The sequence below is a fragment of the Elaeis guineensis genome, chromosome 8 (genome assembly GCF_000442705.2).
Source record: "Elaeis guineensis isolate ETL-2024a chromosome 8, EG11, whole genome shotgun sequence".
Taxonomy (NCBI): domain Eukaryota; kingdom Viridiplantae; phylum Streptophyta; class Magnoliopsida; order Arecales; family Arecaceae; genus Elaeis; species Elaeis guineensis.
This window is the reverse complement of record NC_026000.2, coordinates 9,229,089-9,301,177: the sequence shown is the minus strand read 5'-3', so window position 1 is coordinate 9,301,177 and position 72,089 is coordinate 9,229,089. Positions and strand designations below refer to the sequence as shown.

The window sequence follows — 72,089 nt, the reverse complement described above, 5'->3', positions numbered from 1 at the left end:
CTTTAAGAAAAATACAAAACTATTCATTGTATTTTAGGAGTAAACTGTCATTAACTATCTGCATTTAGGCAGGACAAATTCTACTCCAAAGAAAGTACCTTCTATAGCTAGCGTATCTTGAACGGGTAACATCAAAATTTAATATATTTATTCAATACATGCGAAATGCTATTAATCAAATATTAAGATAAAAAACTAAAATTATTTAAAAAAGATTTATAATATTTTAGGAAAAATATACAACAAAAAAGCTTTCCCTTGTCAATAAAAGATGAACCACTATCTACCACATTTACTCATCCATCATAATCTTTCCTGCTTGATTAGGTGATTTTTAGGGCAATGTGCACCTTTCTACCAAACGAAATTGCATTCCCACCATAAGAACTGCCTGATAATTGAAGCTTTTTTTAAAACCTTGATAGCTGATTCCTTCCCTAGTTTGCTGGATAGGTTTCCATGGGAATCTTCAATGGTCATTTCCTCGTCGAGGTCCTTGACCTCTCGGTGTCCATCTGCTTTTGTGGGTTCCTCACCATTGGAGTGGGCTCTTTAGTAATCCACCTATGCTTTGCCCTCTTATTCATTGACTCAGTCATGAAAGAACACTTCATCAGCACCTCTATAATGGTATTCTTTCCGTGGGAACAAGTGTGGAAGATACCCTTCCAAATTCATGAAAGAGGCATGATTTCACAGCGCATGGCAATTGGCATCATCCCAGTTTACTACCAAGCTTGCTCGATGTTAGGATTTAATGTCTCAAAATTTGATCTACATTGAGCCCACAACGAAGTCCGTGATGAAAAGCGGAGTCCAACAAGATCAAGATCACCCCAAATGGAGTTCGGACGATCAAGATACACGTGATTGAAGACGGCACAAAATCTGGAGCGATGGAGGACCACCGGCAGCCGGCGGCGGTGCGGCAGGGCACATCCCAACGCGCAGCATCCAGCTCAGGCCCGAGCGCACGGTGCAGGCGCGGCCCAGGCTCACTCGTTGGCCAGCCCAGGCCCAGGCGCCCGCTAGGAGCCCGTTTGCCCGGTCCATCGTGGATCGGGCGGTGCATAGGGAGGTCCGTGGACCGCGTGGATATTTTCCAAGCATTTCTTGCGGTCTATGGCACTGTTTCGTGGATCGGTGCATGATCGGAGAGCGTGGGTTGATTTCGATGTTGATACGATGGTTCGGAAGTTTTTATTACTTGATTTGGGCCTGATTAGGACTCATAAACCTAATCTAACACATTTTTAAGGCCTTTAAAAGGCCTGATGCATGGAACAGAGGATGGTGGTGGCCTGGTGGTCTCGTGGCGTGGACGGCTTCATGCGAAAAATTGAGAAGAGAACCGATGGAGAGAGAGAGAGGCTGAGGTGCTGAGAGGAGGAGCAGAAAGGCTCTTGGACAGCAGACAGCGGTCACTTTATGGGTTCAAGGGGGTCTTCCTAGAAAGAGAGCTTTTGTGAGGAAAAACTTTCTGTGAGGGAGAAATTGAGTATACGAGGATTGAGGATGAGATCTGCTCTTGTAAAATTTATTTTTCTCATAGTGAAGTTTGCATGCTCCGTGGAGGCAAGTCTTTTTTTGGCTGATCCACGTAATTGATTATTTTCTGTTTTATTTCTTCTTTCTTCCTACTGCATCGCATGGTATCGAAAAAATCCTGAGAAGTGGTGTCCTGACCAGACATCCACCCAATAAGTGATATCAGAGTGAGGTGGTACAAGGACGTAGATTGCAGTGGTAGTGAGCAAGACTGAAGATGGAGAAGACAGGATCTATCAAAATAGAGATGAACAAGTTTGATGAAAAGAGCAATTTTTTTTGTGGCAGACAAAAGTGAAGGACGTGCTCATCCAGCAAGGGTTGATTGATGCTCTCTTGTGCGAGGAGAAGCTGATCACCATGGAGGTACGAGATTGAAAATATCTACAGATGCAGACGGTGAGTACCATCCGCATGTACCTAGCGGATGAGGTGGTGATCCATGTACTTAGTAAGACTTCTCTGATAGTACTGTGGTCGAAGCTCGAGGAATTGTATATGACAAAATCTCTCACCAACACTCTTTCCCTCCGGAGACAGTTTTACCAGCTGCGGATGGCTGAGGGACAGAGCATGCAGGAGCATCTAAGTCACTTCCAAAAGATCCTCACCGACTTCCTCAATGTTGGTGAGAATGTTAAGAATATCAGGGTACTGATTTTACTGGCGTCACTTCTCCCTTCGTACAAGTTCTTGGTGACTGCTCTTCTAGTAGAGAAGAGCACCATCAAGATGGACGAGGTCACCTCGACGATACTCTAGAACAAGGTTCTCAGGAGGGAGAACTCTGTTTCGAGCTCAAGTGGCGGTAGCTCAACTTTGGTGGCTTTTGGAGGAGCAGAAGGCGATAGATGGAGCGACAGGAGATCGCGAGGTCCAAGTCCAGAAGGGACTTGAGCAAAATCAGGTATTACCGATGTGATGAGTTGGGGCATCTAGCCAGAGGTTGCTCTCAACTCAAAGATCGGATGATGGCTGCTGTAGTGACGACCAGTAGCGATTCAGAGGGACATGTTTTAGAGATATCTAACGAAGTTTCTACTTCTTTCCAGTAGTGGATATTAGATTCTGTATGTATCCATCATGTATATTGCAGAGAGAAGCAGTTTGACCTCCTAGAGAACAGTAAGGGCACTATTTATCTACCGGATGGATCGAGCTGTGCGATCAGAGGCATCCGAACGGTCAGCTAGAGGACACATGATGATGCAGTGAGAAGATTAAGGGAGGTCTGATACATATCCAATTTCAGACAGAATCTTATCTCACTGAGTAGACTGGATTCGAGAGGCTACAGAACGGTAGCTGATGGAGGAATCCTGAAGGTGCTACGTGACGATAGGATTATACTGGAGAGGAAGAAGGAGAGAAGAGGACATTATTATCTGACGGAGAGCTCAGTGCAAGGTAGAGCTTCAAGAGCCAGGTGGAGTCCAGCGCGAGGTGGAGCTCCAGATGGAGATGAATCGGGCACAAGACAGGAGACTCGGGAGGGTGAGAGGCGACGTCACAAAGTGAGATTTCTATTGCCGCAGGATGATGCCCCGAATAGGTCTCAGATTAGGAGGAGCATAGCATACGATGGAGATGGAATCAAGCGGCCTGGCTCGACTCCCATGTTTGTCCCTCCATGATCAGCAGGAGAATGCCCCAAGGCATGGGGGTGAGGAGATCCAGAAGCCCTTGGAGCTAGGAGGAGATCGAATATTGAATCGAGATAGAGATTGTTAGGATTTGATGCCTCGAAATTCGATCCATATTGAGCCCACGCAAGATCCATGATGAAAAATGGAGTCCAACAAGATCAAGATTATCCCAAACGGAGTCCGGACGGTCAAGATACGTGCGATTGAAGACGATACGGAATCTGAAGCGATGGAGAACTGCCGGCAGCCGGTGGTGGGCTGGCAGAGCAGCGACGGCACCAGGCCCGGGCTCGGACGCACGAGTGCGTGGGCCGACCTAGGCCCGAGTGTGTGGGGTGTGGCCCAGGCCCAGGCGCGCGGCGCGGGCACGGTCTAGGCCCACACGTGGGCCGACCCAGGCTCAGGCACCCGCTGGGAGCCCGTTTGCTCAGTCCACCATGGACCGAGAGGTGCACAGGGAGGTCCGTGGATCGTGTGGGCATTTCTCATGTGTTTCTCATGGTCCATGACACTGTTCCATGGACCGACGCACAATCGAAGGGCGTGGGTTGATTCCAGTGTTGATCCGATGGCTCAAGAGTTTTTATTACTTGATTTGAGCCTGATTATGACTCCTAAATCTAATCTAATATGTTTTTAAGGCCTTTAAAAGGCCTGATGCATGGAACAGAGGATGGTGGTGGCCTGGTGGTCTCATGGCGCGGACAGCTTTGTGTGGAAATCCGAGAAGAGAACCCATGGAGAGAGAGAGAGGTTGAGGTGCTGAGAGGAGAAGGAGCAGAGAGGTTCTTGGATAGCGGACATCGGTCACTTTGGGGGTTCAGGAGGATCTTCCTAGAAAGAGAGCTTTTGTGAGGAAGAACTTCCTGTGAGGGAGAACTTTCTGTGTGGGAGAAATTGGATGTACGAAGGTTGAGGATAAGATCTCCTCTTGTAAAATTTCTTTTTCTCATAGTGAAGTTTGCATGCCCTTTTTTGGCTGATCCACGTAATTGATTATTTTCTATTTTATTTCTTCTTTTTTCCTACTATATCGTGCGGTATCGAAAAGGTCCTAAGAGGTGGTGTCCTAACCAGACATCCACCCAACACTCAAATACGAGGAAAGCACAATCAAACTGAAAAATAGAATTAGGAGATTAGTAGGAAGGGGATAATGATTTGTTAGAATTTATCCAATTAACCTCATTCAGATGTGGCACATACTAACATGCATCGAGATTTATTTTAAATATTTTAATTTCTTCTAAATTGTATTAAAAAATAAATCTCTGATAAAGTGATAAGGATATATTTGATGGTGGTTATGATAAAGTTAAACTTTACAAAACTATTGTAGATAACATTCATCTCAATCTTTGAAACTGATTCAAATATGCCTCTAATAGATAAGGCACATTATAAAGGGATACCCCCATGGACATGGTCTTCAATTCATCTGAGAGAGCTTATGAGGTATTTCTCATCAGAAATATTCAGAGGTGGGCTTGAAAAATCAATATGTTATTTGTGGACAAGAGGAACACATCCAAATCTTCTTCTTGTGATTGTCGATAGACTGATTCCAGAAATCATGGATGGCATCGATGGCTTCTTCTCCATGTAAGTTTTATTATCTAAGAAAGTATAATATGATTATCCAGAAGAAGCTAACCCCAAAGCGAGATGAGAGGAGATGGAAAAGTCTTCATTGACTCAATCATGAAAGAACTTCATCTGCATCTTCATATGTAGAATGATATTCTTTTCAGAACAAAAATCATACAGGCTAGCACTATAGAATATCATATGAGATAAACTTCTTATTTTGCCACATTTCTTCTAATACCAATCACGAAGAAATGTAAAAGTCAAAGATCTCTTCTACTAATGCAGTTGTTAGTCTTATAATTAAAAATAAAAAATATGATATTATCTTTCTTCCTCATTTTTACACTATAAGAAACTTGACTATTAGTAACGGCTAATTACCGTCGCTAACAGTCAGTTTGCCATCGCTAATGCTATTAGCGATGGCTTAATGTCGTTAAAAATCTGACGAAAATATCTTAGTCGCTAATTATCATTATTAGTGACAGCGATTTTGTCATCGCTAATAATGATAATTAGCAATGACATCGCCGTCGCTAATAATTTTTTATTTTTTTAATTATAATTTTAAAAAAATTATTAGCAATGATCTGCCATCGCTAATAGTTTTTTATTTTTTTAATCATAATTTTTAAAAAATTATTAGCGATGGCAAGACGTCGCTAATAGTTTTTTATGTTTTTAAAAAACTATTAGCGATGGCATCACCATCGCTAATACCATCGTAGTACTTTTTATTTTTTTTAAAAAAATTATAATTAAATATTTTAAAATCTATTTTATAATTATTTTTTAAAATCTATTATAAATAAAATAATAATTATTTAACATAATTATAAATAAAAAATTATATTATATTATATTAAAAATTTAAATTATTTAATATAATTTTTTATAGAAAACTAAATGAGTATAGCTGTTAATAGTCGATGTCTATTAAGTCATTGAAATATGTAACAGATCAAAACAAACTATTTTCTATATTTATATTGAAGTGAAATGGCTGAAAGATCACAAGAATAGCCAAGAGGAAGGGACGCAAATGAGCAAGAGTTAAAGAAAGAAGTGAAGCATCTAGAATTTTTAAATATTTTAAGGTGATCGATGGTACTTTTATACTTTGATTTTACAGTACATTCTATTACTTTGTTCACTGAATTGTAGTGAGTGCTGATTTGCTTCATAAATTATGCTGGACAAAAACTTGGACCATTGTCAAGGTATGAAAATTATCCAAATATTAGATTGAACAACCAGAAGCCAGCTATTAAATGAGGGCACTACTTGCTTAAAGTTAATAAGAAAGCATGCATGTGGCAGCAATGGCTGGGAACACTCTTTGATGTCCCTTCTTATTTCAAATGATAAAAACTATCATTCTTTATCAAAAAAAGCTCTAAAATAGATCTAATTTTGCAAGGATAGATACAGCATATTCTTGATTAGCTATAATTTTTTATTTTTTTTATTTAAGTTATCTAAAGTCAAGGCAAGGAAATGTCAAATAAAATTATGGGCTCATAGTTAAAAAGTAAATCCTATAAAAGTGAATTTTCTTTGGAGATACAGAAATTCTCTTTCAAAAATTTGACTATACAAGAATTTTCATCCTTGCATTCACAAATTGTTTCAAGCAATCCAAGATTGTTTCTTACTCTGGTCATCATACATGATAAGCAGTCCAAGGTGCAACTGACATTAATTGATATTAGCAAATCAATCAAACTGGATATACAAAAACTAATATCAAGACATTTAGATTTGGGAAGTAGAAGACATCAATACATAACAAGTGAAAATTTGCTGTTTAACAATATCAATTTATGATTAGGGATGGCAATCGGGTCGGATCAGATCATAAACAGGTCGGATCATAAATGGATTGGATCAGAAAATTATCAATCCAAACCCGACCTATTTATTAAATAGATCAAAAATTTAAATCTGAATCCGACCTGTTTATTAAACAGAAAATCTGACCTAATATGTTTATTAAATAGATCAAATTAGGTTAAACAGATTAAACAGGTTAAACAAGTCAGATTAAATGGATTAGAAATAAGTAAAACAGATTTTAAACAGGTTAAACAGATCTTAAATGGGTTAAAATAAGTCGGATTAAATGGATCAAAAATAGGTTAAACAGATTAAACAGGTTAAATGAGTTATCTGGCTTAACCCGACCTGAATATTAAACGGATTAAACAGATTAAACAGATCAGATATCTAAAATTCAAATCCAACCCACTTATTAAACGGGTTGACCTATTTATGATCCAAACCCGTTTAGCCTAAATCCAAATCTATTTATGGCGGTTTGAATACGAATCGGGTTGGTGGATCGAGTCATATTTTGCCAGTCCTATCTATGATCAAGTAGAATGAATCAAAATCTTGACACTAACTTATTCATAAAAGGATACAAGTTCTGCTGCAGCATCAGACCAACAAATGTAATTTATATTCTTAAACACTAAGAAAGTAGAGCCAGTGTAATATAACAATATACCTGATTTGCTTTACGATCAGATCTTTGTATGCATGCACTCAACTTGGTTAATCTACAAACATGAGAACTATTTTCAGAATCATGGACAAGCAAATATTAATCTAAGCCCTTGGATACAAAATAAGGTCTAATAATATAAAAAAAATAGTGTGCATGTGAAACGAGCTAATGGATAAAAAATAAAATATTAAAGCATACACATGTGAATAATGAAAGTTTAAAATATAATACTACATCAGATTTTTATAATCATGATACATGAATGGGCAGTATGGAATTACCCAATAACTCTTTTGACTACAATCCAACCATGTTATCACCATAATTCTCCACTCTGTTTGTTAACAAGCAGATTATAATAAACCACCAAACAAAATATTAAGAAACTATCAGAAATAAAAATTCAAAAGATTAAACCATCACATACTAATAATCGATGATCCGATCGAAGGGAGGCAGGTTGTGGCCTCGGGGAGGCGAGAGACGGTCGAGGGGCTCGAGATCCAACTGACGGAGGCTTGGGGAGGTAGCCGGGGGCAGGGGGCTCAGGGAGGTAGTCGGGGGCTTGGGGCTCAGAGAGGCAGTCGGAGGAGGCAGGCCAGGGCCTCGATACTTGGGGAGGCAGTCGGTGGCTCGAGGAAGCTGGATCCAATGGTATGAGAAAAAAGGGACCAGAGGTAGTCGGAGGGAGGTGGGCCAAGAGCTCGGGGAGGTGGTCGGAGCTCGGGGTGGTGAGAGGCGATTGAGGGGATCGAGATCTGATGGATAGGGGCTTGGGTCAACCACGGGATCGTGCCAGGGATGTTAGGGTTGAGGCAGAGGCTCGGGGGCCCGTGGAGTGGGGCTGCGGGCTGGGGGCAGCGAGGCAGGGGCTGCAGGGCCGGGATAAGGGCTGCAAGACTGATGGGGTCGACTCAAGGTATGTTTGGGGTAGGGGCCGTAGGACCGACTCGAGGTCAGGCCGATGTAGGGATGGGGTGGACATCGGAGAGACGGGAGGAAAGGGGGGTTGGGGGGGTGATAGCGTCAGCGAGAGGAGGATGAGGGGTGGGAATGGGAGAGAATGAGCAGACCAACAAAAATTTTTTTTCACACGATGATTTATATAGCGGACTATTAGCGATGGCAAATATGCTGTCGCTAATGCTATCGGTAAAGGTATTAGTGACGACATATTTGTTGTCGCTAAAGTCCATCGCTAATAACCATGACTCCATCCCTAAAAAAATTATCTGAATATGGTATAATTTTAAAATTTAAAATCTATCTTCATCATTCATTATTTAAATAATTATCATTAAAGTATCATCATAAAAAATTACCTCGATCCGATAGCCCTAGCTATGTCGATCAATAAAATTTGATTTCGACGACTACGAACGATCACATGATGATTTAATAGATAGAGACCACCAATGGGTTCAAAAATTTATAATGATAATTTTGATAATATTTATAGCACACTATCAAAATTTTACTTGAATCAGACATTATTATTATGGTCAATTCCCACGGGATAATTTTGATTGTTAAATAAAAAATAAATGATCAAAAGATCAAACGGTGTCCGATTAAGGTAATTTTTTTAATAAATAATTATTATTATTATTTTAATCATATGTACAGTGGTGATCGTAAAATCTAAATCACACATATATGAACCATCCATGTTAAGCAGATCTTACAAAAGCATAAGTATAATTACTTAAAGACTTTAAGAATGAATATCAAGAGACATATAATTTTAGATCATTTATATATATACAGTTTGAATTTTACGATCACCATCATACAAATGATCAAAGTAGTAGTAAAGATTATTTATTTAAAAAATTATGTTTTAATCAGATGTCATTTGGCCTTTTGATCACTCAATTTTTATTTAACGGTCCAAATCATTCTGTGGTAAATGGATCATGATAATGATATCCGATTAAAATAAAATTTTGATAGTATTTTATAAATATCATCAAGATCATCGTTGTAAGTTTTTGGATCCATCGATGGTCTCTATCTATCATATCATCATACGGTCATTTGTAGCTATCAAAATCAAATTTTAATGATCGACATACCTAGGGCCATCGGATCGAGGAGATCTTTTGTGATAATACTCTAATAATAATTATTTAGATAATAAATAGTGAAGATGAACTTTAAATTTTAAAATTATATCATATTCAAAGAAAAATAAAAAAAAAATTTACGATAGATGTTCTGTCGCTAATAATTATTAGCGACAGTATTTATCATCTCTAATACTTTTTGCACCATCGCTAATAGTTATAATAAATAAAAAAAATTATTTTTTATGATGGACATGCCATCGTTAATAGTGCCATTGCTAATGATTATTCACGATGACACATGCCGTCACTAATACTTTTTCCACCATCACTAATAATTTTAATAAATAAAAAAAAATTTGATAGCTAATAATGTTAAAAAAATATTTTTTATTAGTGAAGAGAAAATATCGTCACTAATAATTAAGAATCGATTGCTAATAATGGTAAAATCACCGTCGCTAATTGCCATCGATAAAAATATTTATTAGCGACGGCTGATCTGCTATCGCTAATACTCATTTTTTTTGTAGTGTGATAATATACTTTTTATTCACACATACTATATGGTCAATGATATATACTAAATAAATTAATCATCAAGTCAATATATCCCTCCAAATAAATCAATACATAATTTTTGAAACATGGAGTTCACAAATATACAATACATGGCCAGATAATACATACTATCAAATTAGTTATCCGTGATAAGTGCAAAAATTTATTCATAAAAATATTAATTTATGAATTAAATTATTTTTATTTTTTTAAATTTAATATTTTTTGATATATTTTATAGAAAAGATATGCATCAATATGAAGAGTCCAATCTGCAGGCTTAGAAGTATCAAACGGGATCAAAAATAAAATTAAAATGGATTTAAATTCAAAGTCGGAAGATGATTCGATCTAATTAGCAAGCTAGTGGTCCATCATAGACCACTTGGTCCATAAGGAAGAAGATGGCATTTAAAATGGTGGGCTTATGAGCATTTAATGCACAAGGAAGAGAGTGGAAGGGAGTTGGTGCACGTTGGCTTTGGCCTGAGCATTTGAATAAGATTTAGAGCGTGGATATGAACTTGAAGCTGAACGATCTCACACGTCTGGGCCGCCGGTGCGATACAGAAGAAGCAATGAGCGGACGTGCAATATAGAAAAGAAGAAATTATTTACGCCATCTTCTCCCTTCATCCCATCCATCCAAACCTCCTTATCACTCCAATCTCAACCGTCCATTCTCTTAAAATATATTTTTTCTTTTAGTCCCATATTTAAAAAAATAAAAATTTCTCCTCTATCTACACCTATAAAAAAAATCTCTACACCTTCTTATGGAGATATCTCTCTCTACTCTATAATTCTTGTAGGAGATCTATATGACAGGCAGGCATACCCAGTTTTTAAACTTTTTTGCCATCTTATTCCCATTTTCTTCTACTCTTCCAACATACGAGAAGGAGAGTCAGCCAGGAGAAGGTTGGCCCTAAGCTAAGAGAAAGAGAGAAGCTAGATTCTATAAGAAATTTTATTTTATTTTCTGTTTCAACTTTAAGCCTCGTTAATGGCTTAGGAGTTAAAATTTTTGTAATCAAAATTTTATTCAACAATAAATTAGTTATTCTCTTTCTATTTAATTTTTGTAATAGGATAGTTTAAATTTCTGCATCTTTTAATTTTATAATTTTTAATTTTTATAAATTAAATTTCAGTAAATAGAATTAGATTTTATTTTAATTTTTTTCAGACTTCAAATCAACTATATCTGGCTAAGCAATCCCTCTGGGATTTGCGATGAAGCTAGATCATGAATAGAAGTCTTCTCCATTAAATCTCTCTTTTCGAACTTTTAATTTTTAGAGTCCTTCTCCCTTCATCTCTCAAGTCAAGAGACTTGATGGGCTATCGTTAGGTCAGAATCTTTTCATAGTCCATACTTGATTCGGTGCAAGATTGGATGATTGGTAGAAGGCTCACAATTTTCGAAACTATTTCTTCTCTTTTCTTATGAAAATCTTGATGGGTTATAGTTGGGTCAGAATCCCTTCATAGCCTATACTTGGACAACACAAGAGAAGTGAAGAAAGAAAGAGTCTCTTAATTAGGATAAAATACTTGATGGATCATAGTTGAGTTAAATCTTTTCATGGTCCATGCTTGTTCATGTTTTACACCTTAATCAAAGGACATTATAAGAGAAATCATACGAAGGCTCTTCAATTCATTGGTCAAGTGGATTCAAAAGTCCTAGATCTTTGAGATAATTTATATTTATAATTGATTAGTTTACCATTTTGTCGTTCGTAATTCAACGATCAATCTCTCTTCTTTTCTTTTAAAGCTTGCCTGAGCAAGTATTTAAATACAGTTTAAAATTTAATTTTTCATAGGATCGATCCGTACTCGTCAGACGTACTACATTGCACATCATGCACATGTGGTAAATTTAAGAAACATCAATCTACAATTCAATATATATCTTTAAGCAAATTGATATATAGTTTTTTGAATATTACGTTCATCAGTATACACTGCATGTTTTGGTAAATGGTAATACACACTTATCGACTTCTTAATACATATTATAGATTTTTTTAATGCATACCTAGTAGTGACTCAATATACACATCTAGATAAATTAATACATAGTTGTTAGAATATGAAGTTTATCAATATATAGTATAGGACTAGGTGATACATAGTAAATTAGTTATCTAGTAACCCAGTACATATCCCCAAACGAATTGATGTGCAAACGAATTGATGTGCAATTTCTGGAGCATTATGTTTACCGGTACACATTATTTGATATGATGATACATACTTATTAACTTTTTGATACATACCATAAATTTTTTTGATATACATTTAACAACATTCTGATACACATCTCTGAATAAATCAATACACAATTTTCAGGATATACTTTTTATCTGGAGATATAGATTGGATTATTATTAGCTATGTATCAAAGAATGCAGTATGTATCAAGAAGTTGATGAGTATGTATCATCAGACTATGTAGTTGTATACTGATGAATATAATATTTTAAAAATTATGTATCAATTTGCTTGTAGTTGTGTATTGGATTGATAGATAACTATTTGCTAAGTATGTATTATTTGGTTGTATATTATGTATTAGTGAAGAAAGGAAGAGTCTCTTAATTAGGATGAAAATAAAATACTTGATAGATCATAGTTGAGTTAAATTTCTTCATGGTCCATACTTGTTCACGTTTTACACCTTAATCAAGAGATATTATAAGAGAAACCATACGAAAGCTCTCCAATTCATTGGTCTAGTGGATTCAAAAGTCCTAGATCTTTGAGATAATTTACATTTATAATTGATTAGTTTACTGTTTTGGTCGTTCGTAATTCAACAATCAATCTCTCTTCTTTTTTTTTTAAAGCTCATCTGAGCAAGTATTTAAATACAGTTTAAAATTTAATTCTTCGTGAGATCGATCCGTATTCGTCGGACATGCTACATTATACACCGTGTGCTTGCAATAAATTTAAGAAACATCAAGTTTTTGACGTCGTTGTCGGAGATTTGACGTATTTAAATTATATTTCAGATTCTTGTTCTTCGTACTTTTAGTTTTAGTTTTAATAATTTTTTTCTATCTTTTTAGTTATTTTAGTCAAATCAAAATCTGTCCTGATATAAGGTTGTCCTGGCATAACAGAAAGTTACATTGTATGGTTGTCCTAAGATAGATTTTGATTTGCATAAAAAAAAATTATCACATTTAATTCTTAGATTTCTCTTTTAATTACTGCTTTATTTGTTCAGTTAATTTTTTACCTTTAATATAGATTAGATTGCTCTCATTATATTTAGATTGCATAAGTTTCATCTTCTTATTAGCTGATTTAATTTTTTGTTAGTTGGATCTTTTCATTTCTTCATAACTTACTAATCCAAAACTCAACATTTACTTTAATTTCTATAATTAGATTAACATAAAAAGAAAGAAAAAACTAATCGCATAAGATTTAATTAATATAAAGAAATACCTAAACTTTAAAAATCTTCCACTTTATTTGGTCACCTTGCTTTCTTTGCATTGCATTCTCATAATATATCTTAACGGCATCACCCATTAATCAGATAAGGTGGAGATTTGATCATCCTTTTTTAACTCACAAATCACTTCCTTGCATCTACATAATCTAATCCTTAAATAAAATTGATTAGACGCCAGTCCTAGGGACATCCGAGCTCATTAGGACAAGAAAACCTAAAAGTTGGATCGGGTTCAAGTGAGTTAGCCTGTCAGTGTCTAAGAAAGTGGCTCAAAAATTACGTTCTGAAGAAAGATGGTTATCTAATTAGTCCCGTTACGAAAGCATGAAGAACCTTCCACCAATCTTATACTTACCTGACTGATTCGGTTAGTCGATTTCGAACTTGGAGTGCTCGAAGGTAATCTTGGCAATTAAGAGCTGTCTAGAATTAGAAAAATCTTTGTTAGGATTTTTCTTCTTTTCTTTTCTCTTTTTTTGATTAAAAACTTGATTGAAAATAAAAAAATAAAAATAAAAAAAATAGAGAAAAAGTATTTTTTTCACTTTCTTCATGGAGAAGGATGTCGGATCGACTAGTAAGAATTAATTAGATTTCTGTTTCAAACTCAAAAACTTTTACAATGGAAGAACACAATCAGCTCCCAACCTTTAAAGATTTATGTTATCTAGTCGGTTCCATCTAACCTTCTTGCATCAGGTTGCCTCAACCCATCGCAAATAACTTTGAAATTAAACCTCAAATTATCAATATGCTTCAAAAATTCACGAGAATAGAGGATGCATACATATTCATTAGAGAGTTGAAGAGGTTTGTGTAACCATGAGGCTGCAACAACTGTCAGAGGACGAGGTTAAGCTAAGACTGATCAATTTTATCCGTAAGGACAATGCTAAAAAGTGGCTCTATAGTCTTCCAAACCAATCTGTCACAACCTAGGAGGGTTTTGTAAGAGTGTTCATAAAGAAGTTCTTTCTCCATCACAAAATAGCTAGGATTAGGAATGAGATAAACCAATTTTACCAACTAGCTGGAGAATCATTCTGAAAATACTTCGATCGTTTTAAGAACCTCTTGACCCAATGCCCACACCATAGAATAGAAATCTGCAGGCTATACCAGATAATTTATGAAGGACTAAATTCAAATTCTAGAATCATGCTAGAGTCCATGTGCCAAGGTCAATTCATGTATAAGGAACCCACTGAAGTCTGGCAATTTCAAGAAGATCTAGCTGAGAAAAATTTGTAATGAAAAATAACTAGGAAACCTGAGAAACCAACACCTTCAAAAGGAGGAATGATCAAATTCAAACTTTTCTAGCTGCAGAGATTAAAATTACAACATTAGCACGTAGGTTAGAGGTCTTAGAACTACAAAGACCAGCCAGTATGAATCAAGTTTTTGCACTTATGTGCAACGCATGTAGTGCAACCGATCATATCCTTGAAGAATGCCCTTTTCTGATGAACCCAATAGAGAATGGATGTGCTCAGATAAATACCACATACCAGAGATCAGTGAATAATCCCTATGCACCCATATATAATTCAGGATAGAGGAATCATCCAAACTTTTTATGGTCACAAAACTAAAATATAGGGGGTTCGAGTTTCAATCAGCAAAATTCAAAACCTAACCCTATGATGAACAACCCACCAGGCTTTAATAACATTGAGAAAAAACTTAATTCTCCAGAGAAAAGTCTAAAAGTCCTGACCAAATCCAGTGCTGACACTAATGCCACACTGAGCAAGTTCATGTAAACCACGGATCAACTCATAAACACTAACACTCAAGCCATTATCCATTTGAAAATACAAGTGGGTCAGCTAGCCTCTGCTATGAGTGAGCGAGAACGAGGTAAGCTACCTAGCCAATCTGAACCTAACCCAAGAAACCAAAATGGTTCACGACCCCAACAAAAAAATTAAGTTAATCATGTGAATGCTATTTACACCTTAAGATCTGGAATAAAAGTGGACAATAAGATAGGTACATCTGATGATAGAAAGAACTCATTTGTTGAGTCACTTTATGAACAACCTACCTTACAAACTCAAGCTCCTGAAACTGATAATACACCAAATTCAGAACCCACAGTCCCAAGAGCTCCTTTTCCAAATCTACTAAGGTCCAATAAAAAATTAAAATATTTGGATAAAATTTTAGAGATGTTTAAGCAAGTTCAGATAAATATCCCTCTTTTAGACATGATTAAACAAATTCCGATCTATGCTAAATTTTTAAAAGACTTTTGCACCAAAAAAAAAAACCACCAATATACCCAAGAGAGTATTTTTAGCAGCAAGTGTGACCTCGTACTTATCCAGTCATGTGCCAATAAAATATAAGGATCCAAGATCTCCGATAATTTTATGTGATATTGAAAAAATCCATATTGAGAAGGCCTTGCTAGATTTAGGGGCTAGTGTAAATATTCTTCTATTTTCAGTTTATAAGCAGTTAGGATTGGGAGAACTTCTATCGATAAAAATCACATTATAATTAGTAGATAGATCTCTTAGGATCTCTAAAGGAATGGTAGAGGATGTTTTAATCAAGATTGATAATTTTATCTTCTTTGTAAATTTTATCATTTTAGAGATCGAACCAGTTGCGAATCTCAAAGGTCATATCCCTGTCATTTTAGGAAGATCATTCTTAGCTACTACAAATGCTGAAATCAACTGTCGGAATGGACTTATGAAGCTATCTTTTGAGAACATGACAATTGAACTGAATATATTTAATCTAGAATAGGAATCCACCTAGCAAGCTGATATAAATGTAATTCAAGAGAAAATTTATGAACCTATTGACATTAGTGATGAAGAAGTCAATTTTGAGTCTAGTTTCTGACCAATCAATGAATCTGAGGAAATCAAAAAAATTCTTATAGATAATAGAAATTGTCAGAGATAAGAGCCTCTTATTGAACCAATCATGAAAATGGTTAAACCATCATCCAAACCATCAATAGAAAAGGCACCCAAATTAGAATTGAAATCTCTCCCCGAGCATCTTAAGTATGCATATTTAGGTCCAGAGAAAATCTTGCCTGTAATTATCGTATCTGACCTAAATCCTAAATAAGAGGAGGAGTTGTTAGCAATTCTGAAAAAAAATTATGAAGCAATAGGTTGGACCATGACTGATATTAAGGGAATAAGCCCTTCTATAGTTCAACATAGGATACACCTAGAGGAAGAGGCCAAACCAACTAGAGATGCTCAGAGAAGATTTAACCCAGCCATGAAGAATGTAGTCAAAAAAAAAATCCTAAAGTTACTTGATAATGAAATCATCTACCCCATCTCTGATAGCTCGTGGGTAAGCCCTATACAAGTGGTACCCAAAAAGTCTGAGGTAACAGTGGTCCAGAATGAAGCAAATAAACTTATCCCAACTAGGATCCAAATGGGATGGAGGGTCTGTATAGACTATAAAAAATTGAATGCTGCGATAAGAAAAGATCACTTTTTATTGTCATTTATTGATCAAATGTTAGAAAAATTAGCCGGACAAGAGTTCTACTATTTTCTCTATAGATACTCTGGCTATTATCAGATCCCCATAGCTCCTAAAGATCAGAAAAAGTCTACATTTACTTGTCCATTTAGAACCTTCGCTTATAGGTGTATGTCCTTTGATTATGTAATGCACCAGCAACCTTCCAGAGATGTATGATCAGTATTTTTTTAGATATGGTTGAATAATTTTTGAAAATTTTCATAGATGACTTTTCTGCCTTTGGCCCTACCTTCTCCGAATACTTAGATCATCTAAGATTAATCTTAGAAAGATGTAAGGAGAAGTACTTAGTTCTTAACTGAAAAAAATGCCAATTCATGGTTAGAGAAGGGATGGTTCTTGGTCATGTAGTTTCAAAAAAAAGAATTAAAGTGGACAAAGCCAAAGCAGATTTGATTGCAAGTCTTCCACCATCCAAGTCTGTCAAAAAAATCCATTCATTTTTAGGATATGCTAGATTCTATAAAAGATTCATTGCCAATTTTAGTAAAGTAACTCGCTCATTAACAAATTTGTTAGCAAAAAAAATAAAATTTGAATTCTCTCCTGAGTATCTAGAGTCTTTTGAATTTCTTAAAAAGATACTCATTTCAGCTCCCATCATTCATCCTCCTGTCTGGTCTAAATCTTTTAAACTTATGTGTGATGCATCTGATCATACTGTGGGTATAGTTTTAGGTCAAAAAATTAATAAGTTACCTAGAGTTATTTACTATGCAAGTAAAATCTTAAATGATGCGCAGCTTAATTACACTACCATTGAAAAGGAGTTTCTGACCGTTGTTTTTGCCCTAGAAAAATTTAAGTCCTATTTGGTTGGGTCACACATTATTGTTTATACTGACCACTCAGCCATTAGACATTTCTTAGCAAAGAAAAATGTCAAGGCATGGTTGATACGATGAATTTTACTCTTTCAAGAATTTGACCTAGAAATCAGAAACAAAAAAAGAACAGAGAATGCAGTAGCAGATCACTTATTCTGAATTATAGTCATACCATCTAGTGACCCATCCATCAATAAACTTTTTTCTGATGAATAACTCATGTCCGTATCCACTGAACCATGGTATGCTGATATTGTCAATTATTTAGCCATTAGTAAAGTTCCTTCTCACTGGACCACTCAGGACAGATACAAATTCTTTGCCCATGTGAAGTATTTCATTTGGGATGATCTATACCTCTTTAAGCAGTGTTCTGATCAAATCATTAGAAGATGTGTCTCGGACAATGAGGTTAGAAGCATTTTATCTTTCTGTCATGACCAAGCATATCGTGGTCACTTTGTGTCCAAGAAAATAGCAGCCAAAGTCCTTCAATATAGATTTTATTGGCCCAATTTATTTAAGGATGCATACGAGTACTGTAGAAGTTGTGCTCGATGCCAACAAATGAGATAAATTACCAAGAGAAATATGATGCCTCTCAACCCAATCTTGGTGGTTGAAATTTTTGATGTATGGGAGATCAATTTTATGGGTCCATTTTCAAACTCATTTAGGAATGAATATATTTTAGTAGCTGTCGACTATGTCTCAAAGTGGGTAGAAGCTATCCTCTGTAGATCTACTGATAGCAAAGTGATCATAAAATTTTTTAAAAAAAATATTCTCTCTCATTTTGGCACTCCTAGAGCAACCATTAGTGATCGGAGAACACACTTTTGCAACTGATCCTTTGCCACATTAATGAAAAAATATAATGTCACCTATAAGTTGGCTACACCTTATCACTCTCAGACTAGTGGACAAGTATAAGTGTCTAACAGACAGATCAAACAAATCTTAGAAAAAACTGTAAATACCAATAGAAAGGATTGGTCTTTGAAATTAGTTGATGCACTATGGACATATCAAACCGCTTTCAATGCCAACTAGGAATGTCTTTCTGTAGGATTGTATTTGAAAAATCTTGTCACTTGCCTGTTGAGCTAGAGCACAAAGCAATGTGGGCCATTAAAAATTTAAATATGGACTTAAACGTAGCCGAAAATCATAGAAAGCTTCAAATTAATGAATTTGAAGAACTTAGAAATGAAGCTTACGAGAATGCTAGGGTGTATAAGAAATGAATTAAAATTTTTCATGATCAAGCAATTATGAAAAAATCTTTTACTCCTGGACAAAAAGTTTTCTTGTACAATTCTAGATTACACATTTTTCTTAAAAAACTTAGGTCTAGATGGATAGGATCATTCTTAGTTAAAAAAGTCTTCCCACATGGAGCTATTGAAATTAAAAATTCAAGTAATGATGCTGTGTTTAAAGTTAATGGTCAAAGATTAAATCCATTCTTGAAACTATCCAAAGAATCTATTGACGAAGCCATGGTTTTCTATGAGCCAACTTATCACGACTAAATTGCTTGAAATATTTTATCTGACTGAAGATATTAAACTTAGCGCTTTTGGGAGGTAGTCCAATTTCTTTAAACTAATATCTTTTCTATTGAATAAACAGAGATACCCATCATCGGACTTCAGACCCTCATGCCAACATCACACTAGATCACCTTCAAAATAAAAACATATATTCACCAGGTGACATCTTTCTTTTTCTTGCATTGCATTATATTTCCTCCTTCATTAGAAATAATGATATTTAAGTTGGGGGGTTAAAAAAAATCTTCTAATTTTTTTTAAAAATAACTTTGAATAAATCGTGTCTTGAGCAAAATAGACTAAGAAAAGAATAATAAGAGTTAGAAAGTATTTGCTAATGATTGTAGCAAGGAGTAGATTAATTGGATAGACTTTTAGTAATTTATTTAGATCACCTAAAGGCTATTAGCACTTCTAACTACACATGCATATTGATAAGGCAAAATAAGTACTGATTGAGAGGCCAACGAGGATTTAATTATCACTTAAAATTGATGATTGACATGCACTCCCATCAAAAATTTAAATTTAAGAAAAAAACTACCTGCCTTAAAAAAATAATAATAATAATATAAAATACAGAGTATATGTGGATTGTCCTAAGCTTAGTAATCGGATTTCTGCACCTAAATCAAGTGTGAAAGTTCACGTCAAACGATGAAGGAAAAATCAGGATGCTCAGTACTAAAAAAAGAGAGAGAGAGAGAGAAAGAAGGCAGTGTGAAAGCTACCTTAAGTTTATGAACTTCATTTGGGATGTATAGAAAATTAATCAAAATAAGGTGATAAGAGAAAATATATTGGTCATTTACAAGCCAACACTCAAATGCTAAGTTGGTCATCACAAATACAAGTACTGTAGATCTTTTGATGTATTCTAAAAAATTTTTTGATTGTACTAACTACAGAATTTACTTCTAAAGCTCAATATTTAATTAGTGATACTTGCTAAACTCTTTGATTTTCAATCCTAAATCTATTTTTGTAAAAGATGATCTTAATGAAATATTATTAAAAAAAAATTTTAAAAAAATTATATATTATATTGCTAAGAGACTAGCAACAAATAAGTTTGGGAGTGTGATAAGTACAAAAATTTGCACATAAAAATATTAATTTATGGATTAAATTATTTTTATTTTTTAAAAATTAATACTTTTTGATATATTTTGCAGAAAAGAGATGCACCAATATGAAAAGCCTAATCTACAGGCTTAAAAGAATCAAATGTGACTAAAAATGAAGTTAAAATAGATTTAAATTCAAAGACAAAAGATGGTCCGATCTAATTTGCAAGCTAGTGGTCCACCATGATCCATAAGGAAGAAGATGGCATTTAAAATGAAGGGCTCATGAGCATTTAATGTACAGGGAAGAGAGTGGAAGGGAGCTGGAGCACGTTGGCTTTGGCCTGAGCATTTGAATAAGTTTTAGAGCATGGATGTGAACTTGAAGCTGAACGGTCTTACACGAACACATCTGGGCCGCAGTGATGCGGGACAATCCTAAAAAGAAAATCAATCCTAATAATCAAGCTCTCTTCTGTTCATCAACAACAAATCACGTCCGGCCAGGGGCTCATTATTCCCAGGACAGACAGTATAGTTGCCTATACTCTGCTCAGGAGGCGTGATTGATTGATACGAGACTAAAGCGAGATCAATCTAAATGATACAGACGAATGCTATTCGAGAGATCAGTAAACAATTAGTAATAGAAAATTTCATAAACAGATAGCAGAAATTAAACATGCTCACGAGTAGATGCAAAAAAAGAAATAAGAATGGAACGAGAGAAAATAAAACATTAAACCCGTGAGAAAATCCAAGAAGATGATAAGAATCCGGATCGTGGTAGTTAAGAAACTACTCTGATTAGGGCTCTTAATCTTTTAACCAAACAGATCCATCGATAAAGAACTAGGTCTTTACCAACATCGGATTAAAAAAAAAAAAAATAATCAAAGATCAACTGTTAAGGAACGAAGGTCCTTGACAGCATATGATCTGTAGAATAAGAAATCACTCCTTCTCTCAGCACGACAGATGAAAATTCTGGAGGAGACAGATCTTCTCTTGACGGAATAGGCTTGCGTGGGTAGATGGTGGAGTCGATCAGAGTCGCAGGAACACTGAATCTTAAGTAGAAGGAATAGGATAGAAAGTGGGCCTCACACCCTCCCCTTGTGGGACGATTTTGGCTCTCACACCCTCTCCCTCTCGGAGCGATTAACACAAGTATTTGTGGAGTTTGTAAAATCATTCATTGTTTTTTTTCATGAAAGATACAAGGATTTATATAGGACTCTAAGGGTCCTATTTGTTTAGGAATCTCTTATTTTTACAAGGAAGAAATCAACCCTCCACAAAAAAGTAAAGCATTATAATCTACCATAGGAAAGAAATCAGCCTTCAACAAAATAAGTAAGTAGCCAAGAACTCTTAAGAAATTCTAAGGAAGAAATAGAATTTCATGTGGGTGCTTGATGCTTGACACAACTTGGCATGAGCACGGCATATGCTGGCATGCATATTCTTCTCTTGGCATGTGGAGAGTGGTGGCTCCAAAGGTGACGTGGACAAATCCAAGTATGGCCCTATGGACCCAAAGCCAAATGCATTAAAATTTATTGACTGAAAATAAATAACTGAAGTAGAATCAATTTAATGAGGCTTCTTCGATCCAAATCGAACTTAAATTATGTTGCCGATTTTTGATGGCTCTGGTGTCCGCACCACGCAGGCACGATGCGGAAGAAGCAATGAACGGACGTGCAACATAGAAAAGAGAAAATTATTCACGCCATCTTCTTCCTTCATCCCATCCATCTAAACATCCTTGTCATTCCAATCTCAACCATCCATTCTCTTAGCACGTATTTTTTCTTTTAATCCCATATCTAAAAAAATAAAAAATTTTCCTCTACCTACACCTATAAAAAAAAACCTCTACACCTTCTTATGGAGGATATCTCTCTCTACTCTATAATTCTTGTAGGAGGTCTGTGTGACAGGCATGCATATCTACCTTCTAAACTTTTTAGCCACCTTATTTTCACTTTCTTCCACCCTTCCAACACACGAGAAGAAGAGTCAGATAGAGAAAAGTTGGCCTTAAGCCAAAAGAGGGAGAGAAGTTAGATTCTGTAAGAAATTTTATTTTATTTTCTGTTTCAACTCTAAGCCTCGTTAATGGCTTAGGAGTTAAAATTTTTGTAATCAAAATTTTTATTCAGTAAAAATTAGTTATTTTCTTTCTATTTAATTTCTGTAATTTTAATTTCTACAATAGGATAGTTTAAATTTCTGTATCTTTTAATTCTGTAATTTTTAATTTTTATAAATTAAATTCCAGTAAATAGAATTAGAGTTTATTTTAATTTTTTTTCAGGCTTCAAATCAACTGTCTGGCTAAGCAATCCTTCTAGAATTTACGATGAAGCTAGATCATGAATAGAAACCTTCTCCATTGAATCTTTCTTTTCAAACTTTTAATTTTTAGAGTCCTTCTCCCTTCATCTCTCAAGTCAAGAGACTTGATGGGCTATCGTTGGATCAGAATCCCTTCATAGTCCATACTTGATTCGGTGCAAGATTGGATGATTGGTAGAAGGCCCACAATTTTCTAAACTATTTCTTCTCTTTTCTTATGAAAATCTTGATGGGTTATAGTTGAGTCATAATCCCTTCATAGCCTATACTTGGACAACACAAGAGAAGTGAAGAAAGAAAGAGTCTTTTAATTAGGACGAAAATAAAATACTTGATGGATCATAGTTGAGTTAAATCTCTTCATGGTCCATGCTAGTTCATATTTTACACCTTAATCAAGGGACATTATAAGAGAAACTATATGAAAGCTCTCCAATCATTGGTCAAGTGGATTCAAAAATCTTAAATCTTTGAGATAATTTATATTTATAATTGATTAGTTTACTGTTTTATCGTTCGTAATTCAACAATCAATCTCTCTTCTTTTTCTTTAAAGCTCACCTGAGCAAGTATTTAAATATAGTTTAAAATTTAATTCTTTGTAGGATCGATCCATACTCATCGGACGTGCTACATTGCACACCGTGCACTGGTGATAAATTTAAAAAACATCAATCTGCAATCCAATATATATCTTTAAGTAAATTGATACATAGTTTTTAGAATATTATGTTCATCAGTATATACTGCATGTTTTGGTAAATGGTAATACACACTTATCGACTTCTTAATACATACTATAGATTTTTTTGATGCATACCTAGTAGTGACTCAATATACACATCTAGATAAATTAATACATAGTTGTTAGAATATGAAGTTTATCAATATATAGTATAGGGCTAAATGATACATAGTAAATTAGTCATCTAGTAACCCAGTACATATCATTAAACGAATTGATGTGCAATTTTTGGAGCATTATGTTTACCAGTACACATTATTTGATATGATACATACTTATTGACTTTTTGATACATACCATAAATTTTTTTGATATACTCATCATTTTTTGATTTTTTAAGATATTTTTTTGGGATATTTTTTTAAAAAAATTAATTTGAAAAGGAGATTGTAATTTAAAATGATAATTTTTATTTGAATTAAAATTAAATTTTTTATTTTCTTAAAATTTAGAATTACAATTTTTAATTTTTTCATTTTTTTCCTTTTTTCTTTTTTATGGTATTTTCTATTTTTTTTACACCAATTTTTTTTTCAAATATTTTTTAAAAAGATAATTTGAAATAGGGATACTAATTTGAAATATTGATTTTTATTTGAATCAAAATTATAATTTTTATTTTTTAAAAAATTTAAAATTATAATTTTTATTTTTTTCCATTTTTATCTCATTTTTAATTTAAAAATTATAATTTTAAATTTTAAAAAAAATAAAAATTTTAACTTTAATTCAAATAAAAATTATCATTTCAAATTACTATCCTCATTAAAATTAGAATTAAAATATTTTTTATTTGAATTAAAATTAGAATTAAAAATTATCATTATAATATTTGAATTAAAATTAGAATTTTTATTTTTTAAAATTTAAAATTATAATTTTTATTTTTTTCTCATTTTTTTCTTCTTTTATGGTATTTTTTTATTTTTTTATTTTTTAAGGTATTTTTTTGGGATATTTTTTTAAAAAATAATTTGAAAAAGAGAAAGTAATTTGAAATGATATTTTTTATTTGAATTAAAATTAAAATTTTTAATTTTTTAAATTTAAAATTATAAGTTTTATTTTTTTTCCATTTTTTCTCATTTTTTCTTTTTTATGGATTTTTTAATTTTTTAAGATATTTTTTTGAGATATTTTTTTAAAAAAATTAATTTGAAATGAGAAAAATAATTTGAAATGATGTTTTTTATTTGAATTAAAATTAAATTTTTATTTTTTAAATTTAAAATTATAATTTTTATTTTTTTCATTTTTTCTTCTTTTATGGTATTTTTTATTTTTTAAGGTTTTTTGGAATATTTTTTTAAAAAAATTAATTTGAAAAAGAGATTGTAATTTGAAATGATGATTTTTATTTGAATTAAAATTGAAATTTTTATTTTTTTAAAATTTAAAATTATAATTTTTATTTTTTTTCAATTCTTTTCTCTTTTTTTTTATGGTATTTTTTTTACACCAATTTTTTTTTTCAAATATTTTTTTAAAAAGATATTTTGAAATGGGGATACTAATTTAAAATGATGATATTTATTTGAATCAAAATTAGAATTTTTATTTTTTAAAAAATTTATAATTAAAATTTTTTTTTTTGAGAATTAATAATTAAACTCGTCACTTGAAATGGCGTTTTTGAATTTTTTTTTCGTCGTCCACGTGGAAAAAAGGTGGAAAAGGGGTGGTGACTTGGACGCTATAAAACGCCATTCAAAATGACGTTTTATAAGATTTGTAATAGTTTGATAAATAAATTAAAAATTATTTTATTTTTATAAATAAATTTTTAAAAAAAATTATTTAGGTAAAGGTCTCGCATTAAATGAGTTACGAATTTTCCGCATGGTGTTGGGCGTGGGTTATCTTGTCCACTTCAAACGGGTGGAGCTTTTCTTAACGTAACCAAGGAACAAATTGTGACAATGTGACCTGTTATAGATTGGATGAAGCTTCCCACAACTATTGACCTTTCCAAGAGTCCAAAAGTCTTTGAACTGTGAAGGAACGATGTTTTATAGGATTTGCATTAGTTTAATAAATAAATTTGTGAGGTCCGGCCCAAGCAATGAATCCAAAGCCCAAAACAAAATAAATCCGTTCACCGGCTCCTAATCGAAGTCGGAAACAAGTTTCTTCCGGCTCTATTTAAGGAGGAGAACCCTCCTCTCTCCTCTCATCGAGAAATCCCGGGGCAAAACGACGGTAATCGTCGGAAATTTCTCACGGAGACCCGTCGCTGTGCCGTCCAATTTCTCGCCGGAAAAGCTTCGCCGGCGACGGAGGTAAGCCTCCTCCTCTTCCTCTCTTCTCCCCCTTCCTTCTCGTGTCGATGTGCATGCTCGTCGGCGACCGAAGTCGCGGAAGAATCTTCTTTTTTGCTGTTTTGCCGTCGTCGGTGGTCACCGCCGACCATCGGCTTGGCCCTCTTCTTATCGGTGAGTCACCCCCTCCTGCCGACGGCCGCCCCACGCCGGCTGCACCGCCTGTCGGCCACCCAACGAGGGGACCTGAAGGTCCCCTGTTTCAGCCCAAAACAAGTCCACGGGAAGAAGAAAAGAAAAAGAAGAAGAAGAAGAAGGAAAAGAAAAAGAAAAAGAAAAGAAGAAGGAAAAGAAAAGAAAAAAGAAAAGAAAAAGAAGAAAAAGAAGAAAAAGAAAAGAAAAAGAAAAAAGAAAAAAAAAGAAAGAAGAAAAATAAAATAATAATAATATAATAATATAATAAATAGGATTTTCTCTCCTCTTTCTTTCGTGAAGAAAAAGAAAAAAAAAAGAGAGAAAGAAAGAAAAGAAGAAAGAGAAAAATAAAATTAATTAATAAATAATGAGATAAATAATAAAATATGAGAAAGAGAGTTTCACTCTCTTCCCTCTCTCTCTTCAGCTTGAATTAGTATTTTTTCTCTCTAGAATTGGACTTTCTCTCTCTACTTTCTCTCTCTAGAATCCTCTCTCTAGATTATTTCTCTCTCCTAAGATTTCCAGAATTTTGAGAAGAATGATGATGAATTTAAATGATCCTCGTGATGAATTTTTGATCTGTGATCGTCGGACGGTACACCGACATCCACTTTGATCAGATCAAGTATTTTTAGATTTTATTTCTCATGATCTTATTGAATTGTCCACATGATAATCTTAGCATGATTTGATCTGATCGATCGAATTTATTGAATCATATCGTTTGAAGAGTTCAAGATGAATTTTCTCTCTCTAAAATTTTCTCTCTCTAGAATTTTCTCTCTCTAGAATTTTCTCTCTCTAAAGTCATTTCTCTCTCTCGATCGATTTCTCTCTCTTGATCGATTTATCAATGAGAAAATTCTTTCAATAGTCCTGATCTGATTCTAGTGAAGAATCCTGATCCATGATTGTCAGACAGCGTACTGGCACCCATCTTAATCAGACCATGAATCTTTAAATTTGATTATCCATGATTTTGATCTAGCCATGACTTGATTTGATCATGTTGATTTCACCAATCAAGATATTAGACCAATCATAATGTTGGATTGTGTCATCTGATCAATTCGAATTGTACCTCATTGATTTCTCTCTCCTCTAATTGTCTCTCTCTACTTGATTTTATGAAATCGATGAAGAAACCTCGGTCCTATCACTTCGAATCCGATTTGATCTGATAGTCAAACTTTGGATCGTTTAGGTCCTAATTAGATTTTGATTAGATGAACTTAGATGATCAAACCCAATCTAAACTGTTGAAATATGGTATTCGTATTCTTTCTAATTATTGAAATTGATTCTGTATAGGATTGTGGATGTTTGATCATGGGATATCGCGATATGATCTACGAACAGAATTTTTGGAAGAAAATTTATAGAATTTTATGGATTTATTGGAATGCGTTCGAGGTAAGTAATGTTTCATTTTTTCTAGATTTATCGGCAAATTATAATGTATTCTTCTGACATGATTTGTGAAACGAAGCATGAATTGGATGAATGGTATTTTGTCATGAAAATATCTTATTTGAAATGTTATGATGAAGCATGATTGAATATATTGATTTCATGATGCATTATATTGATTGATTTCGATACTACATGATTATATGTTTTATTATCGAAATTAGAATATGAAATATAATTTATGAAGAATTATGATATAAGAAACAATAAGAATTGACAACTTGACTATGTAAAGGACCCTGCCAATGGGGGCATGTACGTTGGCAATTGATTGTCCTGAGGATTTATGTCGCCAGCGAGACCAGCGACATATCGCCAGAGAGACCAGCGACAAACCGCCAGAGAGACCAGCGGTTCCAAAGGACATGGCTGCCAGATGATTCGCAGCCTACCGCAAGCAGATACGCGGTATTATGACCCTGCCACAGGAAAAATGTGGTCATAGCTCATGGTTGACGAAAAGAAATTGAAGAACAAAAGAAATTGAAATTTGGAAAGAAACTTGAATTTTCGAAAAAGAAATGAATTTGGCATGAATTATATTGCATGATTGAAATTGATTTCGAATTGATGAACTCTATATGCTTATTTTTTATAAATGATTATTTACTTATATGCCTGATGAAATCTGTTGAGAAGTGATCGTTGCTTACTGGGCTGTCTAGCTCATTACCTCTTATTTTACTGTTTTTACAGATGTTGAGGAATTAAGATGATACAAGATATGAATAGAAGAGTGATCAGAAGCAGAATCTTCATACTTTTATTTTAGGTTGAAAGGCTTATTGAATTTGATGCAAAGCCTTTAAATTGTTGTTGAATTTATTGAGATATTAAAGAAAAAAAAAATTTAGATCGTTATATTTTAGATTTAAATTATTGACTAATTATTCCGCTGTTGTTTTAGGATAGTATGATAAGATGCCTTGCATGCTTATGGGAAGAATTTTCTATGAGTATGCGGTGGTTGTCATGACCGTCGATTCAAAATCTCGGATCGAAGACGTGACAAAATTAAAATTTATTTTATTTTTATAAATAAATTTTATTTTAAAATTATTTAGATAAAAATCTCGCATTAAATGAGTTACGAATTGACGTGGGTTATCTTGTCCAGTTCAAACAGGTGGAGTTTTTCTTAACGTAACCGAGGAACAAATTGTGACAATGCGACCCGTTATGGATTGGATGAAGCTTCCCACAACTATCGATTTTTTCAAGGGCCCAAAAGTCTTTCAACTGTGAAGGAACAGTATTTTATAAGATTTATATTAGTTTGATAAATAAATTAAAAATTATTTTATTTTTATAAATAATTTTTTTAAAAAAAATTATTTAGATAAAGATCTCGCATTAAATGAGTTATGAATTTTTTGTATGGTGTTGGGCGTGGGTTATGTTGTCCCCTTCAAACGGATGGAGCTTTTCTTAACGTAACCAAGGAACAAATTGTGACAATGCCACCCGCCATGGATTGGACGAAGCTTCCCACAACTATTGACCTTTCCAAGAGCCCAAAAGTCTTTGAACTGCGAAACCATCTTTCATCTCTCCCCCTCTCCCCTTCTTCCCTACACAAGCAGGAGACTCTACTACTCCTCCCAATCCCTCCAGTCCCTTCATGACAAACAAACCATCTTCTTCTTCTTCTTCCCCATACTCTCTAGTCATGGCCGGGAAAAATCTGATGCTTTTGAGACACCTGAGTAATCTGGTGCAGAGGCTAAAGTTGCTTCTTTCGATCAGAGCATACAAGTGGATCTTATATTCTCTTGTAGCTTCCCCGAGTCCCCACCACAAGCTGCGCTTCGAGCGCCAACCAAGCCTGCTTGACTGCGCCACCAGCTCCGACTTGGAGGACTACTACGATGCGTGCTCATCGTTTTGCCCGTCGCCGTCGAAGAGTACTACAAGCCCTATTGCGAGTGTCTCGAGGACTAACAGCTTGAGGATTGGGAGTGCAACACCGGAAGACATCGACAAGAGAGCTGAGAACTTTATCGCTGATTTCTACCATCATATTTGGCTCGAGCGGCAGGACTCACCCCAACTCCGGCTCTGTAATGGCAAACTTAGTGCTCGATGGTTTCCACGACGAAGCCCAATTTCGCCGAACAGTTTCCTTTCTTTCATGCCGAAAGACAACGTTCCATCCCCTGCAAGCCCTCCACCCTTCTCCACAGCTATTAAAATATCTCCTAGACCGGCTTCGTCGTCGATCAAGTATCCTGATCCTGTTCCACCTCTCATGAAAGGGAGGCCCACCGTCGTTATCCACAAACCAGTAACATTCTCCTACGGCTCCATGGTGCAGAAGAGGGGTTCCACGAGCTCGAATTCAGATGCTTCCATGAGAAACGAGGAGGGGTCCCCGCTCTCTAATTAGTAGATATGGATTACAAGAGTTTATTGTCCCCTGAGAGTTAGGTATAAGGATTTTACTTTAAGATAAAGGTATGAGGAGGTTTCTTGAAACTTACAGTGAGCTACCTGTATCTATATTTTCCATAATTTGATTCTCAATCATATGCTTTTGGCTTTTTCTTTTTCTTTTCTGCTTTTCCCTTGAAACTGCAACATGGAACCTACAATTAGGACATGGAACGGGCAACAAAGTCTGCGAAGGCTCTTTTTGACGATAAATTGGCTTGGGTGATTCTTTGTCATAGAGATTTTCTTGGGTGATTTCAAACCGGTGTAATTGCGAATCCTGAGCCATTAGCACTGCCACTGCAGCTCCCTGCTTGTTTTCCTTCTGTTTATTGGTTAATAAAATCAAGACCCGGTTGCAACCACGGCCACAGCTCAGTACCTCTGGATATCACATCTCTACAAGCCATAATGTCTAATCTTCAACCGTACAAGAAACTCCATCGAACAAATTAGTCACCCGATTACCTCTCACATGGTGTGAGGATCCATGTGGCCTTGTGTTTAATCCGATATTAATTATTTATTATAAAAATATATTTAAATAATTAAAAAATTCAAATAAAATTTTGGATCCGGACATCCAAACGGGCTCTAAGTGAGACTGGTGGAAAAAAAATTTGAAAAGGAAAAGAACTCGATCCCGATTATCATGAACCCCGGATTTCTTGAGACGAATTAGATCTTTGTGCAGCAGAAGGATTGTCGATTGTGTAGATCCAACACCAACGATCTCCGAATGCCGATTCCGATCACCTAACCGACTTGACTAACCCATTCAGGCCTCCTCAACATGGCTTCACCACTATTATTGATTAAAACAGGATATGTCAACTGACCGATTAAGAACTATCATAAATAATTATCTTCCATGCTCCAAAGCTAACATTTGGATTCTAGATGGGAAAGGATGAAGTCCTCAACACTCAAAGGTTACCCCTCTTCGGGAGGGCCCACAATTTACGTGCATGAGTCCCAATTGCATTGAGGGCATGTTTGGTTTTGAAGTTAAAATCAAAATTAGAATTAGAATCGATTGGAATGAGAATCAGAATGTTCAATTCTCCTAATGCATCTGGTTCATGACTGAAATTGCAATCAAAATCGAAATCGAAATGGACTTGAATGCTAAGAGACAATAGGGACTGAATTTTAGAGGATTATGGTATATTTTTATTCTCTCTTAAAATCAAAATGAGAATGGGATTTCTTCCGATCAAATAGCTGGAATGGGAATTACTTATTTCTATTCATATTTTAGAATCTAATTCTCTCCATCTAAATATATCTTAAATATTCGATACTCTAGCGTAAGTCGTAAGGTCATATGAATGCATATAGATATCCCACCTAGAATGTCCAACCATAGCATTTTGCATCTCCTGGACCACCAAGATCGTATATACATCATTGATGATGTACCAGGACACGCCACACCACACCACCAAATGTGGCAGGCATTCTATTTCATCTAACTAATCAGTGGCATATCTATGATTCCTTCTACCACTCAGAAGATGCATTTAGTAACAATAGTGCTGGAATGTAATTCGAAGGAATTCGATCCTCATATCACTAGCTGTTTATGTGGGTAATCTCGGGTCATCGTTGTCAGAATCGACCTTTCGCTGAAAGAAGGCAACCTCTCAACTAAATTTTTTTGGGAACATAAAATTCCACGTAGAACACCAAAACACTAGTGGTGGATTTCGGCGGAGAAATTATTGGTTAGAACGGTTAGATTGGGGTGCCAAATTCCCACGCAAAGTTTCCCACTTGTCTCAATATCCAAGTCCTCAGCTGAAGCATTCGTGTCTTTAATTTATTATAAAACTAGTTGAACCCATGCGTTGCACGGGATTTAATATAAAAAAATTATTTTCAGATATTATTATCTTATTTTTAATTATTTAAATATTATTATTTGTAGGATTATAATATATAATATTTGACAGTTAAAAATATTGATGTGCTTATAATAATAAAAAAATAATATGAAATAAGTAATTAATATGGAACTAAGGAAGCACATACCTCTGCAATAGTATAAAAAGAAATAACAGTGAATAAAAAAAAATAATTTTACATCTTATATATGAAGAGAAAACATCATGTATCTATTAAATGGAACTTAATATATATTCTTGGTAGACTACAAATGTTAATAAACAAACAATCTTCGAGTTCCCAACGTACAACACATGACTTCGTGGTTTACTCAAATAATTGAAAAAATAGATTTCTGAAACAACAATTCGAAAAATATCAACCATGTAGTAACTCAACATCATACAAAAGGATCAATTAAACATCAACAACATATCAAAAGAAGTATTTCTAACATTTAAAAGATATGCATTATACTAGCCCCAAATTCTTCCATCGATTTTCACAGATGATGATTACATAATATAAGAATAGAATACTAGTTATCATAACAATCATTCAGAAAAAGAAAAAAAAGGAAAGAAAGATAACAAAGCATATCCCAGGAGAATTCCTTGTTATGGATGTGCAGGTATGCATAAGCTTGGGAAATAATAATTTTTTCCCAAATTTTATTATTTAATATCAATAAATGATTAATTTTAATAGAATAATTACTAAAATCCTTATCAAAAATAGATTTTTTTTTGAAAGTAAAACAGTACCGAGGGTTCGACATGTGGGGGTGACCCTTGGAGAGGTTACAGCCAGTGTACTCCATAATTTTTTTCTATTTCTTTCTCTTTTTTTTCCCACTCATTATGATACAGTAGAATAAAATATGAACATGTCACCGTATTTGTAGCAGCCCGGTTATCTGGGCCTGTAGCCCAGACGGCCCAACAACACAAAAAAAAAAAAATAATAATAATAATAATAATAGAGAAGGAGGAAGACTCCTAGCCGGAGTCTTCTTCCTTCACGATTCCGGCAAAATCGGACTCAAAGAGTCCGGCTAGGGTAGGAAACCTCCACTATAAGATCCCCCAACCTTCCTTTAGGAATTTACAACAAAAATTTCGAAGTAAATCAAGGGATTTGAAGGATTTTTTTCTCAAAGATTTTCGTGGTGATTGATCGGAAGAAAAAGGGGTCGCCGGAGCTGTTCTTGGCCGCCGGAACAAGGTATGTTCCTTCCTCCTTCCTTTCAATTTAGTCTCTCCGGCCATGAGGTGCTCGGAAGACCAGCGAGGTGCCGGTTCGGGCTCGAACAGGGGTACCCTGTTCGTGTGATTCTTTTCTTCCTTCTCTGCCGCCAGCAACGGGGGTGGCACTGCCGCCGACCTGGTGACATCGCCGGCGTCGGGACGCTGCCGGGGAAGGTGGCCGGAAGTGCTCCCTTGGTCGGGATGAAGGGACAAGTTCGGTTGGGGGGCTCGGGTTCTTGCTTTCGAACAGGGGGAAGAGAAGAAGAAGAAGTCTCTTCTCTCTTCTCCAAATAAAATATATATATATATAATAATAAAATAAAATAATAACAATAATAATATATGTATATATATACGCATATATTAAATAAATAAAAATAATGAATAAAAATAAAAAATATATAAATATATATATATAAAAGGGGGGACATGGGTATGAGTTAGATAACCTCAATATATATATAAAATTTATTTGGTTAAATTAATTTATTTTTGTTTGATAGGAGAACAGTCTAACGATCAGGGAGACAACGAGTAGGGCTTGATTTTCGGACTATAAGGTTGTGAATTTGAATTCTCAATTATCGAGGTAAGAATCCTGTACATGATCATCGCTAAATTTATGTTATTTATTTATTAATTTTGTATGTTGAATTTGCAATATTGAAATTATAATCGATGAATTTTCTATGCTTGAGACATTGAGATATGGTTTATATGAATATTTTTTTTATATGAGTATATCATGAAAGAATTTTTATGATTGATGGTATGAATCTTATGGACATGATTTATCAACTTATTCATTCTGTAATTTGAAATAATTCGATAAAATTCAGAATTGAATGAAAAGGGTATGTTTTGGACTAACCTCGACATATGAATCAGCCGGTCAGGAGCTTATGCCTGGGACAGCCTCCACTGGCTTACAGGTGGATCAGCCGGTCAGGAGCTCATGCCTGGGACAGCCCGTCAGGAGCTTATGCCTGGGACAGCCTCTCACGGGCTTTCGTACGTGGGACAGCCGGTCAGGAGCTCATCCTGGGACAGCCTTGAAAGGCTTTTATGAAAAAATAATTGAATTGGAAAGAGATTGAGGTATGGTCTGGGTTAGTCCAAAGCCAAAAAGGGATAAAACATTGACAGATCGAAAATGTGAGAAGATATAATATTTAATATAAAATTTAGCAATGAATGAAGATTTTCACTGGATGATGTATGATGATACATATGCATATTTGTGACATTATTCTAGTTATTGTATACCTAGAAGTTTTCTCAATTTCATTGGTTTTAGAAATATTAATTCTATTTACTGGCTTGATGTACATGTGCAGTGATTCTTACTGAGCTGGAGAAGCTCATATTTCTTCTTATTTTTTTTCCAGACTCACAGGATGCTTAGATTGGATGGCTTGGGCGAGAGCAAATGAGAACTGAAGCCTTTAGTAATTTAGTTAGTTTAAATTCTCTGATGCCAAAGAACATTTGAATAATTGTATTGAACAAGTTTGCATTCGATTTGAAATTATGACATCGGTTGATTGATTTGGTACTTAATTGGTTATTTAAAATTTTGAAGTGTTAAATTTTAGGCCTTACATGATCCTAGGGTGCTGCTCTAGGGTTTGTGTGGCCGTGTTATGTGCCCAACTCAGGTGCTGGGTTTGGGGCGTGACAGTATTTGTCCACTCGCACTATCTTTTTATTTAATATCCTACCAAATTCATTTTTTCTTCTATTTTTTGGTACAACACAGGATGCATCTTCTTCTCTCCCATTTAATCCAAGCTCTCCACCATCCTCCTCATCATATACAACCGATCATCCCTCTTTTAATATCCTACCAAAGTCAAATAGAAAAATAATATTTTAATTATTATTAGTAATAAAATAATGATATTTTTTTCTCTTTTTTTTCTCTCCCTCTCCAAATATTTTTTTTTCTTTTTTCCCCCTCCTTTCCCTTCCTCCCGCCACCACCCCCCCACCCCCCACCCTCGCCGCATGAGGCCTAGGTCGCGGTCGTCCGTATCGCCCCTATCGCGGCCCCGCCCCATCGCCGTCCGTGCCACATCCGGCTCCAGTGCCACCAACCCCCTTCCCCTCCTCTGGCTCCAGCGCCACCAATCCCCCTCGCCTCCCCTAGCTCCAGTGCCACCAACCCCCCTCGCCTCCCCTTCTTGGCTCTAAGCACCTCCCGCACCTCCCCACCCCGGGCTCCGCCTCACCCATTGCGAAAATAGGCATCCGCGAGGCTTGAAGCAAAAAAAAAAAGAAAATGCTACCAAAGAAAAAAATAGAGGGGAAGGAAAGCACCTGAGGGAGGAGCACAGACAGAGGGGCGCAGGTGGTCGTCGGTGCTCGCACGGAGGTGCAAGGGCTCGGGTTCACCGAGGTTGAGAGAGGAAACAGGAGGGGACAGCGATGGGGCGGCATTGTGGAGGATGCGAGGGGCGGTCAGGAGTGCTGGTTAGGAGGTTTGGAGCGGCTGAATACGGAAGCTTCGACAGTGGTGGCTGGGGTTTTGTGCTGATAAGTTTTTTTTTCTTTTTTTTTTCTTTTTTTTCTTTTTATTTTGCTCTTTTTCAAATATATGGGAAGGAAAGCACTTGAGGTGGATGGAAATGGGTGGAGATCTGTGAGGAAGGAAGGTGATGGTAGAGGTGGCCGTCTGTAAGAGCTCGGCAAGGAAGGAGATCGGCGAAAACCGACAGGAGGTGGCGGCAAGCAAAGAGGGAGGATGTCCAAACAAAGCAGAGGGATGATCCACGTGAGATAGCAATCTGAGTTGGCAACACTACAATGTTAGAAAAGCTGAGTTGTCAACACCATAATACTCTTTCACAGAGTATTGCTTTATATATATATATATATATATATATGATGATCCAAAAGAAAAAGGATACAAGTGAACTGCATTCCGTTGTTACATCCTGTTGCTACTTGTTTCAACTGAGGTCAGAAGATGAACAACTGGATCTTGCGCAGTGGTGCTGGAGTGACCTACAAAACAAAGTTCAGACTAGAGGTTTTCGCTCTGACAAAAATCCTCCGATGCTCAAGTCAGGAATCAGAGAATAAAGAAAGCAGCAACTAGTTCTTTGAGAGAAATCACTTACCTGGATCTTCAGGGCTTTAGCTATTTGTCGAGAATATGGCCCAGTAATCGTGAGAACGTGCGGTTTCGAAATTATCGAGTTATTGGACGTGCTGTTAGTGAGCGAGATATTCTAGCTTTTATCTGTTCTCATGAGATATAGGGAGTTGGTTACACCCAAACTTATCCACTCTGGATAGATAGCTACCACACGTGTCGAAAAACTAATAGATTGAGATAATGGAGAAAGCTCACATGACAGACAAGTCGCATAGCAGACTAGGTGCATATAGCTCAGCTCCATATACCTCAGCTTGGTGCTTGGGTCGGCAATCATGACAATAGCTTGCTGGCCTGAGGTATTCTATAATAGCATGTTGATCCGAGATATTCACGGTATCACCGTAACACATTCAATTGCTAAACATAGACATAGGATCCCTTTGACCACTTTGGGTGGTTGAGGATTTTAGCACTTTAGAAAAGAAGCGTTTCTTATATATCAACTAACCTCCGCGATGAGTTGTCAGACTCTGGTCCATTGGTGCCTGCAAATTGGTAATGATGCAGACCTGATTTTAGCTTGAAGGTGTCATCAACTTCTTGATTTAGTCTAAGAAAGAAGATCGGAAGTTCATCGATCCAGTGGTTAGCCTGGTTTGATCAAACAGAGTTTTAAGTTAGTGATCTAAGCTGAGTCCAAATGGAAGATGGAACAGGCCCTGGAAACAAACAGAGATACGTCTGTGAAACTTTCTAAAATAACAGGATTTCCTGATAAATAAATACTTTAAGCGAGCATCCTTGCAGGTTGTGAGTGTGTTTCTAGGAGTTTCAAGTTCCAAAAGTGCGCCACTTGCTTTTGCTTGGCATGAAAGATTTCTAGACACTCCACCGAAACAAGATTTATAGGCAAAATAGTCTACGTATCTTGCACTGTTAAAATATTTGGTTAGTGCATTTCTCTTGCTGTCCACAATCCGACAATACCTCCTCACCCCGCAATCCTCCACCCAAAAAGAAGAAGAAGAAAAGAAAAGAAAACAAACTGAAACTAAAGGATAGGATTCCACGGAGGAGAGTGACTGGTGATGGAACTGAAGATTGGTAGGAAGGAGTCTTGTCATCTCAGAAAAATAAAACATGCATTGTTTAACTAAGGTCGACTCTTGACTAGTTTTGCAACGGTGCACATCGCAAGTGTTTCAGCCGGGGAGAAAAAGTCCACTCATTGTATAGCTAAACCAGTCCGATGAATCCCGCGTGCGTTGAAGCTTTGTATGACAACAAAATTGGAGGATGCATCCAAACAAGTCAATCTCAAGCAATCCACATTATCCAGAAACTTGACCGACTTTTGTCATGTGACAATTGACTTTGAGCAATGCTCAAAAGACTTAGCTACAAATGTTTTAAGAGACCAAGGTGGATGAAAATATTATATACATATAACCTGACATGATCACTACATTAAATCTTAACTGAACCATCCAAATGCTTGTCTAGTTGCAAATATTTCAGTATATAGAAATATACAAATGTTTTAAGGGACCAAGTTATCGTACATTATGATATGACAGGCATGTGCTCCGCGTCCATGCTCAAGTCAGTTTTTATCAAGCTTAATTTTATTTTTTTTTTTAAATAAAATTTTTAATTTTAAATATATTATATTAACACATGCATCAATGGAGCTTTGCACCATATCAATTAGATCATCTCATTTTATGTGCTATGCGTGATGAATAAGATGTAATAGAATGAAATTATATGGTCTACATGGTGTATGATCATGTAGTGCATGTATTGATGTGTGTGTATATATATATATATTTGACTATATTGGGTCGTTAGCTAGGTGGTTCCAGCGAGGCCCACCTAGGCATCCGTCGGTACTAAACACTGCAGGATCACCATAGGATATATAGGGAACGGTAGTTAAATCCTAGAGAGCCCCTTGGCCAGTTAGACCTCCAATCATTATTTGTTCGTACCAACCCATCCCCTAATCATCTTGCATCGATTCAACGACTCCACATGCTTCTTCCGTGTATAAAATAAATTATGGAGCGCGCAACTGGGGTAGCCTTGCCCCATGGCTGTGGGCCCCGCATCTCTTTTGGTGGTTGACGGCCCACTGCCAAATTCCCACCAGCTGCCCTCTTGTTCCACTCTGTGGCCTAGCTTTCGGACAAGAAGCGAGACGGAGGGAGGGAGAGAGTTCCACGGGACCACGGCTCTCTCCTCTGCTCTTCTCGTTGTGTTCTGTTGCTTCTTTGGGAGAAGGCGTGGGGGAAAACGAGGTATTCTCCCTTGCTTTGCGGGGATTCCTTTGCTTCTCCCTTGAAAGGAAAGAATAGGGAAAGTTTTTGGGTCGATTCCGGTTCTTCAGGGCGCTGTTGGACACGGGTCTCTGTTGAGGTCTTTCCTCTTGGCCGATGGCGGTGGGTACTGCTTTTGATCAATGGAAGAAAGATGTATTCTTTTCTGCTGCGGAGGTGGTCCAGGAATCGGCGGACATGTATGTTTTCTTGGCTCTTGATGGAAAGTTTGAATCTTGATGAGAGTGTTGCTGTTGATTTGATTAAAATCTGTTTTTTTTTCTTGGAAATTTTGGATTTTATGGATGTAATCCGGGTTTCCTTTGAGAATGGATATTGTTTTGTGTTTGATTGCTTGCTTCTGAGAGTTGCGATGCTGATTGTTGTTGAAAATTGTGTCTTTTTGGCCTTCTGCACTTGTTGTTCAGATTGGAATCTATGTATAGGATGTGGATTAGAGACGGTAGTGATGGTTTTAATTCAGAAATGTCAGATGAATTGCGGAGGGAACTCCATACTGCTTTAGGCACTGCAAAGTGGCAGGTGGGTTTTTGTCACCCTTATTTTTCGATCCCTTTTCTAGAACTGCTTATCATTTTGAGAAAATTGGCTCTCATTCTTGTCTCGGTTTTTCGTTATCAATAACTGTGATGGTTGTCTGGGCAGTTGGAAGAATTTGAGAGAGCTGTTAACTTGAGTCATGAGAATTGTTCATCAGGGGAGAATATTGTCACTAGGCGTAGGCAGTTCATAGCTGCAATAAAAAACCAAATTTCCCATGTAGAAAAGGCATTGAATTCTTCACTTATTGAAGAAGAGAAGCAACCACTTCGCTGGGTGCAGTTAAATGAGGAAGAACGAGACGATCTTGCTGTTTTTCTTTCCGCAGCACCAGAAATTTTGCAACAGGTAACAACCAAAGATGTTGATAATAAGGGTTCATCTGAGTTAAGAACTATGTCTGATGCTGCAAGAGGTTGTAAGGATACGGTAACAACAAATAAGGATGCAAGGTATGTAGTGGAAGTGACAACAGAAGTAACTTCCCAAAGCAAAGATGATGTCTGCATCCAAGGAGAGCAGTTGAATGGGCAGCGGAGAACATTAAGTTCGGCAGATACTGGTGCTTGGAAGATTGTGATAGCTGATGAGGAGGATACAGATAGAAAATTGGTTGAAGTGAGACCAGAGACACCAAATTGTGCATCTGGTCTGTTTGGCTTTCTAAGGAGTGTTGAATCAACAATAAAATTAAGGTGGTTTAGGAACAGCTTCTGGAAGGCTAAGAGTGAGGAGCATCTTCAGTTGAGACAAGGGTTATCAAACTACCTCAACTTTAGGGGTATAATTGGGTTTGCTCAGGTGAGAACTTTTCTCAATCATGTGCACGTGATGCTATTATATTAATGGTGGTCTATGAATATTATAAATATTGTTCAGGTTACCTTCTTTATTTCACCAGCATATTTTGCACTTGCTGTTTATCTCATCACATAAGAGATTGGTTGAAGCTTGTATTACATTGCACTTGATGATTATGTTTTTGTATAGTGGCAACCTTAAGTGGTTGGACGTTCTGTTCAGTTATGCTTCTCATCTGATTGAGGATTTGAAGTTCAATTGACCTTTTGTATGTTTTTATTCGTTTTTGGATTAATAGGATTTCTATGGACCATAGCAATCTTTTGAAATCAGGCTGAAATCGGACTCTTTTTTTGTTTGTGCATGGGTGTTTGAGCAGAAAATTAATGGGGTGACTGAAAGAAGCAGGAGTTGTTTTAGTAGTTGGAAAGAAGATTCTAAAGCTTCCAGTGTTTGGCTACATGCTGGAAGGGTGAATGGACTCCAACGGCATATGCAAGGCTCACAGTATCACCTGCAGTTTGGTCGTTCTCTTCAAATCACTTTCTTTCTGGCGCTGAGTATTGTTTTAATTGGTAAGTTCAATGTCTTTTTTGCTAGAACACATGAATTTGATTTTTATTATGGTGAAATACTAAGGTTTTGTGTGAACTTTTAGTTAACTGAGGAATATAATCTACCTCCTAAAACTAGTTGTTTGTTTTCCATAAATTACTGCATATTGATTGAAGTTTTAACTGGAGAAATGTGGATGTAATGCCCATCCATTCTTAAGCAGTATTTACTTTAGGAAATGGAAGTGACTAATTGAATCTATTAAGTTTTCTTGTTTGATTCTGTGTAGTTGAAAAACTGCATCAGTTAAGCGGCTGGTACAAATGTTGATTGATAACTTTTAGGCAGCTTGAGAAGTTATGGTGTAAGCTAATTTTTTTATTAAGATATAGAATAAATTGCATTCATCACTACTTTTTTTTTTTAGAAAAAAAAATCCTTTGCTGGACTTATGGATATGAAAAGTGAAACCTCAATGTGTATACCCAGATATTCCATCTATGTTACACATCTTTAACCAAAACATATGCCTTTAGTTGCATTCTCCATTTCTTGTTTTTCAGAAGAATCATCCTTTGCTAAACTTATGGATGTGAAAAGTGAGACCTGGATATTCCACCTATGATTTGCAACAACGAGAACCTTTGCCTTGAAGACCAAGTCTGTAGCTATAAAAATTCGTCGATTTTTATTGTTGGAATCCCTTGCTATTTCAAGACCCAATAATTCAAGAGTTGTTGGGCTGTTCAGGGTGCAAAGATTTCTTTTCTTTTTTGGAAGGAGTAAAACCAGATCAGTCTTCCAGTATTAAAACTTTAGTATGCAGGCACATGATGCAGAAGCTACTTCATTGGTCAGCTAGCCACTTGTACCTAGCATTACACATCTCTTAGCATTTAGCGGAAACTTAAAATTGAGTGTGTCACATATTTGAGCTTAACTTGATGACTTATGCTTTGATACAATGGCGGTCATACAATCATATGATTTATGTTTTGTTTCAGAGGCCGAAGGGCCTAAGAGCATCAATTGAAGACTAGTTAAAAACTGTGTTATGTGTATTATTCCTGTACTGTACCTAGGGTAGACCATCTCATATCAAACCTAGAATATCATATTTAAATTAGTATTATTATGCATTTCTTGTAAACTGTACCATTTCAAGGTTAGACTTCATATTATACTTGTACAAAATCAGTCTTGGATTTTAAAAAAATGCTTCTGGAAAAATTGAGACCATCATAGGGAATTTGAGATCCCTTGTGATATTTCATTTCCCAAATTGGAATTTGAGCTTTTGCATGAAACTATTGCAAATTGCTTTAGATATTCTGAATCTCTATAGACATATAATGAGCCTTGCTAAATGTGTTCTAATCATCTTTCCTTTATTGTTTACAGCACCATTCATTCTCTACTTAACTTGAAGGAGCTTTTCTGTGCTGCTGGCTGAAGTGTGAGGTACTTGTCCAGTCCTCTAACTGTTACTTATGTTAGACTGTAAGTTCAGTTGTCATATTAGCAAATCATTTTCCTGGTTAGCCAAGATGCAGGTTCAAAGATGACTGGATCTTTATTTAGTCTTAAACCTTCCAAATACAATTTTCATGTAAGGTTTTAGACATTGGTATCATTTTTTCCATTGGAACAGTATGGATCAGTGCGGTGCTGGTATTGATTGTACATACCAATATTAAAAACATTAAAAAGAATGAAAAACCTTGGTACTAATTGGATATGGTACAATATCATTGGTATGCACCGATATGGACTAGTACTATCAAAATGGGTTGGCCCGGCCCAACCCATAAGGGCCTAAAATTTGATGGGCTGGGCCGGGCTAGGCCCAACCAAAAAATAGGACACAATATAGCTGGCCCAGCCCATCCCTTTAAGGGCCGTGGGTCGGGCCGGGTCAGTCCATGGGTCTTGAACCTCAAATAACTGATAAAAAAATCAATAATTTGATAAAAAAATCAACATATCCTCAATTGAAAGTTGAAACATCATCAATTCAAGTATCTAAAATTTAAAAGTTCAACCGAAACATTAATAAAGTAGAAATTAAAAGTTTCAAACATCATCAATTCAACAATTCATCGCACCAAACAATGTAAAATAGTCAAATTCAATGTCCACAACAAATCATATTTCACTATCTTCATTGGTCTCTTCCTCAAGCTACACAACATTTGAATCTGATTTTGATACACTTGTCTTAAGGCTATCTTCTTTATCTAAAATTCACAATAATAAAAGAATTAGACAATCAATTCCATTGAAAAATAAAAATCAATCATTAGTCAAGACATTAAAATAAATCCAAAGAACATTAAAAAAATACCATTTGGAGCAAAGCCATGCAACCAATTTCGCATGCAAATAAGATTTTGGATATTTTCAGGAAGGAGAGAGCTTTTATACTTGTTCAAAATATAACCTCCAATACTAAAAATAAATTCAGATGCTACTGTAGTAATTGGAATGCTTAGCACATCACGTGCCATAACTGAAAGATCAGGATATTGTATAGTATCCCTCCAATACTTGAGTACATGATCCAAATTACTAAAGCAGTCATAATCAAATATTCGCTCTTCAAAATAAAGATCTAATTCAAATTTGTCATCATTAGATTTAGTTGCACTCTCATATTTCTTGAACTCCTAAAAAATTTTAAACACATTCACAACAAAAAAAGAGAAACAGATGAAATATCAAATATCAAATAACATATAGCTGAAAAAGAATTAAAGTTTCAAAACAATAAATTTTAAAGAATGTTCAAAACTTACATTAAAAACTTTTGTATCTTTGGTTTTAGCTCCTCCACTTGGTCTAGGCAAAATATTGGATTGAGAATCACTTGCACTTGATGATGCACTGGACTTGCTTGCATATTGTTCATAGAGCTTGTACAATTTCATCTTCACAAAATCTCTTTTCTCTTCAGCAATAGAAGGATCAATCTTTGAGTAACAAAATTCTAAAAATTCAAGCTTCATACGTGGATCAAGAATAGCTCCAAATGTAAGCACTACACTATACTCCTTTCAATATTTGTCAAACTTTTCTTTCATTCTTTGAGTCATGTCTCTGATAATCTCATCTTTACAATACAAATTATCATTCAACATATATTCAATTTTTCAAACTTGTAAAAAATATAAGTTGGAGGTCGAATAAGATGAGCCAGAGATCTTATTAGTAGTCTCATAAATGGTTCAAAGAATTCATATATTTTCTCTCATCTCCTCCATTCATCATCTGTTGGATAATATTTAAAATTTCTATCAACCAATTGGAGACTAGCAAATGTCTTTTCATATTTGAGTGCACCATCAAGCATCAAATATGTTGAATTCCATTTGGTTGATATATATCTAACCTTAAACAAATTCCTACATCAAGACCCATTTGCTTAACACATTTTTGAAATTTTTTCATCCTCCCATCTGATCCTCTCACATATTTGACACTCTCTCTGATTTTATACAGGGATTCACTAGCCACCTTCAAGCCTTCTTGAACAATGAGATTCAGTATGTGAGCAGAGCAACATACGTAAATAAATAATCCATCACACAATAAGCTATTTTGCAAGCGAAGATGACCTTTCAAAATATCTACCATGTTGTCATTAGATGAAGTATTATCTAAGGTAATAGAAAAAAAAAATTTCTCTATACCCCATTTTTTCAAGCAATCAAATATAGTTGAAGCCAATTCAACTCCAGTGTGGAGAGGTTCTATGCGAGCAAAATTGAGAATTTTACTGTTTAGTTTTTAATTTTCATCAACAAAGTGAGCAGTTAAACAAATATAACCCTCAGTAGTGCATGCTGTTCATACATCAGAAGTCAAACACACTCTATTAGGAATCTTAGCCATAGCTTGTTTAAGCTTCTCTTTCTCTCTCAACTGAATTTTTTGAACATCAGCCACAGCAGTATTCCTAGAATTTATCACCACATCTGGATTTATATACTTTGCCCAAACTCTAATCTTATCATATTCAACAAAATTATAAGGCAAGTCATGTTTAATGATAGCTTCTGCAAGCATTTCACGAGAAATCATTTGATCTACTTTTTTAGACCTTATTTTTTCTACTTGATCAATGATCATTTCTCCCACATTATGATATTCAATCATTTTATAACTTTGCAAATGACGATACAAATGTGAAGTTCCATAATTTAAACCATCAGGTTTAGGATCAACTTTATACTCATGCTTGCAACCATTACATGTTGCTCTTTCAATTCCATCTTTTGCTTTACCAAGTTTTGTGAAAAAATTTCAAACATCTGATTTTCCTAATTTCTGCTTCTTATTCTTTGATTCAGAAATATTAGATTCAATTCCAGTTTCGATTGGAATTTTTGACGATTGAGATTCTATGATTTTTCAAAAATCTTATATAAAAATCATAAAATATAATGAACAAAAGGATACTATCATTGATTCAGCCTATCATGACTAATGAAACAGTTATTTAATTAATAATTTAATATTAATTTAACATCTTCTGTAAAGCAGTAAAGTTCAAAAGTCGAGAGGGAGAGTCGGAGAGAGAGCTGGAGCAGATTATACCAAACGAGCCCGAGAGGGAGAGAAATCAAACTTTGGTCCTAAAGCTTGAAGACCGAACTTCCTGGAGCCTGAAGCGAGATGGAGAGAGACCGAACTTCTTGGAGCCTGAAGGCTGAAGCGAGATGGAGAGAGATCGAAAGAGGCAGAGAGCTTGAGAGAGGGAGAACCTCGAGCAGTTGAGCACTCGAGCTTGGAGAGTGGAGAGAGACCAAGAGAGCCTGAGGGGAGGTTGGAGGCGGTGCGGATCTGACTTGAAGAGGGGAGAGATCGAGAGAGCCCGAGGAGGAGCTACGGTCGGATTTGACTTGGAGGTGGCAGCACTGGCGACAAGGAGGAGGGAGATCGCTTGGAGGTTGGATGGAGGGCCATCCGTTGATGGAAGGGAGGAGGGGCCCGAAGGAGGAGAGAGATCGTTTGGAGGTTGGATGGAGGGGCATTGGTCGGCGGAAGGGAAGGGCCCGGAGGAGAAGGGGGATTGTCCGGAGGTTGGATGGAGGGACGTCCGTCGGCGAAAGGGAGGAGGGGGCCGGCGTATCTTGATTCGTGATCGAATTCGAAGGCCAGAGGCGGCGGCACTGACGAGGAGGAGGAGGCGGCGAAAGGGAGAGGAACCGGTGGAGGTGGTCATCCTGCTGCTCTATGACGGCGGCCGACGATGTGGGGTAGCGGGGTCGGTATTAAAAAACTAATAGAGTCCTAGCCTCCTAGCGATTAGTAATCTAATAGGGTTTTTTTTAAGATTTTTTTTTTAAATTTTCATGGCCTATCTGGACTAACCCGATCCAACCCATATCAGCCCTTGGGCTGATGTGGGGTGGGCCAAACAGGCCTGGTTGTTATTTGAACTATTCATATTGCAGCCCAACCCACCCCATTTAGAGGGTAAGGCTGGGCCGGCCCTGTGGGTCAAGCCCATTTAGACAGTCCTAATATGGACCAGTATGATTGGTGCATATCGATATTGATGGTTTTTAGTATTCTGGCACTGTGGTACCCTCATTGTAGCTAGTTTCATCTGAGAATGGCACAATACCTACAATACCATCCTTTTCAGACAGTTCTCTGAAATCTTTTGGAGGTCTTCTCTTGTAGCTCTCGTAGAGAGCCTCATATATCAACTTTACATTATTTTTTAAATGCTTCATCTTTTCGGATGCACTTTATGTTTCCATATTTCGCCCACTATACTGATAATTTGATCGTATCTGTCTGTTTTGTTTCTTTGCAGGCTTTGTTTAGAGCAGTGAGAAAATTACATTGCGCAAGACTTCTATCTTCAAGAAAATCTCTGTAGAAAGCATTTAAATTATCTTCTTTTATTTTCTCTTTTCAAATGGTGCAGATGATCAAAGGATGCTTGAAATCACAAGGGATACTATGGCTAAGCATTTAGCTATAATTCAATGCGAGCTACTTTGCTGAAAAATGAAAAGAAAATTTGAACACAATTACTGTCAAGGATTTCACTCCTTGGAAACGAGATAATGCAAATGAGATCCAAAAATATGTCAAACTATAGCAACAGATGTATGCCATTTGTTAGCTTGTATTTAGCATTGCTCTACCACTTTTAACTTTAGGCACCTTCCAAATTAAATTAATAGGAAACAGAGAAATTAAGAGGGGATAAAGGAAATGGCTTGTTATTTAGATTTGAAGTTTATGTGATGGTGTTTGATATCTTTGGCATCGTACAGTAGCTTGCCTGTGCCAAGATACAAATTAGACCTTCAAATTTCGAAGCTCTGTACTTTGTGTGCATGGCAAAGCTGGTGCAGCTAGGTGGGTTTGCGGTTCAGAAGTCCTCTTAAACCTAACTTATCAGCTGAAGCTCTAGCTGCTGTTTAAGTCATTCTTATCGAAGCAATCAGTTGACAGCCTTTAGCTTTGGCCAATTTATTGAGAATTTTATTATCCAATATGTCAAAATATATTAGTTTACATCTTGCTCCTCATGCTCAACGCTGGGATAACATTTTTCCTACCTTCCTGTTGGTCTTTACCGTGCTCTTGATTGTATCTCTATTTTACCCGCCTGAAACGTGAAATATTATTACATAACTTTTGGCTTTTTGTTCGAGAGGGGAGGGATTGGATAAGTAGGTCGTCGATACGACTACAAACCGCTGTATCTACCAGCACGTTACAGGAACGCTCTCTTTTGTTCGTTGACCCAAGACATTTGGCTCTGGCACAAAACCTTGGTGATTACGTCACAAACTCGGCAAATTAGTTGGATTAAACACAATACCCATCTATATAAGATTGACCTATATCGATCTTGGCCAAATACATATATATATATATTTGACTTTAGGTGAGAATTAGGATGAATCTGTACATGGTGCCTATCATAAAACCAAATTAAACTCCAATATGGATCGGGTGTATTACAGATACGAGACACATAGGGTTGAGTTAGGTTGGTAAGCATCTCTTATCAAGTTAGGTTCAATTTAGGATTCAATCAGGTTTCTTAATTCTCTAACTGGAGTCTTGTACAATTTAAAATTTTTGATAGAGAGAGGGAGAATTATCCCTACTATAATTTTCTAGATTCAATTAAATAGCGTTGGAATGGGCCTGGTTTAATTAACAGCACAGTTTTGGGCCCCTATTGCAAGCCCACGGCCTAATTAATGGGGAAGAGGCTCAAGTAGGCTTCTCTTCCGCTTCCCCCCTGAGACGTGAATCCACCAGCTCGTGTCTCGACCAATAGAATGAGACTTTCTCCTGATCGGACGGTCAGAAACAAAACAAATGCGTCTTGCGGATCGGTGTTCCATCCAACGGCCAACCGGAGAGCTAACAAACTATTAAAACGACCCGAAGTCAGAGAGGAGGCAGGGAGGCAGATCGAAGAGGAAAGAGAAAGGGATTTCGCGGAAGATGTCGGGACGCGGGAAGGGAGGCAAGGGTTTGGGGAAGGGCGGCGCGAAGCGTCACCGCAAGGTCCTCCGCGACAACATCCAGGGCATCACCAAGCCCGCGATCCGGCGTCTGGCGAGGCGTGGCGGCGTGAAGCGCATCAGCGGTCTCATCTACGAAGAGACGAGAGGCGTGCTCAAGATCTTCCTGGAGAACGTCATCCGCGATGCCGTCACCTACACGGAGCACGCCCGCCGCAAGACCGTCACGGCCATGGACGTCGTGTATGCCCTCAAGCGTCAGGGCCGTACCCTCTACGGCTTCGGTGGTTAGGGTTAGGAGAATAGTATTACTTTAGCCTAGGATTTTTCTACTTTAGAATTGGGGGCTACGGTTTGATCTAGATGGCATGTTATTGTGGGGCAATCGAATGAATCTGCTAGAATTAGGGAGTCGGACGATGTAATCTTGTGGAGAAATTAATGATTGAAATCGTTTTACGAAAATTTCTTCTCGTCTTTTTGTTCTCAAACTTCTATTTGAGCTATTTCGAAGCCCCAAATTGTTATTTGGGCGGAGTTTTTATCTAGCTCTGGTTTTCTCTAACATGTGAAAGGGAACCGGGACGATGGCAACCAAACCTCGTGCTGCACCCACACGTTATGAGACAGAAATTTTGGTTGGATGATCGAATTATTATGTTGTTGTTGTTAACTCGTCTCATGATAGAATCCGTACCGTCTTTCGTGCAATCAAACACTCGAACCGCTGGATTAATGTCTTCTAATTAGTGTCGATGCGGAAGAAATAGGAAGGGGGTCAGAAAGGTAAACCTATGGGCCGTTTTGTTGGGATAATCTGGTATAGAAAAATAAATTTTATATTAAGTTATAATATTTAGTATGGAAAATATTAGTTAGAGATAAATTTTTAATTATATTTTTAAATTAGAAATAATTATTTATTTAAATTTTAAATAAAAATAATTATTTATTTAGAATATAAGTTAAAAATAATTATCTATTATCTATTTAGGACATAAGTTAAAAATAATTATTTATTTTGATTAGACTGATTTTTATATTTTTTAAAAAATTATAATATTATATTATTATAGTATTATATTATTTTAGTATAATATTGATTTATAGTAATGTAATGTTATTTTATTATATTATATTGATATAATATTTTTATAATAAAATAATATTATATTATATTAATGTAGTATTTTTTTATAATAATATAGTATTATTTTTTTATATTATATAAATATAATATTTTTATAATAAAATAATATTATATTATTATAATATATTTTTTATTAAAATATTATTTTATAATAATATAATATTATTTTATAATAATATAGTATAATTTTATAATAATATAATATTATTTTATAATAATATAATATAATTTTATAATAATATTATATTATTTTATAATTATAAGAATAATTATATCATTTCATCTCCACTTAGATGATTATTTTTAAGTTATGCTTGGAATCAGCGGGTGCTCTTAGAAACTCAAATGGATAATTATTTTTTAAATTTAAATTAAAAAAATATTTTTTAATTTATTTTAAATAAATAATAAATTAAATAATAAAAAATAAAATAAAATAAATATTATAAAAAATATAAAATTATTATTTTGTTAATAAAAATATTTTTATTTGTATTATATTACATTTATATTATATTAATTATATTACATAATTTATATTAATCATATTAATTATATTATATTTATTAATAATTATTATTTATTAATAAATAATTAGCAAATATTTATTAATTACAAATAAATCTATTTATTAATATTTATTTATTTATTTATAGACTAAAATTTATTTACAGTAAAAATATAATTTGAATATATATAATTAATTGTAAAATATTTATTAACTTGCAAACAAACGGGTTGGAAAGAAAACGAGCCTGAGAGTAGAAATATCAGATCCATTTCTTATGATACTTGACAGAGATTTCGGTTCGGACGTCTGGTTTCCGTTCGATCTAACATCAGAATCCATCAGGTCCGTTCAGTCCTAAGAAGGAATGTTACGAGGACACTGTCCGCACAGAAATCTTTATACGCCCTTCCCCAAGATCTAATCCAAGCCATCGCACCAACTTCCGTGCGTCCGGTAGTTGACTTTAAACCGTTCCTCCGGTACCAACGGCGCCCCTTTCCCTTTTCACTTTCGCGAGAGGGAACGAAACCCTTTCAGATCTAAGCAGAAGCAGCGAGAGAGAGAGCTTCCAAAAGCCGAGATCGGATCCGGCTGCGACCAACTGTCCCAAGTCCGATATCATCGCGTCCGCCGATTTCTCGATCGTAGAAGGTAAAGAATAAAGAGAAGATAGGGGCAGTCTTAGATATCGGTCTCGATTTCCGAGGTCCAAACCCTAGTAGTGCCGGCGATGGCTTGCCTAGCCCTATCGCTCCAACCCATGAACGGCGCCGACATCCTCCTCCAGACGCGCGAGTGGTTCCCCCCGGCCCGCGCCCTCGCCGCACTTGCCGCCTTCCGGCAGACCCGCCTCACCTTCGCCGCCGGTTTCCCCCACAAGCAGCAGCCGTCCGCCACCGCGCCCCACCCCGCCCCCGATGACCTGGACTCGGCCCTCGGCGACGACCCCCTCGCCGCCTCCAGCGGCCAGGTCGTCGTCGGCGTCGAGAGCAAGTACCGCGTTGTATACCGCCTCGTTAACACCATCTACATCCTCGGCATCACCACCATCGACCGCACTTCCGAACGCGGCCGCACCAACAACATCTTCGAGTGCATCAACACCGTCAACCAGGCCGTCAGCGTCGTCGTCGCCGCTTGCCGCGGCGTCGACGTTACGCCGGAGAAGGTCCACCGCAAGTACCCCGAGATCTACATGGCCCTCGACATCGTCCTTCGCGGCGTCGGCAGCGTCCGCCTCGCCACCATCCTCTCGTCCATCCACGGTGACAGCATCGCCAAGATGGTCCACACTTCCATCGACGCCGAGAACCGCGTGCGCGGCGCAGACACCTGGTCTGGTGGCGCCGAGGCCCTCTCCCTCGACCGCCGCGCCAACCTCGACTCCTTCTCCAAGGCTTTCTTCGAGCTCCCGCCGGAGACCCTCGCCGCTGGGGACGAGGTTGCCGTGACCATCGCCCCCGTCACTGCTTCCCTCCCCGCCGATGAGCAGCAGAAGGACCAGGCCGAGGAGGTCCCTGAGGAGAAGGATCCGTTCGCCGCCAGTGAGAAGATCAACAAGCCGGAGGAGGCCCTAGTGGGAGGGTTCAAGAAGAGCAAGGATCCGGCCTCCGCTGCGGCAGATCCCACGTTGGCCCTCGCCGGGATTGAGGTCCCGACACTTCCTCCGGCCGAAGCCACGAAGCCCACCTTCATTGGAGTTGAAGGGTTCGAAGGGGAGTATGGTGGAATTGAGTTCGGCAATGAGGAAACCTCGCTGTCGGAGGCATTCGAAGGTATCGGTGGGGATGCACCATTTGGAGGTGGCCTCGATGCCTCTGAGTTCGTAACAACCACCAAGAAAGCCCCCAAGCCCCAGGGTTTGAGTGGTCTTGAGTTGCTCGCCACCAGCGAGAGCGCCACAGCAGGGCCTACTTCTACTGCTGCAGCTGGAGCAGGCACACCTCTGGAGAACCTCTTGGTAACAAAGACTCAGGAGATGACAGGCCCGGAGATGTACATCCATGAAGAGATCAATGCTGAGTTCAGGGAATCGTTGCTTGCCCGCGTTGGCTTGAAAGGCACGATCTTTTTGCGAACATTGCCTCCGAAGAAGGCTGCCGGGAAGGAAACAGAGTTCTCTTTCCGTCTTGAGGGAACCTCCGGCATCAAGAGGGCTGTGTTGCAGAGTTCTCGTGTCAGTAGCCTAGAGAATGGGATGTTTCATGTTAGGACTCCATCAATGGAAGAGCCCATTCCAATACTCAAGTATAGTTTACAGCCCCGGTTCACTCCTCTGCCCCTGAGGGTCCGTCTATTGAAGCGGCACAGTGGGACCTTGCTTGCGGTAATGATACAGTATGCCTCCAACCCGGCATTACCTATGCCATTGAGCAATGTGACATTCATTGTGAAGCTACCTGTCAACCCTACACTGCTTAATGTATCACCAAAGGCAGTTCTGAATCGAGGTGAAAGGGAGCTGAGGTGGCATGTGCCTGATGTTCCTCTGAATGGTCTGCCAGGCAAACTTAGGGCACGAATGCCTGTCGATCAAGACTCAGCAGATGGCGAGCTTGAAGTTGTAGGTATGGTGAAATTTTCTGCTCAAGGATCTACCACATTGTCTGGTGTATCCTTGCGGCCAGTATCTGAAGGTATTGCAGACTTCAATGAGGTTAGCCACAGTTTTGAGAGTGGGAGTTATTTGTGCACTTGATTGACGTGGGTGGGAAATGAAAAGTTACCACATATCATTCTATGTGCAATAGAGCGTCCATAGTGGCTGATACTACGAGGATGTTCAATTCTTTCACAAATGGTTTTTGAAGCTTTTAGAGAGTGGTTGTGGTAGTGTATGTAATAATCTTGGAACTGGTGCTGATGATTTGAATCTTTTTTTCTTTTTCTTTTTTTTTTTTTTTGTAAGCTTCTGGTTCTTTCTTTCTGGTATTGTTCTTTTAGTTGGAATGTGAAATTGATCATTCTCTTCCTGTGAGCAGTTGAATATCCAAACGGTGTTTACCTGTGTTGGAATTGATTGTAGATTAGTAAGTCCTCTGTGTGCATGCGGGGGGGTGGGGGGGGAGGGGTGGGTTCTGTTTGAGATGTGAGAGTTGCCAATTTGATATGGATTCTTTTAAACATGAATGTACATGGTTTAGAAAATGAAAATTGCATTTTGTGCTACTTATATGTTGCTCGCGCCAACTTGAGTTCAATACTTCAGAGGAAGTGTTCTGTTGTCATAGGATGTCATATCTTAGTTTACTGCTTAGGGATATATTGGCCACCATTAGCACCTCCTTTCAAAGAGGTTGAGGTATTTTCCTTTTATTCTACTGCTTCCGTTTTATCATAAACATGTTCTTTTTCAAGAGGGTCAAGAAACTCCAAGTTGTTCTTTCATGAAAACCAGTGTCATAATTGTACTATGGATTATGAATTCCAGCTTTCAAAATACACCACCAACTTTAAATTGCATCTATTTCAGATAGATATCTAACTAGAGATGAATTTAAGGATTCTTCTTGACCATAATGGTCCATCTGTGTCTATTTATTCATGTTGGAGGCTACTATTGTTGTAATGTTTCTAGCAATAAGCATTGCACATATGGCTGCAACATACATGGATTTTGGATGTAGGAAAGAATGATGTCTATAAGAATTCACTTGTTTCTGGGCTGTCCAGGGAGAAACTTGAGCATGTTATATTTGCTGGTTTATGCTGGTGTCCTTTAAAATAAATCTTGAAGATGCTTAGTAATGATTGTCTATCAAAAACTTATGTTCCCTTACATGTGGAAAATATGCAGACATTGGGCCATGAAAACAACCCAAGATTCAGTTTAGGCTTTGAATTTTTAAAAAATGATTACTGTGTTGCTAACTTGAATACACCTAAGTTGAAGATCCGCAGTTATCCCTAGAATTGGTATGCTGTTTGCTGCTTCTTCTATTTTACTTGCTTTATATTTAAAGATGGAGGGAAACCTTGTGTCAGAAGAACCTGACTGCCTGCATTTAACTCTCTGCTTGTTACAGAAAATCTGCATTGTTTTGATATTTGCAAGACAAGAAGTCTGCCAAAAGTTGTGAGTTCTTTATAAAACTTTGCTAACATAGCGGTTTATGAAGTCATCAAATTGCTTCTAAAGGTACCACAGTTAATTTATACAATGCCAACTCTACAAAATCCAAAAGCATCTCTTATCGTTTATATGCATTTAGTAGCTGCATGCAAAATGATTTTAATTTATTATTTTACTTGTTCCCTTTTAGATCAGCTAGTGCTTTTTTCAGGACGAATATCTTCTAAAGCAGTCATTTATTATGTTACTTATAGTCCCACGATAAACAAATCCTTCTTGAGAATTTGTAATGCACTTCTTCCCTTCCTCTACAACTATCCCATGAGGTTCTGGAAGTTCTTCCCTTGGGCATTATTAGTTTTCCTTTGACTTTGCAAGATCTAGCATTCTCAATTGTATATTATTGAGTTTGGTTTGACAGATTTTATGTAAGCATTGTTATCAGTGCAGAAATTGAGTTCTTTTTTTCCTTTTGTTGCTTTATTTAAAATTTAAAATGTGTATTATATTGCCTCTATAGTGCAGGACATATATTCTATTTTTTGAGGAGATGTGGAGTTTTTGATGCTAGTTCTCATCATCTGCTTTCTGAAGGCCTCTTTAACTATCTTTTCGCAAAACAAGTCACAATTCAAATGGTTCTGAAGGCAAATCCAAGATTTGGAGAAGTCCTAGCTGTAATATTTCAACCACATGCATCGTCAAAAGATTGCTGCATGACCATCTCCTCCCTGATGGCTAAGATAAATACACTTTCTTTAATTTGACTGTTGCCTTGATAAAATCATAGTGTGTTTCTAAAAGGATTTTGAATTAGGTTATTGTTTAATAGGTGATTGCTAACATTTGTATAATTCATTTTTTTGCAAACACCACAAGTTTTTCAAAGCTTATATGTGTTCTTCTTTGGGACAATCAACTTGTAGACTTGCATTTTCTTCTATAATTTCCTTCAAAGTGACATCATATCTCTATTTCGAGATATTAGTCTTGTAATTTTCTTTTAAGTTTAATGTTTATTATTTTTGCAGTATTCATGAACTCATCTGTTGATTGGCATATTAATCAATTTAAGGTGCTTTTTGGTACTAATTGAAGCTCAACTTTCCTGCCGATTGGTTAGCTGCTTCAGGTATGATATTGGACTACTTGGATGAAGATGCTGTCTCCCAGTTTGGTTCATCTACTACGATGCACGCTATATTCAGTGTTCATAATTTGTAGCTTGTTTTTCATTTCTTGTTCTTCTTTGTCTTCCTTTCTGGAACTACCCAAAAAGAAAACGCTTGACTCTCCATAGCCAGTCTATATGTATCTTTCTTAAAATGGATGGACTTCTCCAAGTACCTATAGGCAATATCGGTGCCTGTAACTTAACTAACTGATTCTATCACCATAAGCAAGGTTTTAAAAATCAAGTGGCTAAGGTTTTATAACTACTTGGCTTCCAGAGATCGAGAATGTTTTATAACCAGCTATCAAAATGACATCAACCTTCTGACTTGGTCTTGTCTTTTAGACAAGGGATCTTTGGTTACATTGGTTCCTCAGAAAGATTCTCAACAAAACGTTGAAAAGGCATGCTTGATATGGGGAATTACCAGGCACCAAATATAACTCGAACTTTTTTGACATGTGTATCCGCTTGATATGGGGAATTACCGGGCACCAAATATAACTCGTACTTTTTTGACATGTGTATCCATATGTTTGTTGTGTTAATGGATAATGATTGAGGAATGTCGGATGTTTTGCATATATACCTTTAACAAATTGGATTTTAATATGTTTGTCGCTCATTTTCAGCTGAGTATACCATCAATATTTCTAGAAATGTGCAGCAATACCTCTTATGTTTCTCATAGTTAGCAAGTAAAAATACTTCAGTGCCGTTACAAATGTAACCCTTCTTGAAGTACTTCTAATTAAAATGATGTTAGGTCTTACTGAACTAAAGAGACTGTGTCATTGGGCATTGTCAACTAATTCGAGTAGCAGGAATTCAGTTTTCCCTTTCCCGACAATGCTTGAATGATTGTAAGCTTCTTTGTAAAGACATGCAAAAACCTTTACTCTGAAACAATATGGTTAAAGCCAGTGAGTCGAGGCTGAATTCTTGTTATGATCCAGGAACTTATTCATGGATTCTGCTTTTAACTGTTGAATCCTATGAAGGAAATAAACTTTGTGGGTGAAGATGATATTTGGCTTTCATTCCATGAAAACCTAGAACCATGTGGCTGGAAGTTTGGAAAGACATTGTTGGACAATATTTTTTATTAGAATAGGTTATTGCTAATCTCAAGTAACATTTGTATAAAATAGTTTGAGTCAAATGCATGCACATAATATGGACTTACATAAACATCATTTTGCCTTTAACAGGAATGGAGCAACACGGCTAAAGATGTAAAATCGAGGAGTTGGAAATGTATCCAGTGAGGACGCAATCTGATGTGGATGATGGTGGTGAGTGTTCTTTTGCTTTAAGACCTCCATCTCAAGATAAAAATGGCACTCTTTTATGGATGACAATGATTTGATGATTGTGATTTCTGTCTTCACCTTTGGTTGAGCTTTTTAGGACACAGAAAGCAAGCAATCTGGCTCAGCAGAATCGAGTCCATGGTTTTATTGCAACAATAAAAAAAAGTGATTTCTCTATACAAACTTTCCATGGGAGTGATCAAGAAAGAGTGTGAATAAAACCTTAATTTCTTATGTGATGACTTGTCTAGCAGGTATGAGAATGTATATGGAATAAATTGAAGATTGTGTTAATTTTATACAGAAAAATGAAATGTCAAAAATAGACAACCTTTGTGCTGGGATGAATAAATGCTTATGGTGTTAAGTGGTTATTGACATATTGGACTGTCAATTAGTGATGGATAGAATTCCAAAGTCATTTCTTTTGTGGTCTTATTTACATGAGATTCTCTTAAGCCGTGAACTTTGAACCCTTATTCTGGTAGCTGACTCTGAATCTTTGAGAGTCTAGAGAACTTTTTGATGGAGCTTTTTGCTCACTCTCATAAGCGGAAGAGTATGGTGTCCTTGAAGTACTAAGGTTTATGTAGTAGGTAATAGATCTTACTAATGGAGTGAATGCAACTTTTCCATTTGCAATCTGCTACGAGTACAAAGATTAGTAGCCGGTAGAATGGTTAGTACATGCTTATGCTGAACCATGACTTGAGCCACAATTGAATCGCACTAATGTATCTCCCCCATGGTCTTGCATGGTCAAAGGAATCAGTCTGATTGCTTTTTTTTTTTTTCCTTTTTCGACTTACTGCTTTCTCTGCAATGATGAAGGTAGAGCATGCTGCTTGTTTTTGGTTTCTAATTCAAAAACCTTCTTAAGACATGCAAATAATGGTATCTGTAACTTCCTCTGCATTTTTCCCCATTCTGCTGATCAAGGCTATATTCCTTTAATCTGTGATGTTTATGGTGCACTAGCTTTTGTTGGCATCTTTTCAAGAATATTTTCCATGTTTTCTTTTTATACCTTTCTAGAATTCCTTATCAGCAAATGCATCTGATGCTAACTGATCTAATGAATTCAAGGAACATAATTTTGAAGAGCTGGTACATAAGTGGTAAAAACGAAACATGTACATTTTAGAAAGCCAGCTATTGAAATCCTCTAATTAACTTGTAGCCTGCTTAAGAATCTAAATGGTACAACAAAGTTCCATTCATTTGATATATTAGTTCTCGTCATCCCAGCTGTCCCCTCGTGGTCCACTTTATTTTACTTGCATCTGGAACTACTGGTATACTTGATAGACATGGTATTGGTTCCTTTTCAGAAGATTTGAGGATCAAGTAGAGCAAGCCATTTCCAATCTCGAGCCTAACCAGTAAGATTTAGGTTGTTGCTTTCCCAAAATTTAGATTGAGGTTATTTTCAGATTTTCTATTTAATTTTTGAAGCCCTATCGCTTCTCTATTGCTGGATGCTACTAAACTGAACTGGTGCATGTGTGACAGCATATGAATTACCCCAAGCCTTCATCTCCGTATGCTATGAAGTAACAAGACTGTGCCAGTTAGAATTTTGTCTGGTCCTTATTCTTCTCATCCTATAAAGCCGTAAGACATTGTGCAATTATGTGTTTCAATAATGTCTCATGGAACATGGAGTTCTGTGCTCTGCAGATTATTAACTTGGAGTTCTTTGATATTCTAAAACATGCTATAATTGAAATTTCAGTTCTAGCATCATTCTGAAATTTATTTTATCCCATCATAAAGAGAACAATGTTGGGATCGATCCAATATCATCATAAGCATATGCTCCCACTTGGCCACTTGGCATGTAGACTAATACGAATACCGGTGTTTAATCACTATTCTTCCCGTTGCCCCCCACTTCCCACCAAAAAGCAAAACTCATTCAACACTGCCTTTTTTATGTACAAGTTTCTTATATTCTTCATTCTACTGAATATATTTTTTCTGGTCCTATGTAAAGCATGAACCTGGGCATTTTTTTTCACTACCTGTGCCTTGCTTATTCCCTTCATGTTAAAGTCTTAGGTCTGCAAGCTGTTTTGTTCTGTAAATTCGAGCAAAACATCATGTCGTCCATTGATGTTTCGTTTTACTATGGGTATATCTTATCTACAAATTTCCAGAACTGATTCTGCCACAGAAATTCCTTGAAAAAAAAAAAAAAAAAAGAAATAAAGAAAACAGAATCTGCCACAGAAGCTATGGGAAATCAAACTCGTTGAGGGTGAGGGTTCTTCAGATTGGTTTGTAAATAATTTTGTTGTACATGTCTTTTGACCAACCAGAAAAGGAGCTTGTTCTATAGCTTGCTTCCAGGGACTCTAGTGCAGGACAGGAAATTATTTTACCCCTTCTGCCAAGCTCTAACCAAGTGGAAGAAGTTAGCTTAAAATCTCAACTTACAAAAGATGTAATCTAAATTTATGTGAGTTAAAAAAAAATTAACAGAATTTTCAGAATTGAAGCTCCTCAGAAACTTCAGATCAAGGTTTAATGGATACCCACCGACACCATTATTAACCACTACAATAAATGTTATTGCATCTCTCCACTGGCCCAAGAGAACAAAAATCACATGGGCCGGCACTATAAAATGTCATATGGGGCGGCCTTCATTATGCAATATTTCTCTTAATATTAATTTTAAAAAATAAATTAAAAAATTAAAAAAAATTATTAATAAAATTATTAGTTATGTGGTTAAAACATTCTCTTTCTTCATCGTTTTTAGCACATAGCGATACATATTATATACTCATATCATATATATTAAATTTATAGCCAGATGATTAAGATTATAGATGGATTGGGTTGACCTATAATCCAATCTGATCCGACTCGCATAGATCCAATCCAAACCGTTTTAAAGGACCTGTAGATGTGGATTGGATTTTAAAATTGAATCCGTTCTATTTTTTGGATTGAGTCAGGATTTACTAAATTTTGATCCAATCCGATCTGTGAAGATTTTTTGATTGATTTTGATCTTAAGATAAATGATCTGATCCAATCCGACCCGATCTGAACCCATCTTTTATCTCTTATTATTTTTATATTATATAAATGTTAATTTTAATCCAGCTTGCTTTAATATTTGTTGCTCTTGAAAAGATATTCTATTGATTTTTAACTTTTTATCTTTTAAAATTTTATTAAAATATTTTGAATTTAGATAACCAAGTCAGAGGCAATGTGAGAAAAATATGATTAGACTTTTTGAATTCTTAAGTGAAGAGTGTGGGATATGGAGGCTCTAATAGTCTCATATATCAAGATCAAAATTTATAATGCAAATAAAGTGTGTTTATAGATCTTCTACTTATTGATCTTATTATTTATAACTCAGATCCGAATCGGATCTATATTTCATAGATTCGGAGGGGGCTGGATTTTACATGGATCCGATTCGATCCGATCCAAATGATCTATTGGATCAAAAAATTTGATCATGGATCCTATCCGATCCGACCCGATCTTCTGTTCGGTTAGATTTGGGTTCAATATTTAGATCTGATTAAAAAATTGAGTCAGATTGGGGTCACTCATGATTTAGTCCGACTCGATCCATTTGCACCCCTATAGATGATATATGCTGCAAGATTTTTAAATATACACATAACAATGATTTAATACACACCTATAGCTAAATTGATACATAGTTTATCGAATTTAATTTTACCAATACAGAGTATATGACTAATTGATATATATCTAGCAAAATATTCATCTAGCATTCCAATACATACCTCTAGATAAAGTAATACATAATTTTCAAAATATAGTATTCATTAGTACATAGTACATAAACAAATGATACATACTAGACAACTTATTGATATATACTGTAAGCTTTTTTAATACACACCCGACAATGATCCAATATACACCTACAGATAAATTAGTATATAGTTTAGCAAACTTAATATTTATTAATATATGGTATATTGTTATTTGATACATACCTAGTAAAATATTTATCCGACGTTTCAATATACATCTCTAGATAAAATAATACATAGCTTTCGTAAACTTTTAGATGCAAAGATCTTAGAAAAGGAAAAAAATTTGAAAGAAAAGAAAGGACCTCGAGGTGTGTATTGGATCGTTACTAGATATGTATCAAAAAAGCTTATAGTATATATCAATAAATCATCTAGTGTGTATCATTTGCTCATAAGCTAGGTACTAATGAATGCTATATTTTTGAAAACTATGTATCATTTTATCTGGAGATATGTATTGGGATGTTGAATAAATACTTTGCTGGGTGTGCATCAACTAGTCATATATTGTATACTAATAAATACTAAGTTCAGTAAATTATGTATCAATTTAGTTTAAGTATGTATTAGATCGTTGTTGGGTGTGTATCAAAAAAACTTACGGTATATATCATCTGATTATATATTTAGTATGTATCATATGATCATATAGTATGTATCGCTATATGCTGAAAACGAGAAAGAAAAAGAATGCTTTAATCACAAGACTAATAGTTCCATCAGTAAAAAAGTTTTTAATTTTTAAATTTATTCTTTAAAATTAGTATTAAAAGAAATGTGGCACATTATGAAGTCCGTCCCATATGATATTTTATAGTGCCCACCCCATATGATTTTTGTTTAGCCCAAGAGCTATTCTCGATCGAAATTATGATTGTTCCAACCAACTATGTAGGTGAAAGCTGGTTGCAGGTAGAACCAAAGAATCATATTCGTCCAATGTTTGATTAGGGTCATAGAAGGATGGATGGATGGGAATAGGAGGATGGATGGATGGAAATAGAAGGATGGTCTCCATTCACTATTTAGTTTAAAAAGTTATAAAAAGAATGGATGAAAAAGGAGAGATTACTTATCCATTCTGGCCCATCAATTTGTATCCTCCCAATCCTCCTAAATTGAAAGGATGAAGGATAGATGGAGCAATGAAGAATGAACTTTTGCATTGATAAGATTATTCCTCATTAATTTTTTTGATAAAAATATAATATTTCTTCACTTTTTTATTTATATTATTTATATATATTTTTATATATACTATTAAATTTTATTAGTCATAATTTTAATTTTAGTATATAATTTTTATAATTATAATTAAATAATTAGATTATCTTAAATTTTTTTATTTATATTTACTATTTTAATTAATTATTTATATAATATTAATTAACTATTTAAACTTAATTATAAATTAACTATTATTTATATAATTAATTTATTAATAATTAATTTATAAAATTATGTATTAAATTAAATATTTATATAATTATAGATAATAAAGATTATAAGTTTATATATTATTTACTTCTTTAATATAAATAAATATTATAAATTAATAATAATAATATTTTTATTCAAAGATAGTTTAGTAAAAATATTATATAAATATCATCTATTCTTTCTTTCATTTCTTCTATACTAAATAAAAAAAATTATTTTTATCCATCTTTTTATATTTTATCAAATATATGAGAACGTAGATAGATAATTCATTTATTTTTTTTCTCCATCCATCTTTCTTCATCCATTCTTTGTACCAAACGGACAACTAAAGGAACTAAAGGAGCTTTCTTCCTGATTAATGCTCTAACCCAGCTTGTGGGTCCATTCAAAAATTTTGGGCACGGCCACATTGAAGGATTCCCGCCCCCACACCCATAATTATTAAACCCCATTCGATCCGATCGGTCAAACCAAAAACTCGATGGCCTGACCATGGGACCGGGCCGATTACCTAATTAAACCAACTGTGTTTAAAATTCAGTTAAATCCATGCGAACCGATCGATTAGACCGCGAACCACCTGACCCGAAGAAACCCGATTGAGCTGAAAACTGTTTAAGTTATTGTTCATCTTCGTCCCTTGGGCTTCGACTTCCCAATCCTGACTTTTTAAGTTTACAGTTCCAACTTCAAACTTCAAACCCTATCGGTGTCTTCCCCTTCTTTGGTGACCAAGTGGGCAGCGGCGGCAGCGAAAGACAAGGACCGAGTAAATGACAGTGGCGGGGACTACGAACAAGCCGACGAGGACGACCGGAGCCAACGGTGAGTAACAGCGACGCTAACCCTTTTTTTATTCAAATCTCTGGTGATAGGCTCAAGATTGGCCCCTCCGCCTCCTCCTCCTCCATCCGCGACCTCCTCCCTCTGCCTCCTTCTCTACCGTCCGAGACCTCCCTCTGCCTCCTTCTCCTCTTTCACTCAACCCCCTCCCCCCTCCACCTCCTCCTCCTCCTCCGCCATCCGAGACATCCTCCCTCCGCCTTCTCCTCCTTCACTCGACCTCCTTCGCCTCCCTCTCTGCCGTCCGGGACATCCTCTCTCCACCTCCTCTGCTCGGCTCCCTCCCCCCTCCGCCTCCTCCTCCTCTGTATGGGATCCCCTCCCTCCACCTCCTCCACCTCTGCTCGGCCCCCTCCCCCCTCCGCCTTCTCTTCTATCGAGGCATTAGTGGGACTGGGAGTTGGGAGCTATGGATGGCATAAGAAAAAAAAAATTTAATGATTGCTACAGTGCTGTATCACAGTGAAGTAGTGGACTGCTGCCCATGACCTGTGAGTCCGTGACCGTGAGTCCCACTCCGCGGGATCATGGAAAAAAAAAAATTTTGATAGGAGTGGGAGAAATTGTTGATATTTTGATACTATTATTTTATCTTCTACTTATAAATAATAAATTATAGCTTAATTTAAATTTTTTTATAGATTATCAAAATGGCCTCTATTAAGAGGAGTATGCCATCCATCGGTGATTCAAGTAATACTTCATCTTCTGGAGTTAGAGGTAAAAGTGATTCTACATAGAATCATTGTAGAGAAGCTCCAGAACTTAGTGGTAATACCAAAAAGATGAAGTTGGCATGTTTGTATTGTAGAAAGGCATTTGCTGGTGGTGGGATCAATCACTTCAACCAATATCTTACAGGAGTAAAAGGAGAAGTAGAACCATACTGCAAGGTGCCGGCAAATATTCGCCATCAAATGATACAAAATATTCAAGCTACTGATAAGAAGAAGAAAAGAGTAAAAAAATGGATGAAGATTACAATTCCTTTAGTGCAAGGCATAAGGAACATAAGGAATAAGTATATTATAGGCAATTGAATGAAGATGATGATATACAAGAAATTTCTCACTCATCAAACAAGTCTACAGGTAATGCAAAAAGTAAAAATATAGAAGGTGAAAAAAAAATAATTAGGAACATTTGAAAATTATTTCATGCTAAGAGCAACTCTTGGTGCTCAACCAACTATAAAAAGCTTATTGCAAAACAAAGAAGCAGTTGAAAGGTGTGATCTTGCAGTGGCAAAATGGATGATAGATGCATGTATGTCATTTAATACCGTCAACTCTAAGTATTATCAGTGCATGATAGATGTCATAGTATGGGGCCTGATTACAATGCTTCAAATTTTCATTCTGTTCGTCAAGAATGTTGATGAGGTGAAAAGTTATATTGAAAGCTTTCGTGCCACATGGAAGAAAACAAGCTACTAATTTTATTACTTTACTAAGCATTTTGGGCCACAAAGATGCATTAAGAGCAATGGTGACTTTTAGAGAGTGGACAACTTCAGCTTATGCTAAAGATAGTAAAGGAAAAAAAACTTGTCGATGATGTGCTTAATTCTCTTTTTTGGAATGAATGTGCAACCATTGTTAAACTAACAGAGCCTTTAATCTGAGTTTTGAGGATTGTTGATAGTGATGATAGACCTTTAATGGGCTACTTGTATCATACTATGCATCAAGCTAGAGATGAAATGATCAAAAAATTTTGAAGGAGAAAGGCTGTACTTGAACCTTATTTGAGGATAATTGATTCTCGATGAGATTTGCAATTACATCAAAATCTTCATATAGTTGGATTTTGGTTGAATCTTTATTTTTAATATAACTCAGAACTTATGGATAAACATCCTGATAGTATTTCTGGACTCTTAGATATCATAGAGAGGTATTCATTTGGTAATCCAATATTACAGGATAACTTAACTAATGAGATAAGGTTATTTAGAAATGCAGAGGATGACTTTGGATGCTCATCGGCTATAAATGATCAAAGTCGCTTGACTCCAGGTAAGCTTGTTCCTTAGTTATGTCCTTATGCTTTCATTGATATAAAGTTTTCAATTGCATTCTATTTTAACAAATACAATATTTTGTATCCAGATGAATGGTGGGTCATATATGGAAGTTGTGCACCTAATTTGTAAAAGTTAGCTATTCGTGTTTTAAGCCAAACTGGTAGTGCATCTGGGTGCGAGAAAAATTGGAGCATCTTTGAACATATTCATTCTAAAAAGAGAAATAGGTTAGAACACCAAAGGCTCAATGATCTAGTATTTGTGCACTACAATTTGAGATTACAACAAAGATAATTTTATTATAAATGATATCCAATTTTTTTTATTTATTTCTTGTTATTTAATTTTCAAACTAACAAATATTAAATATAGATTTTATTTCAAGGGTCCGCAACTATGATCCTATGATAATGATACGTGGGTATTAATCGATGAACCATCAAAGTTAACTAATGAGGAATTAAAAACTTTTTACCATGAATTAGCATCATGTTCTATTCAAGAAAATGATAATAATGGTGAGCGAATTATTTTATTGTGTAGTTTGTGAATAAAATATTATTACAATTTCATGAGATATGATTTTTTTTTTAATTTTTTATCAAATTTATGACTTTATAGATATATTGAACTTAGAAGATTTGGATGGTGATGATGGTGAAAATGATGAAAATGATGTCAATAGGAGAGAAGATGGAGGAGATGAAAATATTGCAAGTCAAAAAGATGTTTTTGCAAATATTGACATAAATTTCAGTCCATTAACTTGAATTTTTATATTGTATACTTATTTATCACTTGTAATTTTTTTTAAAAAAGATATTGAAGTAAAATATCGTATATTATTGTGTACTTGTTTGTTAAAATTTTTCATCTTGCTAGTAGACATGGATGGTTATGTTTTAAAGTTGAATTATATGTTTAAGCTTGTATCAAATTTTGGTATTTCTGGATATAAAGTTAGCAGTTGGTTGGGTTCACATGTTGGCCCACTCAAATGCTACTGGAGGGTTTTTGATAAATAGAAGATGACCTTAGTTTTTTTGTGTCGTGGAAAAATCTTCGTTAGAGCAGCCGCATGGGATACAACTAAAGGTATGTATTATTGCTCTCTTTAAATTCATGTTTCTTCTCTATATTTGCAAATAAAAAGAAATTTATCATATTCATGAATTGTTTGTTTTCATATATCTTTACCAGCTTCGTTTGCGTGATTGAATAATGCATGCTTGCTAAAATTTGTAAATTTATGGCTTGTTATCCGATAAAATTTTCTTATGATTTATATTATTATGGATATAATGCATGAAGTACCATGAATTATGCGATAGGAATATCAAATAAATTTAAACTATTAATTAAATAATTATTATAAATTTATAACTTTATATCATTAAATCTTTATATTCATAAATATTTTAATCTAATTATTTGTATTTTCCTATCACATATCTCTGTTATAGTACTTTTTGGATTTATAGTAAATCTACCATAGAGCGAGTTCATTAATATCTTGTACACATATGCCATTGCTTCATTACCTGTTTTCTTAGCTTCTTGTCTTTCCCTGAAGAGGAATGACACAAAGCTTTCGAAAGGACTAAGCTTCTTCTCAAACAAGATTATAGTTGTGTTTCATTTATATTTTGAAACATGCAGTATTACAACCTATATTATCAAAATTATTATTATATTTTTAAATATAAATAAATTATTAATTTTTATATTTTATATTTTATATATTGATCCGTTGGTTCAATTATTGATTCGATGGTTGGACTGCTTATCCATTAATTCAGCGTTTTGTCCGGGCCAAAATCTGGACCGGATTTAATAACTTTACCCACACCGACCCATTTCTCCCTGCGCCCCGAATCCGTCCTTTCTCTCTCTTTCAAGCCAAAGCTAACGAGACTCGAGATACGTTAATCTGACGGCCAGAAAACAAGCAAACGCGTCTCGCGGATCGCCATCGCATCCACTGGCCAAGAGAGAGAGCGAGCGTATCTATTATAAAATGGAATCCGAGCTCCATTTTCCCAATTCGCATCAAAACACCAAAGATAGCTGGGGGGAGATGTCGGGACGCGGGAAGGGAGGCAAGGGTTTGGGTAAGGGCGGAGCGAAGCGTCACCGGAAGGTCCTTCGCGACAACATCCAGGGCATCACCAAGCCCGCGATCCGGCGTCTGGCGAGGCGTGGCGGCGTGAAGCGCATCAGCGGCCTCATCTACGAGGAGACGAGAGGCGTGCTCAAGATCTTCCTGGAGAACGTCATCCGCGACGCCGTCACCTACACGGAGCACGCCCGCCGGAAGACCGTCACTGCCATGGACGTCGTCTACGCCCTCAAGCGCCAGGGCCGCACCCTCTACGGCTTCGGCGGCTAAGCCCTGGAAGAGAATTGCTGTTCTTCCTGACTCCCTCTTTTGTAAAGAAGGCTCTCGTTGCCACCGTTGGTTTTGTTAGATGTCAGGTGCTTTCATGTGTAGGCTCTATGGTGGCCGTAGAATGGCAAATGATTAACATATGAAGTGATTTTATTTTTTATTTTTTTTTTTGTTAGCGGTGTACCGAAGTGCTGATAATTCTACGACTCGTTTCTATAAATTTTCTAGTTTTCAGAAATTAAGAAGCAATTCATCAACCCTTCATTCGTTGGGGGTGTTCCTCTTTGGAAGTTTGCATCATTATGTCTTAATCTTGTCTTTATTTGGACCTGAAAGACCTCTTTTTCTGGTGCTTGATGCCTTGGTCATGTCGCTTGTAAGATATTGGCTTTTGGGATTAAAGCTGATTGTTAGAATTGAAGTTGTGCTGCAATAATATGGATCACATTTAGGTCTTCTGAAATGCGAAGCCTGAGAAAAAGCACTCCAGGAATCACCAATTTTATAGCTGTTATCTTGTTAATTTTTTTCTAAGAAACCCGCCTCCGCTAGTCTCAATTTTGAATTTTGTCTCTCTGCTATTATAGTGCTAGCCTGAAATTGTTTCAGGCTCCCTTTTCTCCTGAGATTGGCGAGTGCATTCCAATAGAATTGGCGCACGCCATAGGAAGCCTATGTATGTTGACATTTCTTTCTTACGAGGTAAGGGAGAATTTTGTTGGCTGGTTATGCGAGTAGAATTTTGGTGAGGAAGACAATTAAGGTGTGAGGGTATAAGCTTGTTTACTTATTCACCATCAACCCAATTCTTTACTTACCTTTCTGGCCAATGTAATTTTGAATGTAGAGGAAGACAACATTGTTTGGAAGCTGGGGAACAATGGATCGTTCAGCTGTGCCTCTCATTACCAGTTTATCATTTGAAGAGGTGTTAAATGTAGATTTGCATCGTCATTGTGCCACTTAAAATTAAATGTTTCCTTCGGCTTGGCTGGAAGAAGAGGCTAAAACACGAGAGATATAATTGGCCGTAAGGTCGGAAAGAACATGGAAGGTTGTCTTTTGAGCCAGAACTCGATGGAGTCACTGGATCACCTATTTTGAGATTCCACCTCCTTTGTTTCAATCTGGAGAGCTGTGTCAATGGTTGGGGGTACTAATCATGCATGGACTGTAGAATGAAATTTTTCAGGAGCGCGGCTCAGCCTGTGGTCATGATGATGACTGGTGCTTTCACCTGGTCGTGTTGGAGGGAAAGAAACTCGAGCATTCCTGAATAAGCGAGGATCGAATTGCTTGTTCTCCCATTGGTCAAATCTATATGGGATCAAATTACTCCCAGAGCACTCAAAGCTATTACAGAAACTGAGGACCTTGACAGACTTAGTGAATGGTTAAAGCTCACCCACTCGGATTACATTATTGGATGTCTACACAGATAAGAGCTTTCACTGCCTCCTTTCTGTTGCTCCTCCCCTTGGTAGGGTTGTGAACAGTTGGCCCTTTCATGGTTAGGTTATTTGGATTGATTTCATTCAGCACGATCGTTACCTACTCTCACACCAAGAAAACAATTCATTGAGTTAATTGGCATTGAGGAGGATGATTTCAGCCGCTAGGTGACCATCTCATGTTGTCTGGCTTGGAAAGGGTCAACATAGTCTCCAGCAGATGGAACCCACCCTGTAATCTCTTGAGTCATCTCCGTGTTTTTTGTTTCTGTTGTTTGGGAGCTGTTCTGCGATTCTCCCTGCCGGGCCTGCCGTCATAGGCATTTTGTAATTACCTTGCTATATATAATAAATTGTAGGTGGCTGCTTTCACAGCCTCCGACTTGATCAAAAGAGAGGAAGACAAAGTGGTGATCTGGCCTCTTTTCTATCATATAACCCATCCAAGCAAAAATGGAGTCTCAAATTAATGTATTACAAATACAGATGCTAACCATTTATTCAACATCTAAGCCCTATTGTGACTTTCAAATAAAAAAAACCCACAAAATATTAATTCAGCTTATTACGAAGGGGCCTAAATTTTTTAAGCTCAGCTCCTTTTGCAGTTCCACATTATGTCCCTTGTTGAGCATGGTAAGGTATCAGAGTATGGAAATTTGTATGCTTTCTTGCTCATGGAGTACATGCTTTATACGTATACTAAAGCTGCATCCTTTTCCCTATGGCATGGATCAAACTGAAATCTTGCTGTATAGGCAAAGAACAAGTGCTGACCAAGCCATTGTGTGCCACCATTTCTTTAATGTGACAAGAAATTGTAACATGAAGAATCCATTGCATCATGGTCATAACTTCCAAACTATATTCATTAAAAACTAATGAGATCGCATAACTCATCAAGATATGTTAAATTTATTTTTTTTCACTAAAATTCAATTTCTAAATAGACTATCACTAAAGCGGCTCCATGGATACAAATCCGTGACCTCCATCCACTGCTCGTGACCCTAATGCGATTTAAATTCTATGAAAAAACTAGCCAAGAGAATGGCCAACCCATGGCAGAAACAAGACCGGCCCGGCACACCTCCCTCACACGTGCGAGACGAGTCTCAGCGGCGCCGCCGCGACGGCGCTCTCCACCCCCTTGCAGCTTAACGACCGGAGCAACTTCCACGACTTGCTCCCCTCGAAGCTCCACCGCCCGGAATGTTCGGCCGCCTCCGACACCGGGGTGCTCCGCCGCCTCTGCCGGCTCCTGATGTCCCTCATCTCCATCGCCGCCGGCAATCTCACCGTCCCGATCACACAAAGGTACCACCTCGGCCGTGATCTCGGCGGCAGGACCTTCGCGTCGGATTCCGGGGCCTTCCTCAGCCTCTGGTACTCCGGCGTGTTCGCGCCGCCCCAGAGCCCGCGGGGCCGGTTGAAGCCATCGACGGTCTCCGGCCACCTTTGTTCGCGGGGTTGGCTTCTAGGATTATAGATTTTATCTTTCTTGGGTGCAGGAGCTGGCGGAGATCCAAAAGGAAGGAGCTTTCCTTGGAAGAAGACGTCATCGGCGGCGCACATCTCTGCCGGGGAACAGGGGTCATAGAAGAACTTGAAGTGGTCGGTTTCCGGAGGGGAGTCCCGGGCGCGGGAGATATGTGGGCTCTTCATTGGGAAATCGGAGAGGGAGAGGGTGGATTCTCGCTGTGGGATTCGTGGGGATTGGTGGCTGAGGGTGCCTCGTCGGGGAGGCCTGGAGTTTATATTGGGGAGGAGTGTTTTGGAAAGAGGTTTTACTAATCTTCGCTTCTAGAAAAGAGAAGAAATGGAGAACCGAACGAGAGAATGGGAAGGAGGGGGGAGGCTTCTGGTTTCTGGCTTTGGCTTCTCGAGGTTATAGTTGGTGAGCTGTGGGCCTCGTCTGTAAAAACCGATCAAGTATTCCCATGTAAAAACTGGTAAATGATGGCAATGGAGATTAGTAGTGAAACTAGGTTCGTGCCTTAATAATCCAGGTTTAAGGTGAAGGGACACGTGCCAGTGTTACGCGTCCGTTAAAATTGAAAACTAGCTTGTAATCCGTACAATAGGTCGGATGCAATTTTTTCATAAAAAATATTTTATTTTATTATCTATTTTTTTATATCTATTTTATATATATTTTAAAAAAAAATATCCTAATCTTATGAAATTTTTTTTTAACTCATCATTTCTTACTATTTTTATCTTTAATCATTTTCAAATCCTCCCATATCTCCTTCTCCTTCAATTCTCTCCTCTTACACCCCTCAATTCTCTCAATGACAATTGACTACCACCACCATCAATGGCATCATCTCTACGAGCTTGGAGTGAAGCGAAAATATACTAATGTATGAGATTTAATCACGAAAATATTTTCAATGACTACATTCTCATCTTTTATGGAAGGAGGCAGCAAAAGATGACGGTTTTGTGAGATCCTGATCAGAAATCGGTTGATGAACATACCTCCAATTAATGGATTATGAGAATTCTAAATTTTAAAAAGAGAAAGAAATCTTTCTCTTTTTTTATTTCAATATTAAAATTTTAAAGATCTAAATTTTAAAAATCTTTCTCTCTTAAAAAAAAAATAAAGATCTAAACTTTAAAAATCTTGTTTTCCTAATCTCTTTTTCTATTTTTCCTTCGACCCTCTTGTCCCACATCTCTAACTCCTAACGATATTACCCGTCGGCCATCACCACCACTAATGGCAGCAATATTTCAAGCTAGGGGTAGAGCAAAAATATACTAATATGCGTAACCTAATTGCAAAAATAATTTTTATGGCCACATTTTCATTTCTTACAGGAGGACACGGTGATGGACGACATCTTTGTAAGGTTCCAATCGAGAACCGATTGGTGCGTTTTCCTCTAACTGATGGTTTGCAAGGGATCTAAATTTTAGAAATAGAGAAAAAAAAATTCTTTTTTTCTAGTGCTAGTATTTTGAGGGTGACCGACAGAGAGAGGAGGGGAGAGAGAGGATAGAAAAGAGAAATGTCAAAGGGATAAAGAGTCACAATTATTTTCGTTATATCAAATTTACGGTTTATATGTGAAATTAAATATTATTAAATATATCATTTGATAAATTAAATATTATTTAATATATCATTAAATATTATTAAATATATCATTTGATAAATTAAATACTATTTAATATATCATTTAGTAAATTAAATCTTATTTAATAGATCATTTACTAAAGGTATTTCAAAAAAAATCTTTTTATATATCATATATAAATAGTATAAGTGAATTTTTTTTTAAAAAAAAAATTTCATGAACACGTGACCTATGGAGGTTTTGCCAACACAAAAACCTTTAAATAACTCATCGGCATTTGTAGAGTTAGTAAGGCAAGTTGAGGTAAAGATTTAGAGCAAGTTACAGAACAAACTCGACAAAATAAGCTTACTCCTTGGCAAAGCGTAACGTATTTCACCCAACTGATGTCGTGCGTTCTCTTTTTTTCTTTCGGATTAACATTGTGGAGTGCGTCATGCATTGAACAAAGCCAGATTGTGCAAGATAGGTGGGTGACTGATTTCAATGATTTTTCTGTTGAGCTGCCCTAGCGTTGCTTCATAAAAGATGATTGTCTTCAGATCAGCTTCACGAAGCCTATCAATTAAACAACCACTCTTCGAATTCGTGAGTTTAGGTTTGCAAGTTGCATATAATAAATTAGATGGTTGCAATGTCAGCAATGCACGTAGAAGTTCTTCCAAGTACTTCCGCAACGCTTCACATCATGGTATGGAAGTGAAAGATTTTGTTTACTATTTTTAACAGTGTTGCGGCCAATCCCCTCGTCGCCTGATCGTCGGGAACGAGCGCCTGCAAAAGAAAATCCATACTGATCGGAGGCGGCTCCGACGGGGACCCTCCGACGGTCAAGTCAGAGAGGAGACTAGGCAACAGTGAAACGAAAACAAAGAGCTCAACAAGAGAGAGAGAGGAGGGAGTTCAAGGGTTTCGAATCGACCTCTAGCACTGTTGTCTTCCCCGATATATATAGTGGAGCATGGTATGGCGCCGTCATTAATGAT

At 36.5% G+C, this 72,089-nt stretch overlaps 5 protein-coding genes across 10 annotated transcripts; 4 read left to right on the top strand and 1 right to left on the bottom strand.

Moving 5' to 3' along the window:
• The first annotated feature begins 38,248 nt into the window (after positions 1–38,248).
• Positions 38,249–46,464, top strand: LOC105050371 (uncharacterized). 6 transcript variants are annotated; one of them, XM_073261900.1, is made up of 9 exons: positions 38,249–38,602; positions 38,831–38,945; positions 39,069–39,764; positions 40,144–40,339; positions 40,609–40,683; positions 41,721–41,780; positions 43,273–43,349; positions 43,818–43,980; positions 46,144–46,464. In XM_073261900.1, the coding sequence occupies exons 1-5, from the start codon at positions 38,520–38,522 to the stop codon at positions 40,647–40,649; spliced, it is 1,131 nt and encodes a 376-aa protein (XP_073118001.1). In that variant the 5' UTR covers positions 38,249–38,519; the 3' UTR covers positions 40,650–40,683; positions 41,721–41,780; positions 43,273–43,349; positions 43,818–43,980; positions 46,144–46,464. The 6 variants fall into 6 exon arrangements, with proteins under 6 accessions (XP_073118001.1, XP_073118002.1, XP_073118000.1 ...); XM_073261901.1 differs by lacking the exon at positions 40,609–40,683; XM_073261899.1 differs by lacking the exon at positions 43,818–43,980.
• A 1,286-nt stretch (positions 46,465–47,750) lies between these two features.
• On the top strand, positions 47,751–48,289 carry LOC140859682 (histone H4). The gene has a single exon (XM_073261903.1). It carries the CDS (start codon positions 47,805–47,807, stop codon positions 48,114–48,116), a length of 312 nt encoding a protein of 103 aa, XP_073118004.1. The 5' UTR covers positions 47,751–47,804; the 3' UTR covers positions 48,117–48,289.
• A 1,655-nt stretch (positions 48,290–49,944) lies between these two features.
• Positions 49,945–52,473, top strand: LOC105050372 (uncharacterized). Its single transcript, XM_010930356.4, has one exon. The coding sequence runs from the start codon at positions 50,216–50,218 to the stop codon at positions 52,181–52,183; it is 1,968 nt and encodes a 655-aa protein (XP_010928658.1). The 5' UTR covers positions 49,945–50,215; the 3' UTR covers positions 52,184–52,473.
• Positions 52,474–66,216: 13,743 nt separating this feature from the next.
• Positions 66,217–66,845, top strand: LOC140851144 (histone H4). The gene has a single exon (XM_073242707.1). The coding sequence runs from the start codon at positions 66,252–66,254 to the stop codon at positions 66,561–66,563; it is 312 nt and encodes a 103-aa protein (XP_073098808.1). The 5' UTR covers positions 66,217–66,251; the 3' UTR covers positions 66,564–66,845.
• Positions 66,846–68,865: 2,020 nt separating this feature from the next.
• On the bottom strand, positions 68,866–69,888 carry LOC105050373 (uncharacterized). The gene has a single exon (XM_010930357.4). The coding sequence runs from the start codon at positions 69,677–69,679 to the stop codon at positions 69,110–69,112; it is 570 nt and encodes a 189-aa protein (XP_010928659.1). The 5' UTR covers positions 69,680–69,888; the 3' UTR covers positions 68,866–69,109.
• Positions 69,889–72,089: the final 2,201 nt, after the last annotated feature.

Bases quoted from the DNA above. Each gene is read 5' to 3' on its own strand.
- LOC140859682 (XM_073261903.1), top strand. From the start codon at position 47,805: ATGTCGGGACGCGGGAAGGGAGGCAAGGGTTTGGGGAAGGGCGGCGCG.
- LOC105050373 (XM_010930357.4), bottom strand. From the start codon at position 69,679: ATGAAGAGCCCACATATCTCCCGCGCCCGGGACTCCCCTCCGGAAACC.
- LOC140851144 (XM_073242707.1), top strand. From the start codon at position 66,252: ATGTCGGGACGCGGGAAGGGAGGCAAGGGTTTGGGTAAGGGCGGAGCG.
- LOC105050371 (XM_010930351.3), top strand. From the start codon at position 38,520: ATGGCGGTGGGTACTGCTTTTGATCAATGGAAGAAAGATGTATTCTTT. The intron at 38,603-38,830 runs GTATGTTTTCTT...CTTGTTGTTCAG, and splicing joins GTCCAGGAATCGGCGGACAT to ATTGGAATCTATGTATAGGA. The intron at 38,946-39,068 runs GTGGGTTTTTGT...TTGTCTGGGCAG, and splicing joins TAGGCACTGCAAAGTGGCAG to TTGGAAGAATTTGAGAGAGC.
- LOC105050372 (XM_010930356.4), top strand. From the start codon at position 50,216: ATGGCTTGCCTAGCCCTATCGCTCCAACCCATGAACGGCGCCGACATC.